At 46.6% G+C, this 72,089-nt stretch overlaps 2 protein-coding genes across 2 annotated transcripts; one reads left to right on the forward strand and one right to left on the reverse strand.

The window, feature by feature from the left end:
* Positions 1-464: 464 nt before the first annotated feature.
* LOC144763057 (uncharacterized) lies at positions 465-54,243 on the reverse strand. The gene is given in 5 exon segments (XM_078648362.1): positions 465-649; positions 3,038-3,243; positions 3,328-4,261; positions 4,640-4,669; positions 54,120-54,243. Coding segments are annotated over 5 exon segments (1,479 nt in total).
* A 365-nt stretch (positions 54,244-54,608) lies between these two features.
* Positions 54,609-57,896, forward strand: LOC144762069 (uncharacterized). Its single transcript, XM_078647205.1, has one exon. The coding sequence runs from the start codon at positions 55,078-55,080 to the stop codon at positions 57,676-57,678; it is 2,601 nt and encodes an 866-aa protein (XP_078503331.1). The 5' UTR covers positions 54,609-55,077; the 3' UTR covers positions 57,679-57,896.
* Positions 57,897-72,089: the final 14,193 nt, after the last annotated feature.

Below are 72,089 nucleotides of genomic sequence, written 5' to 3' on the forward strand. Positions count from 1 at the left end.
AAAGGATGCCATGCCACATTGAGTGCAGTGATATGGATTCTTTACTGTCATTACTTTGTCGTCTGTGTTGAATTACTGTTATTATATGAGCTGGACCCTGCCAATAAATTAATTGTCACATTCAGTGCATTTATTTGGCTTCGCCCCCGGGTGGATTTGTTGATATTGCTTTAGGTTGGTCGTCCTTTGGAACACATTATTACATTCTGTACATTCATATGGTTCTTCTCCTGTGTGAACTTTCTGATATTGCATTAAACCTTACTTTACGATAAATGCCTTGTCGCAGTCAGCCCATTGATGTGGTCCCTCTCATGTGAGCTTTCAGGTGATGTATTACTATTTGCTTTTCAATAAATGGTTTGTCACATTCATTGCATTCATAATGTCTCTCCCCAGTGTGGACTTTCTGATGATGTGTTAGGTTTCCATGGGTAATAAATACCTTGTCACATTCTGTACATTTATATAGTTTGTTCCCCAGAGTGGACTATCTGATGTACCATTAACCTTTTCCTTGTAATAAATGCCTTGTTGAATTCTCTACATGCATACGGCTTCTCCCCTGTGTGGACTCTCTGATGTACTATTAACCTTTGCCTTGTAATAAAAGCCTTGTCACATTCAGTACATTCATATGGCTTTTCTCCTGTGTGACTTTTCTGTTATGTTATGTTATTCTAAATTTGTTAAGCGCACGGGCACCCAGAGGTTTCATGGCGCTGGAGGTGAGGAAGAATGACAAAACAGTTAACCTATCCCGATGCTTGCTGGAATAGCCAGGTCTTCAGTGCACCCCTGAACTCCATGAGATTGGTACGTCTCCTGAGCGACAAGGGGAAAGAGTTCCAAACCTTTGGGGCAAGATAAGCAAATCGACACCCACCCAGGTGCTTCTGTTTGAAGGAGGGTAGAGTGAGAAGGGACTGATGAGCAGAGCGGAGATTGCGGGTCGGCTCATGTTTGATTATTAGGCTGTTGATGAACAAGGGACTTTTCCCGTGAAGAGCCTTAAAGGTCAAGCATCCTACTTTGAATATTACCCGTTGGGCTATGGTAAGCCAGTGAAGAGTGGCCAGCAATGGTTTCGCCGAGCTCCTACCGCGGTTCTTGAAGATTAATCTGGCCGCTTGGTTTTGCACAATTTGCAAGCGTTTAGACAGAAACAGTGGGAGGCCTAAATAAATAGAGTTTGAGAAGTCTAATTGGGAAAGAACCAAGGCGAGAACCACCTGAATGAGGGCAGGGTGAGTGAGTAGATGGGCAATTTTTCAGATTTTGCGTAACTGAAGGAAGCTGGACGAGATCACTGCTCCCACCTGACTTTTCAGAGAGAGATCGGAGTTGATGGTGATCCCGAGGCTTTTCACCGAGAGAGAAGGGGAAGGAGGGGATCCCATTGTTGACGGCCAGAAATGGGGGCCCCAGCTGATCGAGCTTTTTCCTGGGAGTACCAACTCAGTCTTCCCGGGATTAAGTTTTAAGTGGTTTAGCTCCATCCACCGTTGAATGTGCAGCATGGTGGCCTGGAATTCCGTGGCGGAGTCGGTTGAGTCCAGACTGAAAATTAGCTGCAGGTCGTCGGCATAGTTATAAATCGTAACCCTCCTGTTTTTTAAAGAGTGTAATAGAGGTTTGAGATATAGGTTAAACAGGAGGGGGGATAGTGACGAACCTTGCGGGACGCCATAGGTGGTGGATAATTTGGGCGCTAAAAAGTTCCCGAGCTTGACTGCCTGGGTCCGGTCGCTCAGGAAGGACTTCACCCAGCCGAGGGCCAAGCCTCGCAGACCAGCTTGTTCGACACGGTGTAATAAGATGGTATGATCCACCGTGTCGAACGCTGCCGACAGGTCCAAGAGCACCAAGGCTTGATGTATACCCCTGTCGGCATTGGATCTCATTGTGTCCAAAACTGCGAGGATCACTGCCTCGTTTGAGTGCGCCTGGCGAAAGCCGGCTTGGTTAGGCCCCAGGTAATCAGATGTTTCGATGAAGTTGGATATGCAGCTTGCCACATGGGCTTCCAAGATCTTAGCTCCAAAAGGGAGGAGGGAAATGGGCCGGTAGTTAGCGAGATTAGACGGATCGGCACCCGTTTTTTTGATTAATGGGACCAGCGTTGCTTTTTTAAATGAAATGGGGACTATTCCCTGCGCTAGGGAATCATTCAAGAGGGGGAGTATACCCAGCGGGAGTGCTGAATAAACATCCCTCAGTACATGCGGGGGGCAGCAATCATTAGGTGAGCCGGACTTCACACGGTTCATCAGTTCCACTAACCTAAATGGATCTATCAGAGGGAAAGCCTCAAATTCGGATGGGTTTCTGCAGATGTCCTCAATGGCCGCCATACTAGGCCTTTCCGGGATGCTTTCTTTTATGGTGGCTATTTTATCCTTGAAGAAATTATTGAGCTGATTACATAGCTTTTGCGTGGGGGCTTGGGGGGGGGGTTCTTGCATCGTTACAGAGATCATTCACAACCCTGAAAATTTCTCTAGATTTATTGTGTGCGTTCAGGATTTTGTCGGAAAAGAATGCTGCCTTGGTAGATAGAATGGAGTTCTTATAATTCCTACGGGCAGTTGTATATAACACTCTGTCCTCGTCTGAATACCCATGTCTCCATTTCCTCTCAGATTGGCGCAATTCTAGTTTTTGTTTTTTAAATCCGCCGTGAACCACCTATGGGCATCCATACGGCGGGCAAGAGAGAATTTGGCGAGTGGAGCATGCTCGTTGCAGGCTGCCAAGAGCCAGTCAGTGAGATTTTTTTCCATAAGATTAATATCTGGGGTGGGTGCTGGAATTGAGTTAGCCAAGGAGGACAAGAAATCATGATTGTTTAGTGATCTCCATTTCCTTACTGCCCCTCCTTTCTGGTAGAGTATTAAGTTTTGCTTTTGAATAAATGCTTTGTCGCATTCAGTGCATGCGTATGGTTTGTCCCCGGTGTGAACTTTCTGATGTCGCATTAGATGTGACTATCGAATAAAAGCCTTTTCACATTCTGTACATTCATATAGTTTCTCACCGATGTGGACTTTCTGATGTTCCATTAGATGTAACTTTCTAATAAATGCCATCTCACATTCAGTACATTCATAGGGTTTCTCTCCAGTGTGGATTTTCTGATGTTGTGTTAGATGTGGTTTATTAATAAATGCCTTATCGCAATCAGTGCAGTTTAATGGTCTCTCTCCAGTTTGGACTTTTTGATGTTGCTTCAGCTCTACATTTTTTATAAATGCATTGTCACATCCAGCACATTGATATGGTTTCTCGTTGGTGTTGACATTTTGATGTCGCATTAGATGGGACTTTGTAATAAATGCCTTCTCACATTCTGCACATTCATAGGGTTTCTCTCCAGTGTGGATTTTCTGATGTATTGTTAGGTTTCTATGGGTTATAAATGCCTTGTCGCATTCGGTGCATTCATAGGGTTTCTCTCCAGTGTGGACTTTCTGATGCTCTGCTAGATGTGCCTTATTAATAAATGCCTTCTTGCAATCAGTGCAATTGAACGGTCTCTCTCCAGTGTGGACTTTTTTATGTCGCCTCAGCTTTCCATTTGTTATAAATGCTTTGTCACATTCAGCACATTGATATGGTTTCTCTCCTGTGTGAACTTTCTGATGTAGCATTAGCTGTCCATTGGTAATATACGCCTTGTCACATTCTGTACATTTATAGGGTTTCTCACCAGAGTGGATTTTTTGATGCTGTTTTAACTCTCTATTTGTTTTAAATGCTTTGTAACATTCTGTACATTCATACAGATCCTCCCTAGTGTGGAGTTTCCTATGTAGCTTTAGAGCATATTGCCCTTTGAACGCTTCATCACATTCAGTACATGTATATGGTTTCTCAACTGTGTGGACTTTCTGATGTAGCTTCAGCTCCCCATTTGTTATAAATGCTTTGTCGCACGCTGCACATGGATATGGTTTCTCCCCAGTGTGGATTTTCTGATGTCGTTTTAGCTCTCTATTTGTTTTAAATGCTTTGTCACATTCATTGCATTTATACAGTTTTTTCCCAGTGTGGACTTTCTGATGTTGTGCTAGGTGTCCATTGGTAATAAATGCCTTGTCACAGTTTATACATTATTACCGTTTCTCACCAATGTGTATTTTTTGATGCTGTCTTAGATAATTCTTCCTTCCGAACACTTTATTGCCTTCTGTACATTTATATGGTTTCTCCTCAACGTGGAACCTCTGGTGCTGCATTAGGTCTTTCAGTACAAAGAGCACTTTTCCACAATCAATCCATCAATATGTTTTTTTTCCAGTATGAAGTTTCTGATGTTGCACTTGCTCTTCCTCCGCCTGATAAATGTTTTGTCACATTCTAGATATTCACACAGTTTCTCTCCTGTGTGTTCTTTCTGATACTAGAGTAGCTCCTCCTTCGTAATGAGCACCTCATCAGACTTGCTTCAGTATGTCAGTTTGTTATATCTCCGATGTATACTTGCTGATCCCTAAGAGCCAAGTACAGACATCATTGGGCAGGGAGAGTTTTCTGTTGTAGAAAAAGACTTAGGCGAGGCATTAGCCTTCAAGGGCAGCGATCGAGGCATACTGTTTTTACATAACTTCCTACGTGAGTGATGGTTAATGGCTTTTACCTTTTTCGTTTATTTCTGAATTCATTTCACCTGTTAAATTAAGAAAAAGAACACTGAAAACATTGAAATGCAGATTCCACCAAAAAACCTTTGAAACATTCAATGGAACATTTAATTGTCCATATAGACAAGTGCTCTGAAGAAATTCGAGATTCCACTTTCAATGTACATAGTCAGAAGGCAGAGTAATGGCAATCAATCCTTACACAATATCCCTCTTTTCAGGAATTTGTACTCAAGGAGTGACCAAGACACCAGAGAAGATAACTTGTTCAGTAAGTCAGACCCTCTCCCCTACGATACACTACAATGTTAAATCCATGGAGGCAAGATGGCTCCCTTCTTGTCCAGGGAATGCTTCCTATTATCACACGTCCTAACAAATAATACTAGATGGAGCCTTTTCCAGTGAATGGACGAGGCAATACAGAGCATCACAATCCTCCAGAAGTCTGAGGCTCTGACCAGATCTACACAAGGAACAGGAGGTTTAGAACCATTTTAAACCCACATTGGCAAAGTCAATAAATCCCACCTTTTAGATGTATAGGCTTTCCCAATGCTGCACAACATCCGAAAAAAGGTGCAATTATATGGCTACTGTTGCAACATGCACAGGTTTCTCCACAATTGTGCAAAAACACCTACAGAATGACACATGCACTATTTTCCATTTTTGGTCTGGTTTTGACCAAGGTCTTTTATTTTACAAAAATGCAATGCATAATATACTACTTAAAGGGGCTTTCAGCACTGCATCCATTGGTCGGTTGTTGCGTCATTCATATTATAAGTCCGCCCACTACAGAATAAAGTATGTGGCAGTGGGCCTGCCTACTGCAGCTACTGGCTGTGTGGCTCACTGGTTAGAGGCGGCAGACCCGAGAGCAGAGGACGGCCCGGGACCAGGGTTCGATTCCCGGCGCGGCAGGTTTCTGGACCAGGGTCAGCGGACTCGATAATTCTCTCGCCTCGGTGCCCACTCTGATCAGCGTTCACACTCGGCAACTCTGGGCATTAGCTTGCCTCATCTTCACTAACGGCCCCACCAGACCGCCGGGGATGCCTGGTCTCACCCTGGAGATACCCATTAAGGGACCATCTCTCAGGGAAGCCAGGAAGGGTTTCGCAGCGGTCGAAGCGCCTTGGGACCCTACGGGTAAGTAGTGCGCTATATAAATGCCTTTACATTACATTTACATTACTTTGAGTGACTGCAGTTTATCTTTCACAAGGAGGCAGTTCCCTTCAGTGCCAGAAGTTTTTTTTTGTACTTAATAATTCTATTAGCCTTGCCTCTGTGTTTAGAGCCCCATGTTATAGCAGGACACTTTCTAGCAGCTTTTCACAGCACAGGACACATTCCAGCTTGATCAGTTTCTGCCTCCTGCTAAAAGATGTTGTAAATTCCTTTTGGAGCTTTATTTGTTTATCCGATTGCTGCTAAATCTGAGTATACCAGATGGTGCCAGTTTGAATCTATTATTTTTAAAGTAATTCACTTTTTTAGCATAAATACAATGAAATGCATTTATAACTGCACTCCTATACATATTTTAACTGACTATGGCTATGCCTGTAAACTATCTTAGTCTGTATGTCCTGCCTGTATGTCTTGCTAGTCTTTCAATGGTCATTTGCCGTGCTTATATAGGTATTTAACTATTACATTACCAATTGAATCTGCACTGTGTTATCTATCTTTGCAATCCTATCATCTACCTCTGTGTGTGTAGATCTACCAGTCTACCTATTTGTCTATAAATGCATCTACCAGTCAATCAACCAATCTATCTACTGTTTCTCCATCTACTTGTCTGACCCTCTATCTATGCAGCTTCTATCTTTCTAATTCTATCAGTGGATCTGTCGTTTTAAGTGTCTTTATCTCTATCTGCAAGGTTATCTCTATCAATCTATCTATCCAACCTGTCCGCCTGTCTTTGTAAGCCTTTCTATCTGTTTTGAAGCTTCTCGATTTACCTATCTATTTGGAATAAAGATTTGCAAAAAACCATTAGCAAAGGCAAGTGGCTGGCAGCCAACACCAGACCACTTGGCTTTTTTAGGTTGGGGGTTAGTTTGACCTTTTGATGTTACCAAATCAATCTGTAAAACATAAGTACGTATAGTGGCTTTCAGTCAGACTTCCTCCACAAGTCTGTTGCGTCATTCACATTTTAGTCGTTTTTTCGTTTACTCACTGTTTATTTAGATTAATGAGGGACTGGCTGCTTCCACAACAATAACCTTATGTAAAAATCATGACAGAACAAATCACGAATTTCCAAAGTCAAAAAGCTGGCGGTCACTGCCAGATCTGTTGGTGTGGACTGCAGCATTTATAGTGCTGTCCACTAGAGTGGCAACGAAACGTGGCTTCAGGTCTGGACTGCCTCATTTATAGTGCTACCCACAGGACCACTGATACTCAAAGTGCAGCTCGGGGGCCACATGGGGCTCTTCTGACCTGTACATGCAGCCACCCTGGTCCACAGGAGCACTGGGCTGCAGTTAACTCGATTCAGCACTAACAATAAAAGAAGTTAACTAAAAAGGCAACAATTTACTTAATGGTTAATTGAAGTTAAAGAAAGGATGTGACTAGGAAAGGCCTGCACTGTTTAACTTTAGAAACACCATAATTTTTAAACAAATCTTGCTCCAAAATAGAAAAAACATGCCAGTCTATGAAACATTCAAAAAGTATATTTAATCACCATGCAGAACCTTTTCCCCTTAGTACAACAGATATCAGTGCATCTATAAGTATTAATTTAAAAGTGATAGGTTTCAAACATGAATTTAGAAACATGATTTCTTCCCTCTACCCTGACAACAACGCCACAAGTAAACTAAAGAGGCAAGTCAGTTGTTATGGGCTATCTTTGGGTGGCCTGGGTTCCTATTATACGTGCACAACATCATAGTTTATTAAATCAAATGGAGAAGGTTTTCTACAGCTTACAGGCTGAAGCCCCCTTGGCATTCAAGGTCCTTCTGAATGTGATAATGAAGACAAAAGAGGGAAACTGAAATAAAACATTTGCCTAGGGTCACATAATTTGGTATGTTGGGAAAGCCAGGATTAATCCCAGGTGTTTTTCTTTCACATTGTTCTATTCAGATGCTTTGCTTCCTCTACATCCACCTTACTGCCAGTCAACCCAACCCCCTTGGCCATTGGGCAAACAAGACCCCAAATGTTTTGGGCCAGTTCAATAATGTTTGCGAGTACCAATGCACTAGAGTGACAGTGAAACATGACTTCAGGCCTGCCTGTGTAGCCTTGTTGGGAGGGACAAAGTAAAAGAAAAACAAAAAAAAAGAAAAACAACAAAATAAAAAAAGTATGTATGACCACACCCTGGAACAGAAATCCCAGGGTTTTGGGGGGTGGGATGAGGAGGTCATTAGTTTTCAAAAACTACAGCTAGGGTTAGCTTTTGAAAAACAGGCAATTTTATATGTGTGGTGGATAGGCATCAAAACCAATGACAGCTAGCAATAAAATGTGTTGTATAGTGAAGGAACCATCTCTATATAGCATGAACTACAGTCTGCCAGGCGTTATGTCCTCCGCCAGAGAGACGGAATGGTCTATCCCAATTTTTTTTTATGTTTCTGAGGTTTGTGAACTCTTGCAGGGTCCTGGTCAATTGTCCAAACTTCCATGAGGTTCACAAAACTGCAGAAGGACCAACAAAGGAGCATGACCTCTTGCTGCACATTTGCACACCCCAGGAGTTTAGCTAAAGCGTGCAATTCCTGCAGTAGGGTCTGCAAATTCCACAACAAAATATACCTTATAGAAAGTTTGTTCTTGGAAGGGGAACCCCTTGGGGTCCCAAACATGGCCTGGGGGTCAGGGGTTAGTATGCCATTTCATTTTTTGAGGGAGAGAGTGACTGATTCCTATATAATTTTTCTCATGTTGCAGCAGGTCAATCAAATTCACACACGATTTCCAGAATCAGATATGGATGACACAAAAATAGCTCCCTCATCCAATAGGTTGGGAAAAAGGATCCACAGTACCAAAAATATAAAATGTTGACAAAAAATGAGAATGCAAATCAATTGGGTGCTCAGGAGGAGGGCTAGCCACCAATTCTTCCACAATAGGAAGGTCCAAAATGTAAATACACTCTCCGAGCGCTCAAAAGGTTTGATCTTTATTTTCAAATCTTGTAAGCAAACTTCGCCCTTGCCAGCACGTGTTTCGTCTTTGCTGATGGAGTTACAGCAGACTGACCCTTGACCGTGGTTGGTGTAGTGATGGTTTGTGGATCTTGGCAATATTCACAGTTAGGTAGGCGCTATGGAGAGCAGAAGACACCTCCGATAACATGGGCAAGGTGGTGTAGGTATTCTCTTAAGTCTATAAATGTAGAAAGAGACCCCTTACAAACACGAAGCGACTGGAGTACTATTAAGTAGGTTAGAATTAGACTATCCCTTGGAGTATGATTAGGACAAGTAATACAATAATATGACAAACCTATTGCATCTCACAATAGTTACATCACTTATATATAACTCACTCTTTATTAATAGCAAATATCTGTAGTTAAAAATACCAATCCCCTACTGTTATTTGGCACAATTGATAGGACCATGCAGCAAACCTTCCTTTTTGCAGCTGTGGTACCCAGGGCATGTGAGGCAGTGTCCACTTGGGGCTGCAGCACAGATTGTGCCATCCTGTGTGTGACAAGGTACAAAATGGCCACCGCCATCCACTGCAGACTGGAAGGACGGCGCTTTCACTTCGAGTTCGACTTTGCTATTCACACCAATGACAACGCCAACCTATCCCGTAACACTATATACAAGAATGACATGAGGAAGGCCTATAGAGCCCTAAGGAAGGGATGTGTATTTCTGTTTTTTTTAAACTAAGACTTCTTTTTACATTTTGACAGTAACACTTCAAAATTGTCATTTTGCTGTGGGATAAAGTTAGCAGCCCCATTGGCTAACGCAAGGTTAGTGGTTGACACCCCAGCCCTGCTAACTTCTGCATAGGACTACCAACTGGGTGGAGTAAGGTGTCCAATTATTCGTGGCATTAACCCTGACCTGATGCCCAGTTCAAATTTAATTCCACCATTAGAATGTTGCCACCCTGTACTTCCGCTAGCCAAGGGGCCTCCCGAAGGCCCTGGCACACAGACAGCTTTTGAATGCACGGGGAAGATGTTTAAACGACTCCCAGCACATGAACAAAGGCAGTTGCTACAGAGCGAGGTGTCACCTCCTTCCCCAGGACGGCCACCCAGAGTGTCAGCCCAAAAGCCAGCTTCAAAGCTGATGCCACCTTTGTGAGAAAAGTAGCACCGGTACCCCTGAGCAAGATGCCTTTAATTTATTTATTTATTTGTAAGATTTATTGAGCGCGAACAAATGCCCGTAGGCGCCTTGGCGCTATAACTCATTGCATGATCCTCCAGTGCTAGTTCCAACGGGGGATTACTGGTTAAACAGCCATGTTTTTAGTCTTTTGCAAAACAGCAAAAGAGAGTGACTTTCCCTGATCGACAATGGGAGGGTATTCCAGAGTCGGGTTGCAGTAACCGTGAACCGTCGATCTCCCCAGGAGACTGTCTTGGTACGAGGAATCGCTAGTTGATTCAGTGTTAAGGATCGAAGTTGTCTTGGGGGGCAATAAAGTGTCAGCTGATTTGTGAGAAACTGTGGTCCTTGCTTATGTACAGCTTTGAATGCTATGCAAAGTGTCTTGAATTTTATCCTGTTTTTAATCGTAAACCAATGAAAATTCTGAATTGTTTCAGCAATGGGTTTGAATTTGGGGGTCCTGGAGAGCAGTCTTGCTGCAGCATTTTGTATTGTCTGCATTTTGTTAACTACACGGGTTTGGGCATTGGCACATAGGCCATTACAATAATCCAGTGAAGATAGCACCAGGTAAGGTGGAGACAGTTTCAAGGAGGGAAAACTCCCCCCGAAACTGGTTCTACCATGGGCATATAGCCCACTGGTAGCCACTAAGGTGGTCTACCAAGCTCCTAATATCGAGGAAGGATCGTGCCATCTTGAAAGAGGCTAGAACGTGGCACTCTCGGACAGTCAGATTCCACACATCACAGGAACGTCATCACTAGGTAGGAGGGGACGCAGTAGCCCATTTGCTAGTGATCATATTGTCCCCTTACAGCACTGTCCAAGGATAAATATGGCACCCATGGCATTCTGACTCTCAGGTCATGCTGGATTTGAATGGTGGACTGAAGGAGGACTACCCAGCTCCCCTTGGACCCACACAAAGAGGCAACACCGTCGGGAGGACTGCACATGCAGCCCTTTGGGCTAGTTAAGATTAGACCATGCCTGCAGCTCCTGGCTCAGGGAAAGAGGAGTCCAAGCCCCAGCCTACAGCAGTGACTCTAAGGATCAGTCGGCTGAACTCCTGGAACCAACTCCAGGGACACAAGAGCCTCCACAGGTGCTTTGCCACTACCAGTCGCCACCCAAGAAGATACATCTGAGATAGCCAAAAGCTGCACCCGAGTCTGCCTGACCCGGGAGTGTTATCCAAGTCTGGATTCATCCCACCCGCTCCACCCATGGATCGGGGAGCACCCACAAAGACACCACTGTCGACCGAACCACCAACGAAGCAGCCTTTGAGCATTGTTTTGTCTGCATCCATCAGCACCAGGACCAATCCAATGATGTTTGTGGCAGCTGCCTTGTACAATTTGGATTTTACTTCAAAAATGCCCTGGTGGCAAGGTAACTGTCCAAAGTGTCAACTCTGGCCTCCTATACCCCTGCCCTGCCGGAATTGGTTGCTTAACAAGAGCCTGGGTAGCCAAACTAACTGTTTCAAAGTTTCTGTTGGCCAATGCTTATTTGCTGTTGCATTTAAAAGCAATATCATCTTCTAAAATCTGTATCTCCAGAACCCATCAGTGGATTTCATTCATCAAGGTCTCTAAAAATGTATAAAAGTATAATCTATTTTTATAAATGTATATCTTCTTTCTTTTGTGTGCGGTTGCTTTCTTATTTTGTGTTATTAACTGCTTTACACATAGTTCCTTGCTCGCAGCCACAGCTATCAAGGGCTGGGCTTGAGGTTAAGTAAACGGGTTTGACTGGACCCAAGATGGGAACTGTGAGTGTACTGCACAATAAAGCCCCACAGCCATATCCTATAGTACAATCAAATCCTCAAATTGATGGCAGCGGTTGGATCCAGAACTTATAATTAGTTGTAATTTACAATTAATTTGTCAGTGACCACTGAAAGAAAATATCCAAGTACACATTGAGAAAAATGTTTTCTGAGACTGCCAAGTTTTGTTAGAAGGCATTGGCTTTCCAATAAAAAAGTTTCACAGTTTGGAAAAGGTCAACTCCATGGTAATTAACCTCTCCCTATTTGCGAATTCGCAAATTAAAAATGTTCATGCATTGCATTTAAGAAATCTGAAATTGCGATTTCTTAAATGCAATTGCAATTTTAGAAATCGCAACATGTTTGCGATTTTGTCAATTGCATTCGCAAACGGCCGAAAATTGCGATTCGCACCGTTTGCGAATGCAATTGACAATGTTGCATGTTCCCGTTAGTTCCTTGCTCGCAGCCACAGCTATCAAGGGCTGGGATTGAGGTCACAGTTTGCAAAAGGTTTTTCCAGGTCTTTCTGCTAAGAAGGAGGAGCTGAAGAGTATGGGAAGAAGCTAGAAGGAACCAGGCTCAACTGGAGGAAGAAATCACCCCTGAGAGGGCAGTGTCCATCTGACTAATAGGTAGACCCGGGCATGTGGTTCCCGGCCTCAGCAAGATCAAGTAACATTTAAAGGACACTAAAGACATATTAAACAATATTCAAGAGGTTGAGTTGGATCCAAATTCTGATTAACTCATGGCCCTGGACACTGAACAAAGTACCTTGGGTCTCCATCACACCCATTGACTTTAATACTAGATTATGCACAAATGGTCCTTATCCAAAAATGCTTTCAATTTTAAAGAACCAGTGTACCTACAGACACACAAGACATAGAATGAGCAGCATCTTCACCGTAAAAGCTCTCTCCCATAAAACACAAATAGCTGCTGTATGTAAAGATCACTCACTCCTGTGTATTGGTAAGCAGCATGATTAGATATCTTGCATGAATGTACACAAGTATACATAACCACGCATGCACTAAGTTTGCAGTAGTTTACTTTCTCACAAAAAAGTCTGCCACATTCAAGAATTTTATCTATTGTTAGATGTTGGGACTGAGATAATATAGAGATCCTATTTAAAGGTAGCTGGAAATTACTAACCCAGAGACAAAAATCTTAAAAATATTACTGAAAGACAATTATATGTGATCATATAGTTTTCTAACGATGTCTCCATCTGTCTCTTAACTTCGATATAGGGTTCCCTCCCTCCAAGAGACGACCTAAATCAGGCAAGATCCTTTGGCTTCATTTGCATGCATGGTATGGATTAGTTACCAGGCAGGGATGCTCTTAGTCCTGATTAAGGCTTCAGACCCGAATGGACTTTAGATGAAGGCTGAAACATGTTGGTAATTTGATCGGGGTGGCAGTACCACTGTCACCCTATGCAATACGTGTTTAATCAGGTCACTGGTGCCCGAAACAACAACAAAAAAAGGACATTTCATTGGGTATACCATAAGACATTTTTAATTTTCTGGATCCCTGCTCCAAATCCAGCAATGATTTATCTAATAACTCCCATACTGCGATGTGTACCATGGTGGTACCCACCTACGATGGTGTGAATAGAAGCTTACGATGAAGCATGCCGCGATAAGATGTGGGTGAGGAATCTGTTCCAAAATCTTTTTTGAATTTGATCAAAGGAATGAATACCAGTTGAGGCCTGGCTGCATGTGTGTGTTTAGTATCAAGAAATAAATCCCTGTCTGTGAGTGAAAGGAGCTCCACCGAGGTGTGGAGACCAAGAAATCTAGAGGCTCTTGGAGATCCAGGAGAAAAAGCTGGCCCTGGAGGTGCAGAGGGTCAAGCTGGGGGCAAAAACCCAAGGAAATGGCAGCAGTAAAGAATAGAGGCAACTGCAGAGGATGCCTATGACCCCAGTCAGCCCAAGGGAATTTCTCCAAAGTACACGGATTGGGATGGCATAGAAAAATGGCTGCCATCCTATGAGAAAGCTCTTCGGATGAGATGGGTGGTTGCACAGCATTGAGTGTTCTTACTATGGGAACTCATTCCAACTGTAGAGAGAGAGGCTACTGTCACTTGACGATGAGGTGGCAGAGACGTACACTCACGTGAAGGATACACTCATTGAGCTCTTTGTCTCGCCTCAGAAGAGTACAGACAAAGGTTGAGGAGCCACAAAAGGGGGCAGCACAGACATAGGTTGGTTTTGTAGATGCCTCTGTGAAGTCACTGTGTAATGATGAAGTCCGGAACTGAGATGTAGTTTAAGTAGGTTTGTTTAGTCTTAGTTGTGGGTTATTCAGTTCGTGTAGAGGAACCCAGCAGGAGCAGCCTGCCTGCTGCTCAGCCCATACTCCAACCACACGGTATGGCTGGATTAATGGTAACAAGGTGGATACCGATAAGGTATTGTACAACTTAATGGTTAAAGAACACTGTCCCTCAGAGAAGAGAAGAGAAGACACTGTCCCTCAGAGAAGCTACACCAGCATCAGGTAGATTCCAAGTTATATAGCCCTAAAGAGTTGTGGAAGATAACTGATGAGTGGGTACCCACTAGGGTACCCAAAAAGTTCTCAGGCGATTAACACAAAAAGGGAGGACAGACCCTAAAGAGTCCCCAAAAGAAGCCCAGGGGGGAATTGGATCCCAGAGCCACATCCCAATCACAGGGGAGGGGGTGACAGAGAAGGAATAGACCCTGTAAAGGCTGTGGTGTGATTTGACTGCAGGTTGGGCCAAAAGGTTGACCACTGGTGGCGTTCCTATGGGGTTGGCCAGTGTAGGGACAGGGATGGACGTTGTCCCTGGGGATTGCTAGGGGGACACTGAAGCCACATTAGGTACCATGGGTGGTGAGGAAGTTAAAGCTTTGGTTCACTGCCCCGCCAGTGTGGTAAAGTACAGGCAGTGGCAAAGAAATCCACTGGGTGGACGTTTAGGTCTTGAGGGATACAAGCACCAGCAAAACCATGGTTATGTCCAAGCTGGTTTCCCCAAGCTTGATCTTACCAGATGAGGTAGATGAATTAGTGAACTCTGACTATGTAGCAATGTCTCATCCCATAACTGCGGTAGACATTGAGTGTGGGGGGGGGGTATCCTGGCCCATAAAAAGTAGCTGTGTCCCCTGCCATCCGAGTGGAGTTTCTATTGGGCAACAACTGGAAATGTCTGCCAGGACAGAGGTGGAGAGTAGGGGTTACTGGCCATAAGAAGTAGCTGTGTCCCCTGCCATCAGAGTGGAGTGTTTATTGGACAACAACCTTGAAACATCTGCCTCTGTAGATGTGGAGAGAAGGACTCATGTAGTAATGCTGGGTCTCCCTGGGTGGGTTTGTGTCTCCACTAGAGCACAGAAGGCCTTAGGGGGAAAGACAAGGGATTGTGGATCCTGAAACAGTGAACCCTATCCCTGGTACCAAGAGGAAGGCAGGTAGCCTAGAAGTGCATTTGCAAAAAAGCTTAGAGCCAGAAGGAGCCCGACCCTCGTGGGGTGGGACCGGGTCTCTGAATAGGAGGGTGCTGCCTTGAGATATTTGTCCGATTTGGCAGAACTCCAAGGAGCAAGTGCCCCATCCTGGGAGGATTTTAGCCAGGGACAGGAGAGGTGTCCCACTCTTGAAGGGTGAGACAGGTGGCTGTCAAACGGGAGGATGGAGAGGCCAGTGGTTCCCATGATGTATGCTTTGAGGAGTGATCCTGTACAGTGAGGCAAGGGACCCCAAACCAGGGGCAACCATTAGAGTGGTGGTCCCCCTACAGAACAGAGAGTCCCTCCTAATCCTGGCCTATGACATACCCTTAGATGGACATTTGGGACGGACCAACATTTGGGATAGGTTGGTCAATCATTGTTATTGGCCCCAAATGTCTGAGGCGAAGGAGTTTTTTTGCTTCTGTGTCACCTGCTTAGCCAGTGTAGGGCTGGTGGAAAGCCAAAGGCTCCCCTGATACCACTTAATGTGGTGCGGACACCCTATGAGAGGGTGCGGATTTATATCGTTTGGTCCCCTAGACCCACCTACTGCCTCTGGGCATGGATTTATTCTTGTGGTTGTGGACCATGGCACCAGATATCCTGAAGCAATTCCCCTAAGGACAGTTACAGGCCCTGCAGTAGCTAGATCCCTACTTGGTATTTTCACCAGATGGGGGGTTTCCTAAGGAGGGCATTCCAGATAGAGGCACAAACTTCATATATGGCTATCTGAAAGCAATGCGGGATGAGTGTGGGTTGATTTATAAGTTCACCACAACTTCCCATCGACAAGGAAATGGCCTTGTTGAGAGATTTAAACAAAAACATGAAGGGGATGATTATGGGTTTATCACAAAACTCTGAAGACGATGGGTTGTTCTTCTCCCATGCCTACAGGTAGCCTCCTCAGAAGGGATTAGCGTTCGGTCCTTTGGAGCTACTTATTGGACACCCTGTCAGGAGACCTCTCAATGATCCCAGACAAGACATACCAGATTATGCACTAGGCCTCCATTCCAGGATGGCACAAATCATGAAGAAGGCAAACGGAAACTTGGAGGCCAGCCAGGAGCTTGTTAAGCACTAGAATGACCTAACGTCTGCTATGGTTGACCACCAAACTGGACAATTGGCGTGAGTGTTAGAAGCTGTGGCCTCCAGGGCCCTCCAAGACAAATGGACTGGGCCTTGACCCATATTGGGAAAAAATGGATAAGTCACATACTTTGTGGACATAGCTGCCCCCAAGGAATTCCCAGAGGTTGACACTTGAATAGGCTTATGTTACATCATGACAGAGCAGATATCATAATGTTCATGGGAAAGCTGGTGGAGAAGAGGAAGAAAGTGAACCTCTCCAGACCGGATGTCAACCAGCCACACGGATGGTTCAGGGGCGGGAGTAGTTCTCTCTTCCATCCTGACCAGCCAGTGGCAGAGATACTTTTTCAACTTGCTTGGACAGTTTTCTGGAGAGTTCTCCTTGACTCCAGGTCTGACAGCATGCTGTACTCGTGATGTGTAGTACCAAACTACAGAAGGGTACCCTTAAACTCAGTAGAGACAGGGGTAGGTAGTATATAGCATACAACGATGTCTCCACATTTATTACTTAGTAGACAATTTATAAAGAGGAACAAAATGGATTGCAGTGTATGGGGAAGAAGCGAGATAAGAGACCAAGAAACATTGAAGGGTGCAGTTCTTTTACATATATTTAGTTGTAAGATCAAGGAAAACATACAAAAGCACAGTGTTAGATTGAATGTCATGTAACCCGTAATAAGATGTGCACAGGTGCTTGTGAAAAGGTGAGCTGCACTGGTGACACGCCAAGGAATATTTACAGCGCGAAATACATAGCGGAAACAACAATAATATATACAATTAACTCTTAGTGGAACCCATACACTTGATACGTTATTTATAGAGGTCGTTTTTTGGAGACCCACGAAGAAGGCGCCACGAATTGCGCTGCAAAGTTGGTGGCATTTCAGCCTGTGTACAGTTCAGGCCATCATCAGGACCAGGTTACGAATTTTGAGGACAAAACCAGTGCTGAATGCGGTATGCAATGGAGAAACAGCCGCCCTCATCCTCCTGGACCTATCAGCAGCCTTAGACACAGAACAGTTGACAGGAAGAGTGCGCAGTCAATGCGCTGGAGCTCGGTAGCGCCGTGGGAATTCAAGGATCATGAAGGTAGAGCGCCTCGTAGGGTGGGGGCTGGAGATTAAGGTGCTGGGTGTGCACGGGTCACTGTGGAGGAACCGGATGAAAGGCGCCGGAGTAAAGGGTCACTTGTTTTTAATCAGATCCCGGGGGTGGGGGGGGGGGGAGAGAGGGAATCTGCTTGAGGGGTATGGAACAGTGTTACATTAGATTCAATGTAACACAGCGCTTTTGTATGTTTTCCTTGATCTGCACTGCTGTAGAGCATGGCTACAAAGCATTGTCAAAACCAATACCTCTCATCGGTTAGACCTATTGACTTTGCCAATGCTTGCTGTGTTAAAAGGCCTGCTAGAAGTGATCTGAGCACATAACCATGAGAAATACCATATAGAATAGTGGCTAATGGATATCAAAGAAAGGGTGGTACGTTTCTGCAAAGATTTGTCAAGCCTGCTATATCGCCAGAGCCGCTGAGCTTAAAATGCAATTAATTGTAGTGTGGTAAGTCCCGTGGGCCCATGCTCCCATGCTGCGACCACCCCCTGTGCACGGATCCATGCTGTGGATGCCCCCCTGTGCACAAACACATGCTGTGGATGCCCCCCTGTGCACGGACACATGCTGTGGACACCCCCCGTGCGCGGATCCATACTGTGGACACAACCCCTGTGCGTGGATCCTTGCTGTGGACACAACCCCTGGGTGCGGATCCATGCTGTGGACACCCCACGGCACACTGATCCATGCTGTGGACACAACCCCCATGCACTTATCTATGCTGTGGACACCCCCCGTGCGCTCATCCACGCTGTGGACACCCCCGTGCACCGATCTATGCTGTGGACACCGGGTGCGCTGATCCATGCTGTGCACACTCCCCGTGCGCGGATCCATGCTGTGGACACTCCCCCGTGCATGGATACACAACCCCCGTGCCTGATCCATGCAGTGGACACCCCCCTCGCGCGGATACACAACCCCCATGCACGGATCCATGCTGTGGACACAACCCCTGTGCGCGTATCCATGCTGTGGACACACCCCGTGCACAGATCCATGCTGTGGACACCCCCGTGCGCTGATCTATGCTGTGGACACAATCCCCGTGCACAGATCCATGCTGTGGACACCCCCGTGCGCTGATCCATGCTGTGGACAACCCCCGTGCGTGGATACACAACCCCGTGCGCGGATCCATGCTGTGGACACAACCTCCGTGCGCGGATACACAACCCCCGTGTGCGGATCCATGCTGTGGACACAACCCCCGTGCGCGGATCCATGCTGTGGACACAACCACTGTGCCCGGATCCAAGCTGTGGACACCCACTCGTGCACGGATTCATGCTGTGGACACCCCCGTGCGCTGATCCATGCTGTGGACACCCCCCGTGCGCTGATCCGTGCTATAGACACAACCCCCGTGCGCGGATCCATGCTGTGGACACCCCCGTGCGCTGATCCATGCTGTGGACACCCCCATGTGTTGGTCCATGCTGTGGACACCCCTCCGTGCGCTGATCCATGCTGTGGACAACCCCGTGCGCTGATCCATGCTATGGACACTCCCCGTGCGCTGATCCATGCTGTGGACACAACCCCCGTGCGCGGATCCATGCTGTGGACACTCCCCCGTGCGCGGATACACAACCCCCGTGCCTGATCCATGTTGTGGACACCCCCCGTGCGCAGATCAATGCTGTGGACACCCCCGTGCACGGATAAACAACCCCCGTGCGCATATCCATGCTGTGAATACAACCTCCGTGCGCTGATCCATGCTGTGGACACAACCCCTGTGCACGGATCCTTGCTGTGGCCACCCCCGTGCATGGATCCATGCTGTGGACACCCCAGTGCGCTGATCCATGCTGTGGACACCCCCCATGCGCGGATCCATGCTGTGGACACACCCCTGTGCGCTGATCCATGTTGTGGACACCCCCCGTGCGCAGATCAATGTTGTGGACACCCCCGTGCACGGATACACAACCCCCGTGCGCGGATCCATGCTGTGGACACAACCTCCGTGCGCTGATCCATGCTGTGGACACAACCCCTGTGCGCGGATCCATGCTGTGGACACAACCCCCGTGCGCGGATCCATGATGTGGACACCCCCGTGCGCGGATCCATGCTGTGGACACCCCACCGTGCGTGGATCCGTGCTGTGGACACCCCCTGTGCACGGATCCTTGCTGTGGCCATCCCCCGTGCGTGGATCCATGCTGCGGACACCCCCGTGCACTGATCCATGCTGTGGACACTCCCCCATGCGCGGATCTATGCTGTGGACACAACCCCTGTGCGCTGATCCAGGCTGTGGACACACCCCGTGCACTGATCCATGCTGTGGACACCCCGTGCGCGGATCCATGCTGTGGACACAACCCCCTTGCGCGGATCCATGCTGTGGACACAACCCCCGTGTGCGGATCCATGCTGTGGACACCCCCGTGCGCGGATCCATGCTGTGGACACTCCCCCTGTGCGCGGATACACAACCCCCGTGCCTAATCCATGTTGTGGACACCCCCCGTGCACAGATCAATGCTGTGGACACCCCCCGTGCGCGGATACACAAACCCCGTGCGCGGATCCATGCTGTGGACACAACCTCCGTGCGCTGATCCATGCTGTGGACACAACCCCTGTGCGTGGATCCATGCTGTGGACACAACCCCTGTGCGTGGATCCATGCTGTGGACACCCCCTGGGCACGGATCCTTGCTGTGGCCACCCCCCGTGCGTGGATCCATGCTGTGGACACCCCTGTGCACTGATCCATGCTGTGGACACCCCCATGCGCGGATCCATGCTGTGGACCCAACCCCCCACAAACCCCCGTGCGCGGATCCATGCTGTGGACACCCCCGTGCGCGGATCCATGCTGTGGACACTCCCCCTGTGCACGGATACACAACCCCCGTGCCTGATCCATGTTGTGGACACCCCCCGTGCACAGATCAATGCTGTGGACACCCCCTGTGCGCGGATACACAAACCCCGTGCGCAGAACCATGCTGTGGACACAACCCCCGTGCGCGGATCCATGCTGTGGACACTACCCCGTGCACGGATCCTTGCTGTGGCCACCCCCCGTGCGTGGATCTATGCTGTGGACACCCCAGTGCACCGATCAATGCTGTTGACACCCCCGTGCGCGGATCCATGCTGTGGACACACCCACGTGCGTTGATCCATGCTGTGGACACCTCAGTGCGCTGATCCATGCTGTGGACACCCCCGTGCACGGATCCATGATGTGGACACAACCCCCGTGCGCGGATCCATGATGTGGACACCCCCCGTGCGCGGATCCATGCTTTGGACACCCCACGGTGCGTGGATCTGTGCTGTGGACACCCCCTGTGCATGGATCCTTGCTGTGGCCACCCCCCATGCGTGGATCCATGCTGTGGACACCCCTGTGCACTGATCCATGCTGTGGACACCCCCGTGCGCGGATCTATGCTGTTGACACAACCCCAGTGCGCCGATCCATGCCGTGGACACCCCCCGTGCGCAGATCCATGCTGTGGACACCCCCTGTGCACGGATCCTTGTTGTGGCCACCCCCCGTGCGTGGATCCATGCTGTGGACACCCCCTGTGCACGGATCCTTGTTGTGGCCACCCCCCGTGCGTGGATCCATGCTGTGGACACTCCCACGGTGTGCTGATCCATGCTGTGGACACCCCCGTGCGCTGATCCATGCTGTGGACACCCCCGTGCGCTGATCCATGCTGTGGACAATCCCCCCGTGCGCTGTGGATACTAGGTGCGCGGATCCATGCAGCAGCCACACACCCGCGCGGACCCATGATGCTCGTGCAAGCTCAGTTAAGGAAGCTATTTCTCACAAAGAAAAAGTGAAAACTGAATCTTGAATCCAACCTAGGATGGATTCACACCCAATACCTCATTATGAGAGCTACGAATATCCAATTTACAAGGATGAGAGTCTGAGACAACTCTGCTGGGGTCCAAGGCTGCGGGCCTGATCACGAGAGTCCCTTTTAGATGCAACAGTTATTACACCTGAGAACTGAAGAGATGAAAGCTAAAGATGGAACATGCAATGGGGAAGTTGAGGGAACGGAGAGAAGGAGGAGGTGTATGGGAGAGAGTGAGGCAGAGAGAACATGCAGGACAGATGCAAAACAGCCAGGGGCGGCGCGTCTATTAAGGTATAGGAGCGTCGCCTGGCTGGTTTAAACGCCCTCTGTGCCCCAGTGATGATAAATAAATTGGTAATAAAGTTAATTTATTATCATTTTATTTTTCAAAAACCCCGTCGCTATTCTGCCTCAGGACAGGGGCAGCAGAACGAAGTTATGGGCAGGGCACCTTAAGCTTAAAGTGCGCATGTCTCCTTGGCCGGCTGCCTCGCTAGGGCCAGCCAGACATGCGCACTTGAAACCTCTCAAAGCACTGAGAAATCCTGCTCCATCCAATCCCGGCGCTGCTCTCATGCCAGGATTGGTTAAGGGGGTTGGATGGGGCCCGCACTGTAGGAGAGGGTGGCACCGGACCTAAGGGAGGGCGTGCAGCAAGGGAAGGGAGTTTTCATCCTCTTTTTACGTTTTAAATGTATTTTGTGTATGTGCACTGAATCGTGGACATGCATTAAATTAGCGATTTAAAGTTATGATGATGTCATGCATGTCAGCAATGTTGTTGCTGTGATATCGCGCCGCGCGCACCCCTGATCCCGCCCCACCCCTCCCCGCAGGTGGCAGCCCCCTCATCTGTAGCAGCATAGCCCAGGTTCACCAGGCACAGGCTTGAGAAGGGAAGGGATCGTAGAGAAAGACACTAAATATTTGTAGTTTGTTATATCCAGCGCCAACTGGACCCGACGGCACTGGAGCGCTTTATATGAGCACCAGATACGGGGATGGGAAGTGTTTGCACAAAATCACAGGATGTGGAACAGACGCCGAGACTCGAACCGGGTTTCTCAGCTCCAGAGTAGGCAGCTCAGGTCTCTACGCCACATCTATACCGCAAACAGGAGGGACCAGAGGATGTGGCCTTACGGTCAGAGCTGCTGGCTTTGAACTTGGAAAACCACGGTCAGGCCTCGGCTCAGCATCCTGTGATGTTGGGCAAATCGCCCATCTCCCTGTACCTACCAAAAATGAAGGTAAAGCGCTTCATACCCTGTGGGTCGTTAGCGCTTTATACATCTTAAAAAACACCCATTAGCTACCACACGCTGACAACTCACCTGCAGCAGATCACACGGCGTGCCACTTCAGGCAGCATTTAGGGATGAAACTAAGAAAACTGTCTGCGTCCGCCATCCAGGGCTTATGTGGTCGCCTCGCCATTACCAGTGACGTCAGAAGTGCGTCATCTAGTGGGGATGGTCAGCCGGGGGCAGCCCCAGAATCCCCTCTAATCACCTCACCGAACCCATGATGAGGGGTGAGGGGCGGGGCCGACAAGAACTGCTCAGCTGGTCCTTTATCCAAAGCTCAATTCAGGAGTCTGCGTTTAGATGTCATTAAAGATACATTGTATACATTGAGGCAGATCTAATGCGCCCAGCCTCCCTCACACTCTGATTGACAGGAGTGAGTGAGCCCCCAGACTCCCTTACACTCTGATTGACAGGAGTGAGTGAGCCCCCAGACTCCCTCACACTCTGATTCACAGGAGTGAGTGAGCCCCCAGTCTCCCTCACACTCTGATTGACAGGAGTGAGTGAGCCCCCAGACTCCCTCACACTCTGATTGACAGGAGTGAGTGAGCACCCAGCCTCCCTCACACTCTGATTGACAGGAGTGAGTGAGCCCCCAGCCTCCCTCACACTCTGATTGATAGGAGTGAGTGAGCCCCAGACTCCTCACACTCTGATTGACAGGAGTGAGTGAGCCCCTAGACTCCCTCACACTCTGACAGGAGCGAGTGAGCCCCCAGCCTCCCTCAAACTCTGATTGACAGGAGTGAGTGAGCCCCAGACTCCTCACACTCTGATTGACAGGAGTGAGTGAGCCCCCAGACTCCCTCACACTCTGACAGGAGCGAGTGAGCCCCCAGCCTCCCTCAAACTCTGATTGACAGGAGTCAGTGAGCCCCCAGACTCCCTCACACTCTCATTGACAGGAGTGATTGAGCCCCCAGCCTCCCTCACACTCTGATTGACAGGAGTGATTGAGCCCACAGACTCCCTCACACTCTGATTGACTGGAGTGAGTGAGCCCCCAGGCTCCCTCACACTCTGATTGACAGGAGTGATTGAGCCCCCAGCCTCCCTCACACTCTGATTGACAGGAGTGATTGAGCCCCCAGTCTCCCTCACACTCTGATTGACAGGAGTCAGTGAGCCCCCAGACTCCCTCACACTCTGATTGACAGGAGTGAGTGAGCCCCAGACTCCTCACACTCTGATTGACAGGAGTGAGTGAGCCCCCAGACTCCCTCACACTCTGACAGGAGCGAGTGATCCCCCAGCCTCCCTCAAACTCTGATTGACAGGAGTCAGTGAGCCCCCAGACTCCCTCACACTCTCATTGACAGGAGTGATTGAGCCCCCAGCCTCCCCAGACTCCCTCACACTCTGATTGACAGGAGTGATTGAGCCCCCAGCCTCCCTCACACTCTGATTGACAGGAGTGATTGAGCCCCCAGTCTCCCTCACACTCTGAGTGACAGGAGTCAGTGAGCCCCCAGACTCCCTCACACTCTGATTGACAGGAGCGAGTGAGCCCCCAGCCTCCCTCACTCTCTGATTGACAGGCGTGAGTGAGCCCCCAGACTCCCTCACAATCTGATTGACAGGAGTGAGCCCCCAGACTCCCTCACACACTGATTGACAGAAGTCAGTGAGCCCCCAGACTCCCTCACACTCTGATTGACAGGAGTGATTGAGCCCCCAGCCTCCCTCACACTCTGATTGACAGGAGTGATTGAGCCTGCAGACTCCCTCACACTCTGATTGACAGGAGTGAGTGAGCCCTCAGACTCCCTCACACTCTGATTGACAGGAGTCAGTGAGCCCCCAGACTCCCTCAAACTCTGATTGACAGGAGTCAGTGAGCCCCCAGACTCCCTCACACTCTGATTGACAGGAGTGAGTGAGCCCCCAGCCTCCCTCACTCTCTGATTGACAGGAGTGATTGAGCCCCCAAACTCCCTCACACTCTGATTGACAGGAGCGAGTGAGCCCCCAGACTCCCTCACACTCTGATTGACAGGAGTCAGTGAGCCCCCAGACTCCCTAAAACTCTGATTGACAGGAGTCAGTGAGCCCCCAGACTCCCTCACACTCTGATTGACAGGAGGGATTGAGCCCCCAGCCTCCCTCACACTGTGACAGGAGTGATTGAGCCCCCAGACTCCCTCACACTCTGATTGACAGGAGTGAGTGAGCCCCAGGCTCCCTCACACTCTGATTGACAGGAATGAGTGAGCCCCCAGCCTCCCTCACACTCTGATTGACAGGAGTGATTGAGCCCCCAGACTCCCTCACACTCTGATTGACAGGAGTGAGTGAGCCCCAGCCTCCCTCACACTCTGATTGACAGGAGTGAGTGAGCCCAGCCTCCCTCACACTCTGATTGACAGGAGTGAGTGAGCCCCCAGACTCCCTCACACTCTGATTGACAGGCGTCAGTGAGCCCCCAGACTCCCTCACACTCTGATTGACAGGAGTGAGTGAGCCCCCAGTCTCCCTCACACTCTGATTCACAGGAGTGAGTGAGCCCCCAGACTCCCTAAAACTCTGATTGACAGGAGTCAGTGAGCCCCCAGACTCCCTCACACTCTGATTGACAGGAGTGATTGAGCCCCCAGCCTCCCTCACACTGTGACAGGAGTGATTGAGCCCCCAGACTCCCTCACACTCTGATTGACAGGAGTGAGTGAGCCCCCAGACTCCCTAAAACTCTGATTGACAGGAGTCAGTGAGCCCCCAGACTCCCTCACACTCTGATTGACAGGAGTGAGTGAGCCCAGGCTCCCTCACACTCTGATTGACAGGAGTGAGTGAGCCCCAGCCTCCCTCACACTCTGATTGACAGGAGTGAGTGAGCCCAGCCTCCCTCACACTCTGATTGACAGGAGTGAGTGAGCCCCCAGACTCCCTCACACTCTGATTGACAGGAGTGAGTGAGCCCAGCCTCCCTCACACTGATTGACAGGAGTGAGTGAGCCCCCAGACTCCCTCACACTCTGATTGACAGGAGTGAGTGAGCCCGGGTCATTTCTAAAAGAGAAACAGAGATATGTTTGGCGGCTGCTCAGGGGAATAGAGACAAGAAATGATGAAAACACCCCAGAGAGGTCCCGAGGTGGATATTTTACCCTCTCACAGCTGCAGCTCTGCCACGGACAGTACAAGACTCCTGGCTGTGAGAAGAGATACAAACAAGCATTGGCGGTGTGCACAGTACAATACTCCTGACTGTGAGAAGAGATACAAACAAGCATTGGTGCTGTGCACAGTACAATACTCCTGGCTATTAGGAGAGGATACAAACAAGCATTGGCGCTCTGCACAGCACAATACTCCTGGCTGTGAGAAGAGACACAAACAAGCATTGGCGCTGTGCACAGTACAATACTCCTGGCTATTAGAAGAGGATACAAACAAGCATTGGCGCTCTGCACAGCACAATACTCCTGGCTGTGAGAAGAGACACAAACAAGCATTGGCGCTGTGCACAGTACAATACTCCTGGCTGTGAGAAGAGGATATAAACAAGCATTGGCGCAGTGCATAGTACAATACTCCTGGCTGTGAGAAGAGAGAAGAAATACAAACAAGCATTGGCGCTGTGCACAGTGCAATACTCCTGGCTGTGAGAAGAGGATACAAACAAGCATTGGCGCTGTGCACAGTACTATACTCCTGGCTGTGAGAAGAGAATACAAACAAGCATTGGCGCTGTGGACAGTAAAATACTCCTGGCTGTGAGAAGAGGATACAAACAAGCATTGGCGCTGTGCACACTACAATACTCCTGGCTGTGAGAAGAGGATACAAACAAGCATTGGCGCTGTGATTACAGACTGCGTAAAGACAGGGCTCGAGCACTAGGGACTGTGCTGGTAATTCAGAGCCGAGACAATGAGTCTGATCTGATCTCAGTTATTTATTTCCGGATCTCCTGCTGGATTACAACACACAGGAGCTCCGTTACAGGGATTACTGCCTGGAACTCCAAGGGACCGAAAGAATCAAGTTACTTCCAGTTACAATCTGGAAATATGGAACTTCCGCATTAAAATCAAATATAAACTGCAGCTGCTGTCCTCAGGGGGTGGGTCACCCACAACTAATGCAAAGTGTGAACAAGGTAGAGGTTCTGTGTCTTCCAGCAACTGGCATATCCACGTGATAGCACAGTTCTCTGTACACACAACATGAGCACATTTGAAAATAAACATAGCGCCCTTCACTAGCATAATGAGTGCATGAACAGACTGCACACTCTACCATCAGAGCGCGTGCTGATGATCCGGCATTATATGACATAATCTCCCACCCAGGGGCGGCCTTAGGCATGTGCATGCTGTGCACCTGCACAGGGCCGCCAAACCTCAGGGGCCACCATTCCAAAATATATCCATAATATAATAATCATCTGAGGATGGATACACAGTGCTGTCAAGTGTCACGCATGAGGCGTGATGCTAACGCATTTCAGTGTGGTGTTCCGCAACAATGCACTGAAATGCATTGTCACGCATGTGCCCCTGACTCTATGCTGACACGCAGCGGCGCTGAAATTGACTCATTAAAAGCCAGGGTGGCACTAGTGCGCGCTGCTTGGCTGGTGGTGGTGCCTCTGACCTGTGTGTGCCAGAGGGGGGGGGGGGGCAGTTGCTCTGCTGAGTGTACATTGAAAACTCTCGCTCCCGCAGACTCCAGGAGACAAACAAACAAGCATTGGCTCTCCCAAAAGTGCTATGCCAGTTACTGTCTGATTTTGAGGCATTGGGGAGTCTCCGTTCTACTACCAAGTTGTCAGAGTTAAGTAGGTTAAGGTCAGTGGGGGGTGAGAGTCAAATGCGGCGGGGGCGGGGAAAGGAGATTAGGTTGAGAGCCGAGTGCTCATTGTCGTCGCCGCGGCTGGTCGTTGGAATGACGTAGATTGCCACCCTGGCCATGCAACTGACCCTAGCCCACTGGACCCTGGTGCCTAAATCATCAGTAAGTGCTCTGCTTTCGGAGTGAGCGGCAGTATTTGTTTCTTTCAATAGTTAACACCTGCTGTCATGCTGTTATTTCATTGCTGTAACGTTTTCCTGGCATTTTGGCGGTGGTAGTACTAGTTAACAAGAGCCGCAGGGGGTGCTTGTGCCGGTCTCACTTCATTTACAACATCTGCATCCCACTGTGCTGCTGCTCCTGGCCTTCTCCTTTCCTTTGACGTCCTGCTCTTAAGAAGGAGTCGTTTGAAATTAAAGTTACCAGTTTCTCTGGGGGATCAGTTTTTTTCACTGCGTGATAGGTGCTGGGTGTGTAGAGGTGCATGCAAATCGTTAAACATAGCGGGTGGTTGCACACCAGAGACCACGGGGGCAGTGCGCATCTATTGATTTAATTACACTGCTTAAGGAGCCCTGTCGGAAAAGCGTGATACCACAGGGGCAAGATGTTCGAAGAAATACTTTCAGGAGATGTTGGATGTATGTTTGGTAACCTTGGCTCTGAAAGTGCAACTGGCTCAACTGAGGGAGCAGCTTACATTAGCTTTTGTGTCTGGTGCAAAAATATTTCTTGATTTTCCAGTCACGCTGGCGACTTCGTAATTTTGAGTTTAATGTTGAATTGAAAAGTACAGTTCTTCCATTTAGCTGGTCACATGAAACACTCAATTAAAGGTAAGAGCCATTGCTTATAATGTTGAGTTCAGAAAACCTTACCAATACCTTTAAAGTTAACTACAGACTACATCTGTGTGGGGGGAGCCGCTAGGCATGTCTGTTATTTCGGATATTTATTTCCCTGGTCTTCATTACTTGATGTCACTCATAGTTGTTGAAATGTCACTCATAATTACACTGAAATGTTGAGAATGTCACACATGGCAATCTGAAACCTTGGCAGCTATGGATACATATTTGCGTGGCGGCCCCTAGTTCCACTTCCAAACACCTTCCTGAGCTCGGGGAAGGGGGGGGGGTATGGGAAGGAGGGGAGGGGCTCTGTAGGAGAGTAGGGTCTGCAATCCTATGATCACCCAGATTTTTGCTTTTTGCTTCACTGGTTTACGACTTCCCTGGCTGTGGGCCTGCTAATCAGACCCACAGCCTAGCTGTTCTCTCTATTCCAAATTGTACCCAGGTACTGAATTGGCACTGGGCCCTCTCTGAGTCCCTGTACCCAGGGCTGAGGTGCACCCAGAAGTCTCCCAGGGGCTGCAGCATGTATTATGCCACCCCTGGGCTGACTAACTAAACAGACACAACTGGCTGCTTGACAGCTGGGAGCAAGGTGGTGTAATCACCCTTTGCTTTAGATATAGTATACCTATATCTAAACCCAAATGGACACACAGACCTCCTATCAGTCACTCCTATGGCAGGCCTTAACAATCCTGAAGGCAGAGTGCTTGGAATCGTGTGAGATGGTGCTCTGGCATGAGCTGAGCCTGTCTGCGGCTTTCGGGATTTATCCCTTAGCCGTTTCCATGATAGCGTCAGACCATATACTCTTAAGTGCCTTATAATCCTCGCGGTTATGGTAACTTTGGTCTGACATTATCTAAACATGTCGTGTAAGGTGTCATACGCTTTGGAATACTACCCCCTCGCCAGTTCTGTCGACGGGGGTAGCATTCCACCCCTCTAGAGGGAGAAGACATCTTGGTAACCTGTAACCCCAGTTAAAGTCGAACATAGCCTCAGCTCCAAAAGATGGATGCTGCCACCGAGACACAAGTCTGCCCTCCTGCTGCTGGGAGTCCTCCCAGCGCGGGAGGCAAGGACAAAGGGTTTCCTGCCAGGAGCGGTGCCAGCACCGTCCCAGATAGGATTTTGTGTATCCCAGGTAGGCAGGGCTATAGAGGAAGGTGACTGCAAGTGGCACCCCGGTGCTCACTATGCATAGGCCGGTCTGAACCAGTTCCTGGGGCACACCAGCCCCTGAGCTGGGGAAAGTCCGGCTGGGGAGAGGGGTGTAACCACCCCCCTCCTAGTCCCACCCATAGGGCAGGACTTAGTCGCGTGCAAGCCCCCTTTTGCAGGATAAAGGTAGGAGCAGGCCCCCTTCCAAATCAGATCATCTTTGAATCCTGAAACTACTTTCCACGAAAGGAACTCAAGACTCTTCTCAAGATTTCTCCCTTGTGACTAAGGAGTAGTCACCCTGCAGCAGCAGGCACCATCCAAGCATCGCAGTTTGCTGTAAGTCTCTCCTCCGGATCAAGACTGCCCAGCTCGACGAGAACCGGCTTCCCTGGCCCCTCTGACCTCAACCTACATCATCAGCCCAGCTGAGATTCGTGGGTGTGACGAGACCTCGAGGGACCGGCCATCTTCAAGACTGCACGACGCTTGCCCTGCACGACTACTGAGGGATCCTCACGTGAGTGCTTTGGGATCCGAGAAGCCCCAACCCTGAGCTGCTCCAGCACTGAAGTCCAGCCCCCTTGCATCCACGAGATCTGCGTGGGGCCCTTCTGCTCTTTGCTGCTCACCGCGTTGTCCAGGTCACTTGCCCGTTGGCTAGTGGCCCTTCTGACGACGAACTATGACGACAACACCGCTGGTCTGGTTGCTCCAGACTGGCCTTTGCTCCCCTCCAACAGAAGAGCACCCTGGACCCTCCTGGTCCACTCCAGACGCCATTTTAAGTTCACCGCATGGGCTTGCATTTGCCAAGACTTGTTGCCCCAATCCTGGGTCCAGCGACGTCGACAGCAGATACCTTCGTGGGACAGCTCGCCCCTCCATCCTGGTCACCGACAACGCCTCCTGGTCCGAGAGACTGCAGAGCCCAGCGCCGCCCACTCACCTGGTCGAGGTGACTTCGTCCGGTGCCATCCTGGTGCCCACCTAATCACTGGCTAGTGATTCAGAACTTGGTCCCCTCTGATTACAGGTATCCATCTTCATCGATCCAGGCTTGGATCACCACGAACTTCTTCACTGGTCCCCTGCCAGCAACTTCTTTCTTCAGGCTCCATAGACTGCAACGAGGATCTCCGACGTCTTTTCAGCCCTATGCAGCCGCAGCCCCTGGGCTAGGTAACCCGAGCATTTCGGTTCTCCAGCATAGTTTAACTATCTAAGTGTCAGGATCCTTTGTTGTTTCAGCTCTACTTAGTCGGGTTCGCCCGAGAACACTAACTTTGCTTTTACTAGCCTCCATAGACTTTTTCCCGCCTTACGCGTGAGAGTGCACACTCTGCACACGACGTCCCTAGGCCTCCTGCTTGTAATCTGAAGGTTCAGTAGATTAGTCCTAGCGATCCTAAAGCCTATGAGAATAGTTACTTACCTGCTAGTAATTCGCATTCCACTTCTTGTGTATATGGTTTTTCGTGCCCCTCGGGCATTTGTGTAAATTGTGCGACTTTAAGTATTTCTTTAAGAGTTTTGTTGTGTGCTTAGCTCCCTGTCTCATAAAGAGCCAGGGTAGTCTTGTTATAAATAAATATACTTTATTTTTGATAACAACTTGTGTGGTGTCCTTTCACTTGGTGTTCAAGGGGTAAATGTGATGGTAAAACAGCTGGCTTAACACGCCCTCTAGAGTTTAGCCTAAAGACTGCACGTGTCCATGCTACTAGGATAGCTGGTCTATCAGGTTGACTTACAACCAATCATCAATAAGGGTTGTTTGGACTGATACATAGTGATCACTAGAATAGTGAGCACTACATATCAGGCCAACTTCTCACAGGCTCCACCCCGCCCGGACCCCCTCTTCTGGGGCCCCCTAAGTACACTCCCTGCCCAGGGCCGCCATGAGCCTAGGGCAGCCCCTGTCCCCCCTATGCCCGGAAACAAAACAGGATAAAACTTAAACAACCTTTCATGTGAAAAATGCTCAGGAAAGCACCGAATCATCAAAGCAAAGCACCTTGGCCTTCTCTTATTGAGGAGTCCACCGGGTTCATGCCAGGGTGCCCTGCGCACTGACAGTCAAGTTTTGTTGGTTTGCATTCGAACAAGTGTTTTTCTCAGCTGGGGTTTTGAGGGTAAGAAGATGCATCACCTGCTGGGGGCGGGGGTGAAAGAAGAGCTCCTTCTATGGCCCCCAGCACTTGCCTGAGGGCATGTTAGCGCCTCGAAGGCAGCGCCGTCGCAGGCAGCGCTATAGCGCTCCAGAGGGAGTGCGAACAGCGGAAGTGCACAGGAGGTGTGTCTTCTCCCCGCTCCCCTGACACTTTCCCCCGTGCCCCCCCCCCCCCACTCCACAATCTGGGAGTGGGGGGATAAACCCCCACACTTTCAACACCCATGACTGCCAGAATAGGCGACCAGCTGCAGGGATCTCTTTGAATGAATCCATTTATGCATAATCAGTGATCACATAGCGCTGACATGACCCGGAGGCGCCGCAGCGCTTTACAAGAGGAAGATTTGGTTCGAGGAGAAAGAAGGGGGTTCGGGTCCGAGGGAGGAGGCTGCGCCGAGCTGGGAGGATCGAGAGTCGGAGGCTGGACTGTGTTAAGTGCGGTGGGGAGAAAAGTGTACCAGCCCTCCCCCCCTCCCCCCCCCCCCCCCACCCCCCGGGATGTGTGAGAGAGGAGAGACTACAGGACCGAGCCTGGCAGGAGAGGCCCCCCAGGGATGGAGGGGGAGTCTGCTGTCACCAGAGAGACGAAGGGCAGGCTCCGCCCCTGACCCCCCCTCCCGTCTCATCATCGCTTCAGGTGGGGGGGATTAGAGGGGATTCTGGGGCTGCCCCCGTCTGACCACCCCCACTGGATGACGCATGTCTGACGTCACTGGTAATGGCGGGGCGACCACACCAGCCCCGGATGGCAGACCGGGTCACTCGAATTCTTTTAAACCCGAAGTGCTGCTGTGTGAGGTGACCGCGCCGTGTGATCTGCGGCAGGTGAGTTTTCGGCGGGGGGGGGGGGGGGGGGGCTGTGGCTGGAGCCGAGGTGAGGGGGTTTTGTACCCTTTCTCTGTTTGCGGTGTAATTGTGGCGTAAGGGCCTGAGCTGCGGACTCCGAGTCCAGTTTGGAGTCTCGGCGTCTGTCGTACATCCTGTGATTCGGGCACATCCTCGCCCGTGCTGCAGCAACGAATGAATGTATCCGGGACGCAAGTCCTGAAGAAAGATGTGTGCGACGCCCGCACCAGCCGTTGATGGCCAGGAGGGGGGGCTCCTAGTCCCAGGATGTATCTGGTCTCCGCGGAGGGGCGGCCCCCCGCGGAGGGGCACCCCCCCTGCTGCAGCGCATATAGCGCCTCTACCCTGGCGCGGGCTGGGCCCGACCCGTCCATGCACAGGGCTTGGAGGAGGCCGGGCTGGGCCACCGCACTTGGCTCCGTGCTTCATACACTCCATGTTTTATTATTTGTGTGCATTATCCTAGGACCCCCCACCCCCGCCCCCCTTGCATTTCTCTTTGGGACAACTTGGCGCTATACTTTTCATATATATGTATCGCTCATACTCTGCGGAGGGCTCTGCGCGCCACTGACGCGAATGTTAAGGCCCATGTTGGGCCCGAATCTGGAAGGGGTCAGGGCAGAGAACTGCGCCCCTTTGAGGGGTGCATGGAAAAGGCAGTGGGTGTCCTTGACAAAGAAACCCTCCTTAGAGGGCATCTGTAGAACCCGGGTCTGCAGGTGGCAGAGGTGTGCGCCCTGTCCAAGTAGGGACCCCCATCCTAGTCAGGGTAAGTCATAACACAACCCACAAACTATCCTGGCTCACCCCTAGGTAGCTTGGCACAGAGCAGGCAGGCTTGACTTCGAAGGCAATGTGTAATGTATTTGTGCCATATCTCGTACAGTAAATACACCACAAAACCAGACCCCACACCAGGCTGGAAGAAATAAAGAATCTTTATCCGTGCAAAATGAAACCAAAACTACAGAAATCCAGGCAACAGGCCCGCTGCAGGACGGTCCTGGGTGGGAAGTGAAGCGCCACGCTCACTCCTCCCACTTACCAGCGGCAACAGACACGCTTACAGCGGTGCAGGGATCAGTTGCAGCACCGGGCTCACTCCTCCCACTTGCCAGCAGCAACAGACACGCTTAGAGCGGTGCAGGAATCAGTTGCAGCACTGCGCTCAGTTCTCCGTTTTGCCAGCAGCACAGACACGCCTGGGTGGTGCAGGGGTTAAGATGAAGCATGAGGTCTTTGATATCCCTGAGACCTCGAAGAGAACAGGGGGCACGCCAACAACCCCTTGGAGATCACTTTGGGGAGAAGGCAGAGTCAAACACTCCTTAAACAGAGTCCGGGAGCAGCAAGCAGCACGGCAACAAACAGGAGAGGTCCAGTCGAGTCCTTCGTGCAGCAGCGCAGTTCTTCTGACAGAGTTTCAGTCCAAGCTCCAGAAGTGCTGGATTGTTTGGGGGAGGGGTAGTGAGAGGTCCAGTACTTATACCCTAATGTGCCTTTGATGTGGGGGGAACTTCAAAGAGTGGTTTTGAAGTGCACCCGTACCCCTTTCAACCCAGTCTTGTCTGCCAGGCTCTCTGTGGGGGTCATCAGCTCATTGTGTGAGGTCAGGACATTACTTTGATGTGCCAGTGCGAGCCCCTTCCTCTCGTCTGCCAAGGCACGGCCATCAGAATGCCGATGAGTGCTCAGACACACCTGGCCTTCCTGTGTTTGAGGCTGTCTGAGGTAATGTAACAAAGGGTAGGGGAGGACAAGGATCAACTGTGATCCAGTAGGGCTTTGATTACCATTCAGAGAAAAGAGAATGGAAGGTCCGGCCGCAGTCGTAGCCCCAGATATCAAGACAACAAGAGAGATGACTGGGCTGTTCCTAGGGGGAGAAAGAAAGAAGGAGAAGGTCACTAAGGTATAAGGGCTGGTGCTCAATGGAGGACCACCCCTGGGTATCCATCGTGTTGGATATAATGGCCTCACACACCCTTGCGAGTGTCATGCTTCATCATAGGCAATGCTCCTCGTCGGGCAGGCGGTGCAATGCCCAACAGGCTCACCTCAAAGAGGGGCTATTTATCGGAGATCTTTTATCCAACTGCCTATGGGTGAAGTGGGGGTGAGGGGCCAGGACAGAGTAGATAGTGCGGGTGAGGATAAAATGTGGTACAAGGTACCGGAAAACAATTTTATTCTGATGGTCCTCTGCCACAATTAAAATCAAGGGCAGCCGGAGTTCATGGGAACTTTGGTTTCCCTAATTGGACCGGGGCTAAAGTGCAAGTGGCGTAGTCAACATGTTTCTCACTTCTAGTACATTGACTGCGATTCTTCAGGACCTAGTAACAAACTACAATCTACAAAACATGACCTAATGATTAGTATGAGTGTTAAATACAGCACATAAGTTGTACTACCTGTTTGACCCTGCTCTTGCCTAAAGAGGGGAGACAAAGGAGAACATTACCACAGGTAAGTAACAACATGTGACCCTGTAGTGACCGTGAACACACTGTGAAAAAGTGACATACTAGTGGAGATAGTGACTAGTATGTGGTTAAAAACAAGTTAAAAAACTGGTAGCAGCAGTATCCATTAAAACTTAATCGCAGACACAGGGGATCGGAAATACTGTTACTCACCTAAAGGTTAGAGTTATGGGGTGTCAACAGTACCCGGTGGGTCTGACATCAAGGGAGAAGCCATAGGGGTTGAGGCTGAGGAGGGAAGGATAAGGGTGGGCTGGTATTAAGGTAAGTAGTAACCCTAGATACATGTGTTTCCAGTAGTTGGAGCCACACCGTTGGCGTTGTATAGATGGTACACTTACTTTCTACTGCTTGTGTCAGGGCCAGTAATGCCTACCCATCTCACCGGCTCTCTTGTTGTCTTGATGTCTGAGGGAATGCACAGAGGGGAACTGTCACCCAGTCCAGACGTGTGTTGGCGACAGGCTGCAGGAACACAGAGTAAAGTTAAGAGCAGAGAAATGACCTCTTTCCAAAAAGGGCATTTCTACCATAGTAGTGCTAAATCTACCTTGATCAGCAAGGAGGATTCTTGACTACCATTCCAACCACACCAAACATGAGAAATCTACTCCTCTGGGGTCAGGAACTATCAACTAACTGAATATCTGGGGATTCCCAATGCTAGTCTCAGTTGCCTTGCTAGACATTCCTCTGGTCTAGTAAAAGCAGCAGGGCCAATCCTTGGTGGCACTTCTAGATGCAACCATCCTCCAGCTGTGTGTCCCTACTTTGCTCTTCTAGCAGATGTTCCAGTGTCATTACCTAGTGAAAGTGAGTCCACCCGTAACTCTGTAGACTCGATTAAAAAGATTACCAGGCTTTGTGGACGCCTCTTCTCGGATATCCTCATGGTCAGGAGGGAACGTGCATAAGGAATTTAAGGGGATTGGGTCATCCCGTCACCCTTAGGAATGGCTAGGGAATTAATTGGGTAACCAAAGCTGGGCACATATATCCGTGGTAAAATAATAGTTCTGCCCCTGGATTAACACCACATGCCCCACCCCCTCGTCAGCATCACAATTCCTTCTCCCTGTTTTTAACTGCATTACTCTCCAGGGTGATTTATCTGAAAATGACTGACTCAACCCCGCAATGTGCGTGACCCCTCATCTACCCCGGTGTCTAGTCGGGCCTGACCCATCTCGCTGCCCACCCCATCAGACCCCCTACTTTGGACCTCCCCATTGTCTCTACGTGTATCCGGACGCCCCGCCCCCCCAATGAGCTGATTCTCTCTACACATGAGGACTTGGGAAATTATGTAAATATACAATGTTGGAACATTAGAGGCCTTGTAAGCATATAGGGACACTACATACATAATTATGATATGTTTTTTGCCAGGAGGCTTGGACCACTAAGGTCATTAATATGGACGGATGTTATTCCCACTCGATCCCGGCAGGGCAGAGGCGGGTCTAACTTCGTGGTTGAAAGTCACCCTGGGGTGTAGCATTATCCAAACTCCCACAGGTACCCTCCTATTCCAAGCTTTTGTATCCTCGTGGCCTAATAGCATGAGTATTGTTTCAATTAATATTTACAATGGCTACTTTGGCCTAGACCAGGTTGCTAATCCAAACAAATTGTCAAGAGCTTATCTCAGGCCTGGAGGGCCAGTACGCATCTTTGCACAATGGTTTTGATATTATGTTAGGAGGCGATTAGGTGGCGATTTTAATGTTAAATTAGGGTCAACCCTGGTGGAAAATGTCCAACCCATGTTTGAATGTTTTAGTATTGAGAACGACGGGCGACTCAGAGTGAAGGGGGCCAGGCTCTTTTTCAGTTTACCCCAGTGTTCAATCTTTCTGATATTACAGAACGTCAAGATCCACATTATACGACTTCGTGAGGGGGAGACTTCCTCAGTGATAAATTACATTTTTGTTAGTGAGGAGTTGGGTCCTTGGGTCTCTGGGGCCATAATTAATGGAAGCCCCCATAGCGATCATAACCCCCTGAGCCCTGAATTACGAACCCCCAGGAGAGGGGTGTGCTCTAAGATCCTGACTGCCCAGACCCTTGAAGTTAAGACCCAGGGGCTAACTCTGGCATGGAGAAATGTGGATATGGATTCCCTCTTAAGAAACATTTGCTCTGATCACTTCCCTGCACTACCTGTCTGGTACCGCCCTAGAGGTACCATGTAGTGTCGACGCAGTCTGTTAAATTGGGATCAGAGGTCAGTAGCCTGCAGATGAAACCTTGCAAACTTAGGCCAGACGGACCCCAGTGGTTTGATCATTCATGCAGAAAGGCCTCAAAGCGACTCCAAACCAAGAGACGCACTTTAGTGCACCAATCCCGAAAGGACTGTAGGTTTGAACCAAGGGTTAGACGTAAAGATCTCCCAGATGAGTCCTGGCGTGAGGTGGTGGTGGCACCGATGCTGAAAGGATTGTAGGCTTGCACCAAGGGTTAGACATGAAGATCTACAAGATGAGTCCTGGCGTGAGATGGTGGTGGCACCAATGCTGAAAGGATTGTAGGCTTGCACCATTGGTTAGACGTAAAGATCTACAAGATGAGTCCTGGCGTGAGATGGTGGTGGCACCAATGCTGAAAGGATTGTAGGCGTGCACCATTGGTTAGACGTAAAGATCTACAAGATGAGTCCAGGCGTGAGATGGTGGTGGCACCGATGCCGAAAGGATTGTAGGCTTGCACCAAGGGTTAGACGTAAAGATCTACAAGATGAGTCCTGGCGTGAGATGGTGATGGCACCCAGGCTGAAAGGATTGTAGGCTTGCACCATTGGTTAGACGTAAAGATCTACAAGATGAGTCCTGGCGTGAGATGGTGGTGGCAACGATGCCGAAAGGATTGTAGGCTTGCACCAAGGGTTAGACGCAAAGATCTACAAGATGAGTCCTGGTGTGAGATGGTGGTGGCACCGATGCTGAAAGGATTGTAGGCTTGCACCAAGGGTTAGACGTAAAGATCTACAAGATGAGTCCTGGTGTGAGATGGTGGTGGCACCAATGCTGAAAGGATTGTAGGCTTGCACCAAGGGTTAGACGTAAAGATCTACAAGATGAGTCCTGGCGTGAGATGGTGGTGGCACGTGGGCTGAAAGGATTATAGGCTTGCACCAAGGGTTAGACGTAAAGATCTACAAGATGAGTCCTGGCGTGAGGTGGTGGTGGCACCGATGCTGAAAGAATTGTCGGCTTGCACCAAGGGTTAGACACAAAGATCTACAAGATGAATCCTGGCGTGAGATAGTGGTGGCACATGGACTGAAAGGATTGTAGGCTTGCACCAAGGGTTAGACGTAAAGATCTACAAGATGAGTCCTGGCGTGAGATGGTGGCGGCACCGATGCCGAAAGGATTGTAGGCTTGCACCAAGGGTTAGACGTAAAGATCTACAAGATGAGTTCTGGCGTGAGATGGTGGTGGCACCAATGCCGAAAGGATTGTAGGCTTGCACCATTGGTAAGACATACATATCTACAAGATGAGTCCTGGCGTGAGATGGTGGTGGCACCCAGGCTGAAAGGATTGTAGGCTTGCACCATTGGTTAAACGTCAAGGTCGCCAAGATGAGTCCTGGCGTGAGATGGTGGTGACACCGATGCCGAAAGGATTGTAGGCTTGCACCATTGGTTAGACGTAAAGATCTACAAGATGAGTCCTGGCGTGAGATGGTGGTGGCAACGATGCCGAAAGGATTGTAGGCTTGCACCAAGGTTTAGACATAAAGAGCTACAAGATGAGTCCTGGCGTGAGATGGTGGTGGCACCGATGCTGAAAGGATTGTAGGCTTGCACCAAGGGTTAGACATAAAGATCTACAAGATGAGTCCTGGCGTGAGATGGTGGTGGCACCGATGCTGAAAGGATTGTAGGCTTGCACCAAAGGTTAGACATAACGATCTACAACATGAGTCCTGGCGTGAGATGGTGGTGGCACCTGGGCTGAAAGGATTATAGGCTTGCACCAAGGGTTCGACGTAAAGGTCGCCAAGATGAGTCCTGGCGTGAGATGGTGGTGACACCGATGCCGAAAAGATTGTAGGCTTGCACCATTGGTTAGACGTAAAGATCTACAAGATGAGTCCTGGCGTGAGATGGTGGTGGCACCCAGGCTGAAAGGATTGTAGGCTTGCACCATTGGTTAGACGTAAAGATCTACAAGATGAGTCCTGGCGTGAGATGGTGGTGGCACCGATGCCGAAAGGATTGTAGGCTTGTACCAAGGGTTAGACGTAAAGATCTACAAGATGAGTCCTGGTGTGAGATGGTGGTGGCACCGATGCCGAAAGGATTGTAGGCTTGCACCAAGGGTTAGAAACAAAGATCTACAAGATGAGTCCTGGCGTGAGATAGTGGTGGCATATGGACTGAAAGGATTGTAGGCTTGCACCATTGGTTAGACGTAAAGATCTACAAGATGAGTCCTGGCGTGAGATGGTGGTGGCAACAATGCCGAAAGGATTGTAGGCTTGCACCAAGGGTTAGACGCAAAGATCTACAAGATGAGTCCTGGCGTGAGATGGTGGTGGCACCCAGGGCGAAAGGATTGTAGGCTTGCACCAAGGGTTAGACATAAAGATCTACAAGATGTGTCCTGGCGTGAGATGGTGGTGGCACCGATGCTGAAAGGATTGTAGGCTTGCACCAAGGGTTAGACATAAAGATCTACAAGATGAGTCCTGGCGTGAGATGGTGCTGGCACGTGGGCTGAAAGGATTATAGGCTTGCACCAAGGGTTAGACGTAAAGGTCGCCAAGATGAGTCCTGGCGTGAGATGGTGGTGACACCGATCCTGAAAAGATTGTAGGCTTGCACCATTGGTTAGACGTAAAGATCTACAAGATGAGTCCTGGCGTGAGATGGTGGTGGCACCCAGGCTGAAAGGATTGTAGGCTTGCACCATTGGTTAGACGTAAAGATCTACAAGATGAGTCCTGGCGTGAGATGGTGGTGGCACCGATGCCGAAAGGATTGTAGGCTTGTACCAAGGGTTAGACGTAAAGATCTACAAGATGAGTCCTGGCGTGAGATGGTGGTGGCACCGATGCCGAAAGGATTGTAGGCTTGCACCAAGGGTTAGAAACAAAGATCTACAAGATGAGTCCTGGCGTGAGATAGTGGTGGCATATGGACTGAAAGGATTGTAGGCTTGCACCATTGGTTAGACGTAAAGATCTACAAGATGAGTCCTGGCGTGAGATGGTGGTGGCAACGATGCCGAAAGGATTGTAGGCTTGCACCAAGGGTTAGACGCAAAGATCTACAAGATGAGTCCTGGTGTGAGATGGTGGTGGCACCGATGCCGAAAGGATTGTAGGCTTGCACCAAGGGTTAGACGTAAAGATCTACAAGATGAGTCCTGGCATGAGATGGTGGTGGCACCGATGCCGAAAAGATTGTAGGCTTGCACCAAGGGCTAGACGTAAAGATCTACAAGATGAGTCCTGGCGTGAGATGGTGGTGGCACCGATGACGAAAGGATTGTTGGCTTACACCAAGGGTTAGATGTAAAGATCTACAAGATGAGTCCTGGCGTGAGATGGTGGTGGCACCCAGGCTGAAAGGATTGTAGGCTTGCACCAAGGGTTAGACGTAATGGTCGCCAAGATGAGTCCTGGTGTGAGATGATGGTGACACCGATGCCGAAAGGATTGTAGGCTTGCACCAAGGGTTAGAAGTAAAGATCTACAAGACGAGTCCTGGCATAAGAGGGTGGTGGCACCGAGGTTGAAAGGATTGTAGGCTTGCACCAAGGGTTAGATGTAAAGATCTACAAGATGAGTCCTGGCGTGAGATGGTGGTGGCACGCGGGCTGAAAGGATTGTAGGCTTGCACCATTGGTTAGACGTAAAGATCTACAAGATGAGTCCTGGCGTGAGATGGTAATGGCACCGATGCCGAAAGGATTGTAGGCTTGCACCATTGGTTAGACGTAAAGATCTTCAAGATGAGTCCTGGCGTGAGATAGTGGTGGCATATGGACTGAAAGGATTGTAGGCTTGCACCAAGGGTTAGACGCAAAGATCTACAAGATGAGTCCTGGCGTGAGATGGTGGCGGCACCGATGCCGAAAGGATTGTAGGCTTGCACCAAGGGTTAGACGTAAAGATCTACAAGATGAGTCCTGGCGTGAGGTGGTGGTGGCACCGATGCTGAAAGGATTGTCGGCTTGCACCATTGGTTAGACATAAAGATCTACAAGATGAGTCCTGGTGTGAGATGGTGGTGGCACGTGGGCTGAAAGGATTGTAGGCTTGTACCAAGGGTTAGACACAAAGATCTACAAGAAGAGTCCTGGCGTGAGATGGTGGTGGCACAGATGCTGAGAGGATTGTAGGCTTGCACCAAGGGTTAGATGAAAAGATCTACAAGATGAGTCCTGGCGTGAGATGGTGGTGACACGCAGGCTGAAAGGCACCACAGCCGCTTGGGCAGCCATAGGTAACATCAAAACTGTGGGGGTGAAGTCCAGGACGGTCCTTACCACTATTAGTCAGGAGGCATTGGGGTGTCACTTTAAGCAGTCTGTGGATCCTCAAATGAAATTCTAGTGGATGAGGTAGAGGTGGGTTTCCATTTCTCAGTGGAATTTTCTGTAGAAGAAGTAAGTGAGGCAGTCATTAGAAGTCAGTGTAAGAAGACACCTGGCCCGGATGGGGTACCTATGGACTTACATTAATCTGCCCGAGGCCTCTGGGCCCCTCTACTGTGCAATTGCTTCAATGCTCTCTATAAGACGCCCTACCGTATGTGTCCCAGTATTTAGAAAGGGCAACCCCCAATCCCCAGAATGCTATCATCCAATATCATTGCTGGATTCTGCTGTTAAGCTGGTCGAGAGAGTGGTCTTGACACGCCTGTTGGACTGAGTGGGCAAGGCTGGCATCCTGTCGGGTGTAGTATGGTTCCATGAGGGGTGGGGCACAATGGAGCAGTGTTTAAACTTACACCTGCAGGTGAGTAAATACACCATTGTCAAGCAGGGCTGCATCTGCCCGGACGTCATGGACCTGTCATACGCCTTTGACAGCGTGGTGAGGTTTAAACTCTGGGAAACACTGACTGACGTGTGGGTGGAGGGTGGCCTGGTTCAGTTTCTGAGAGCCCTTCACTACGACCACTCTGCCTCTTTCAGGGTTGAACCCTCTGGAGAGAGGACAGACAGGTATGATATGGGGCCAGGGGTATGTCAGGGGGCATGTTTTAGTCCCCCCCCTGTTTCTGATGTATATAAATAGTCTAGGTACAGCTCTGTTCGCTCAAATCTCAGAGGCCCCCTCCGTAGGCAGCAGAAAGGTCCCCGTCCTTTTATACGCGGACAGTGTCGTCCTGCTGCCTAGGATCCCAAATGGTTTGCACTGCTTGTTCCAAGAATTTGTCATTTTAATGGGCTCCCAAGGACTGGTTACTAATCGCTTTAAAACCTTTATAATGACAAATTAAAACAGACCAAGCAGTAGGGTATGACATTACAAGGTCTCCCCGTGGCTCTCACCCAGGAGGTTTCTTACCTGGGTATTTTTAATGCTAATTGTAATTGGGGTCCATCTGTGGCTAAAGTCCGAAAGAAAAACTTAGGTTCTCTTAATCCCTTTGCCGGGGGGGGTAATTCCCAAGCGGTGCGTGTGGGCGGGGGGCGCGCGCGTCAGCGTGGTGCTCATGACGAGATCGGCTCGTCATGCAGCACGGTGGCGCTCTGCTCATGACGAGCTGAGCTCGTCATGACCACGTCCGTTTTCGTAGAACGCTCAGCACAGCAGGAGAATTATCCCTGCGTGGGAGCGCAGTGGTGGTTATGATGAGCTGAGCTCGTCATGAGCACCGAAGGTGTTAAGTTTGTTTGTTAATTCGGACGGACGTATCAGGAAAAAAACCAGTGGCCCCTTTTCTGGAAATATATAGGAGTGTCACCAGATTTTAACTCACGGATCAGGCATCTGGGGATATATTTACCCCAAAACTTTTCTGGGCATACAAAATGGAGAGTTAAGGAGACTCATGGGCATCCCCCTGACTTGTTCCACTTTCATCTTGCAGCAGGAGCTAGGAACGGATAATGTGGAGTACTCTACTAACCCGGCTCCCCTCCTGCTATGGTGTTCGATCTGGAACAAGCCATGTGCTGCTTTTTTAGCAGGGAAATTGATCAGGATTGCTTATCTTGTGACAGAGGTCTGAATATTCCCTGGATTAGCGACGTTAAATCCGCCTTAACGGATTTGGGTGAGCCGCAGCTTTTTGTAAGCCCAAAACTTTGTCCAAACACAGGGCCTGTGTGAAAACCTTGATCGAAATGAAACAGCGCAATCTCAGAGAGGGGAATGAGTGATCTAAATCTAATGCTAGGGAGTATGTTGCTACTCCTAATACAAAAACAACAATTGATGGACAGAATGCAGAACAATGTCATACATTCACCCCAGTACAGAGATCTTGGCCTAAATCCATCGTTTTTTTACACTCCACACCACCCCAGGTCAGACATGGCCATATGCAAATCAGCCTTGACCCTGTGCCTCATGGGAACAGTCCAGCCCGAACTGCCAAGCCATGTCTTTCCTGGACCGGAATCAAGCATCCAGGAAATACTAATAAAATAAAATACTCCAGGCAGGGCACCCTCTCTGGAGGGGAAAGACTCCTCCTGGGACAGATGCTACTCACGCTCTATCATTTGGGCTTTGTGAGGCGGCATTTGAGTTTTCCTTTGGGACAGTTTGGCCAATCCAAGATCATGATGTGTCCATGGGATGCATCATCTGCCAGAGCCTGCTACGTGTGACTTCTTTTTGTAAATGTTATTATGATTTTAGTAAACAGTACTTACTTCCCATCCTCAGTGGTGCGGTGCTGCCACTTGAATATCTGTGATTGCTGGATTCTCCACCGAGTTGTGTCCATATATGCTCTTTCCTAAAATGTGCTTTTAATATAGCCTTATAGCCCACCGTAGAGGGCTATACTGGCTATTAAAGGCCCTCTCCAGCGTTAAAGGCCCCGAGCCGAAGGCGAGGGCCTTTAACAAGGGAGAGGGACTTTTATAGCCCATCTAAGAAGGGCTATAAGGCTATTAGAACATTCTGTCACTAGAGGACAGAATGTTCTAACAAAAAAAACCAAAGCCTTTTGGGACCATGAGGGGATTGGAATCCCCTCAGGTTCCCTGAAGCCTTTGTTCACAGCCAGAGCTGTGAACAAAGAAACATTGGAATGTTGGTGCTCCAGGCTTATACCAGCCATTATAAGCCCAAAGCACTACATTGTTTTCAATGGAGCTCCCAACATTCCAATGTTCTAATAGGAGAAATGTAATGCTTTTTAATCAGAGGTTGTTTTTCCCTTGGAACAGTAGCAAATGTACAAGATTGTTGTTACCTGGATGATCCTTAGAGTCAGCCTTACATCTGCTCAACTCTAGAGTATCGGACAATTCCCCTTAATATAATTATCAAATTTCTCCGGTCTCCTTAATTTCTGATAAAGATAATCTAATGTAATATATGAACTGTGACAATTTCATGTATATTTTGTGTGACTTTAGTATGTATGGTTTTGTATGATTGAGGTAAGATTGTTGTGCCACTCTGAGAGATGTGCTAAGATTTTTATGCTTTGACAGGAATCATTTTCTCCTTATATGTGTCTGTCTAAGAAATACTAAACAATGAAATATCATTATATAAATAAATAAACTTTGTACTTTTCTAAATCAGTAGTCTATCCATGTGTGTCACCATAGCATCTTCTCTTCAATTATGACCTAAGTAGTTGTTTCTTTTTGTATGAAGTAGCCCTAGCATTCTTTACATTAATGATCCTTAAAGTGTGACATGTGGGGTCTCGAGCGGGCGCGTGCACTTTAGTAGGTCAATGCCGAGGTGGGCCGTAGATTGTTTTAACTAAGGGGGTTGGCGCCACCTTATATGTGATTTGTCGGACCCTATTTGATGCCTTCTGCCCTGAATATTGTAGTTTATTGATGATGTTTTTTGATGTATGGCCAATGGTATTTGATACTTGTTGTTTTTGATAATGTGCTCTATTTATACTTGCTGCACTTTTATGGCTACTTTGGTGGCCGATAAAATATCTTAATAATAATGAAACAAAAGTGGGGGACTGAGTAAGTTATGCAGTATGCAAGTGACATCATGGCACGTGACATCATGATGTTTTACATCGCACGTGGAGGCACCGGAAGTGGCATCACAGCCCCTGGCCTCACAGGAAGTGACATCAGATCTTAAGACCTCACACATGTTAAGCATGTCTATCATAAGTACATATGAGCGCATTACAATATTTAGCAAATACGTTTTTGTGTTAGGGTTGTCTCATAAAAGTGACACAACCTTGACGCAAAATCCGGGCCTCAACTTTTACATACATTTTTTAAAACTCTACCAAAAGAAAACGGCAGCAACGAGAAATATGGCAGTAAATCTATTCTGCTTAATTGGTGGAAAAGTCTGCATTATAAAATGTCTTATAGGGTTAAGATACCTGCTGCAGAGATCTTTGTGTGCCAACTAATTTTCAGGGAATAATATTAATGTAAGATAGCTCTGGAGGTTAACGTACTTGCTGGAGAGATCTGAGTTCAGTCTAGTCTCAGTTTTGAATCAAAGTAGCACAGAGGGCTTATATGTCTCCTGCAAAGCACATTATGTAAAATGCCGATAACAGATTCTTATTTTATGTAACTGGGCGAGTTACTGCGTATAACACAGAGATCGTTTTCTTAACTGCAGTTTATAAATTGTAATTCTCCTAATATTGCACAGTGAGCGGTGAAAGGCGTGATTCCTACACCTTGTAATCCTCACTGTCTTATGTAAGACATACTGTACACTGACTGATACACAATTGGTTTATTGTCAATCAGTAGCAGCTGGTGGAGGGAGTGCTGCGGGGCGGGGGAGGAGCAGGGCGGGGGGTAGTAAACTACGGAATACGGACAAACGGAAGTAAGTAAATAAATAAATAAAACAAATTTCATTGCGCGCGCTGCATTGCCAAATGCGATGCAGCACGCGCAACACAATTAGTTGAAGGTGAAAGCAACACTCAGTCCAAGTAATGGGCACTGGAATGTAGGCACTAAATGTAAGTAACAGGCAGTGAATGGACCGACCAGAGAGGTGTGGGTGTGAGAAATAGGGGACACAAGAGAGGTGCAAGAGATTGGACATGAGAGAGGCGCTAGACAGAAGCCACAGGCACCTCTGAGTGCCCCTTGTCCTCACCTGTAACAGATCCGGGGTCACTCGGACCCCTGAAGTAAATAAGGCACGGTATTATACACTGCGTTTCAGAAAAAGCTATCTGTTGTGAAGGCACGGCTAGAAAGAGTCCAGTTCCACAATGGGTGGCATCAAAGCAAATTATATTACATGGTACCTTGCCCCTAGTGTTTAAATAAAAGCACAACTCAGCCCCTTAATCTGATTTCATCACTGAAATGACAAAACAAGGCCTGTAATTTGCAGCTAGAGTAGGTAATTTTAGTTAGTGGCTCAGAAGTTTGGATACATCGCTCCTCAGCATAAGGACAGTCAATGTATTGATCTGGCCCACTTTACTCATCCATTACTAATAATGCTGAGCTTAGTCTGCATTCTTAATTGATTGATTGATAGCTTTATTCGATATGCATATATCATAAAAGCATTACACAGAAATATATAAAACAACACATCAGAAAATCGTAGACTGTACATGATAACATCAGAATGGTAAAAACAGAATAAATAAGTTATTTATAAAAAGAGCATTAAATCGATAAAGACAGTCTTTTAAGACGTATCAACCAGGCCCATTTTAAAAATTTAGACACAGCACAAACAATAGGGGGGGCAGTATTAGTCAGTAAAATGCGTAGAGCCACAGAATGCTGGCGGATACCCATCTCGTTACAGAGTGGTTTAAGCCAAAAAGATCTTGGGCGCGCGTAGTCTGGACAGTCAAGGAGAAAATGCGCCACTGTTTCGCAACAGTCAGAACAAAGGGCACAGAAGCGTGATACCTGCTTATTCGAGTTCCATCTGGAAAGGAGGTCGGCTAGGGGTAAAGTTCCTAATCTGAACTTGATGTACAGGGCCCGGTCCATTGGAATGGTGATAATATCCAGAAAGGGTTCAAGGGCAGTAACATCTTTAATCCTCAAATATGCTGCGGTGGAATTGCAGTGATGTTGATTGCTCATAAGTTTTGAGGACACCCAACCCCAGTATATTTTTTTCAGGGCCTCCTTTGGGGGAGCTGAATGAGCAAGCCAGCAGAAACCCAAACCCAGACCTAGTTCCCCGAGCAGGTGTTTGATGTCCCTGAGCCACTTAATTTTTTGCCAGCCGACCGAATGCATTACCTCTGCCAGCCCGTCTGCATAGGATTTTAGTTCCGGGACCCTCCACAGTCGGGCCCACAATAGGAGAGGCCGGAGGCGGGCCATTCTTGTTAATCAATGTCTTGATTAATCTAATTTCTGATGACATTTAGAATCACTCAGTTCATGATAACACCAAGTCGATAAATTATTAATAGCGCCTAGAACCACTGTGCTCTTCATAGCCCCTGCACTCGCTCCCCAATAGGTAGCACCTAGACCCGCTGCTCTAGATGGCATCTACACCTGCTCTGTTCAGGGTCCTACCTTATTGTGCCCTTAACATTGCTATATCCGCTCTGCTATAGATAGTGCCTAGACCCACTGTGCTGTGCATAGCGCCTACACTTGCTGTGCTGTAGATCAGCGCCTAGACCCATTCCTGAATAGCATCTACACCTGCTCTGGGTCCTACCCTATTTTACCTTTAATATTCCTGTTCTCTCTCTGCTATAGCTAGCGCCTAGATCCTCTTTGGTCTGCATAGGACCCTTGCCCACTCTGCATGGGGTCGTAACTTGCTGTGCTCTGTCCCTGAGTATTAACATGCTGTGCTCTGGTTAGTCATGTTGTTGCTCTGTGAGAGATAGTGTCCAGACCCACGATTATTGCAATCGCACGTACACCTGCCCTGCTCGGGGTATATGTGGTGTCGCTCCGCTCTGCGTAGTGTCTAGACCCACTGTGTTCTTTGTAGGCCCTGCACTGGTTCTGCTATAGGTAGCGCGTAGACCTGCTTCTCTAGAGCACATCTACATGTGTTCATGTTCAGGGTTATACCATACTGTGCCTTTAATATTCCTATTTCTGCTCTACCATACATAGAGCTTAGACCCGCTGTGCATAGCGCATACAATTACTGTGGATTAGCGCCAAGACCCACTGTGAATACAGCCCAGATTCATAAACTGTGCAAACACCGACCGCGGTCAAGGGTCAATCGAGATGTGTGACTTCAGAAAGATTGTAAAACTGCCACAGTAATAATAGGGTCACATGTGCTCTGCACCATGTACTCGTTAAGGTAGTAGCTCTTATTTTAAAACTATTATGACAGTTTGAATAACATTTTAGGTCATCCTGAGCACACTTCTAATAAAAATCTAAAGCCAAATTTAAATAAACAAAACAAACAAATGCAACCCTTCTTCCCCTGAGGTTTGGGGGTGATTCTGCTGAAAGACACAGGCATACTTGACTAGGACTCCTCAGCCCCACTATTAACTACAGGATAATGTTATTAGATTCTGGGACACCCTACATTTCCCTAATGAAGATGCACTCCTGAGAGAGAGTTGTGGTTTCTTGCCATGGTTTTGGGTAGTCAGGTCTTTATTGCTTTTCTGAATTCTAGATCAGTATTGCTGGTCCATATTCTCTTTGGAAGTTTGCTCCACGGGTTGTTTGTCTGTACGGAGAAAGACCTTCCAACAATTCAAAGTTTGTACCATGAGTTGAGCCATTCTTGAAATGAGGGTTCTCCTCTGAGTGCACAGTTTGAGTTTAGATTGTGATGGTTGGTCCATCCCACCAAAGGCTCAGTTTGAAATGAGGGTTCTCCTCTGAGTGCACAGGTTGAGTTTAGATTGTGATGGTTGGTCGATCCCACCCAAGGCTCAGTTTGAAATGAGGGGTCTCCTCTGAGTGCACAGGTTGAGTTTGGATTGTGATGGTTGGTCCATCCCACCGAAGGCTCAGTTTGAAATGAGGGGTCTCCTCTGAGTGCACAGGTTGAGTTTAGATTGTGATGGTTGGTCCATCCCACCGAAGGCTCAGTTTGAAATGAGGGTTCTCCTCTGAGTGCACAGGTTGAGTTTAGATTGTGATGGTTGGTCCATCTCACGAAGGCTCAGTTTGAAATGAGGGTTCTCCTCTGAGTGCACAGGTTGAGTTTAGATAGTGATGGTTGGTCCATCCCATGGAAGGCTCAGTTTGAAATGAGGGGTCTCCTCTGAGTGCACAGGTTGAGTTTAGATTGTGATGGTTGGTCCATCCCACCGAAGGCTCAGGTTGAAATGAGGGGTCTCCTCTGAGTGCACAGGTTGAGTTTAGATTGTGATGGTTGGTCCATCCCACCGAAGGCTCAGTTTGAAATATGAGGTCTCCTCTGAGTGCACAGGTTGAGTTTAGATAGTGATGGTTGGTCCATCCCATGAAAGGCTCAGTTTGAAATGAGGGGTCTCCTCTGAGTGCACAGGTTGAGTTTAGATAGTGATGGTCGGTCCATCCCACCGAAGGCTCAGTTTGAAATGAGGGTTCTCCTCTGAGTGCACAGGTTGAGTTTAGATTGTGAAGGTTGGTCCATCCCACCGAAGGCTCAGTTTGAAATGAGGGTTCTCCTCTGAATGCACAGGTTGAGTTTAGATTGTGAAAGTTGGTCCATCCCACCGAAGGCTCAGTTTGAAATGAGGGTCCTCCTTTGAGTACACAGGTTGAGTTTAGATTGTGATGGTTGGTCCATCCCACCGAAGGCTCAGATTGAAATGAGGGGTCTCCTCTGAGTGCACAGGTTGAGTTTAGATTGTGATGGTTGGTCCATCCCATGGAAGGCTCAGTTTGAAACGAGGGGTCTCCTCTGAGTGCACAGGTTGAGTTTAGATTGTGAAGGTTGGTCCATCCCATGGAAGGCTCAGTTTGAAATGAGGGGTCTCCTCTTAGTGCACAGGTTGAGTTTAGATCCTGAAGGTTGGTCCATCCCATGGAAGGCTCAGTTTGAAATGAGGGGTCTCCTCTGAGTGCACAGGTTGAGTTTAGATTGTGATGGTTGGTCCATCCCACCGAAGGCTCAGTTTGAAATGCTCCGAATCACATACTCATCCTACTGGATGCCAGTGTAGAGCCCCAGTTGCAGGTGAAATTCATTCAAGGAATCTACTCAAAACTTTCCTATAAAAGTTCATCCATGTTGCGTTCTGCAATGCAGGTTTTGTGCAGACCCTCCAACTGGGGGACAAACGTGGGCTTTCCTATTTCAATTCCCGCAGGAACCTTTTCTATCCAATACAGAAACAAAACTCTGAAGGATTTAACCCAACACGCGGCATCAATGTAGAACTTTACTCAAGGAACTGTCTTTCTTGGATTGGTTTAAATTGATTGAGTAGCATCCAAGAAATTAGTGTTTAAAAACATTTTTGTTGGGTTTGAAATTGATCACACGCACTCTGTATTAGCCGATTTCTGTGGCCCCCCCATTAAAAGAATAACTTAATCCTAATGGTTGAGGAAGCTATTTTTTTGTGTCGTACATATCTGGTTCCTGAAATTGTCTGTGAATCTGATTGACTGGCTGCAACATCAACCAATCAGCATTTGTACAGCCCAGCACTGTCACCCCCAGGAGTATCAGGGCGCTGTCGGTGGGAAGTCCCCATACAAAAGGCAGACAAATAAGCAGAAAAGGGAAAAATAGAGTACAGAAAATGAACAGATGCAACACAAACAGAAGGAAGCAGAGGGTCGGGGACGGTGGGCAAGCTGGACCAGAGAATTGTTGCAGGGGGAGCTGGCACGGAGACCTGCTCCATGGGGTCGCACTGCAGCCCCTATTAAGGGATTCTGTAGGGAAGGCGGGGTCCTGGATGGCAGGAGGAGGGAGGCAGGAAGAGGAGGGAGATAGTGGCATGAGCAGAAAAGGCAAAACGGAGTGCTGAAAAGGAGCAGGCGACGCAGAAAAATAGGCAGAAAATACACCAATTTTTGTAGGATTCACTCACAGCCAAAACAACACTACAGGGCAAAATGAAAAATGTATCTCAGAGATGCTCTCCCTTGGTTCTAACCTTAAAGAACCACTAAATTGACACAGCCGATTAAATACCAATTTTCATTTCATCTAAATTCTGTATAATTCATTTTAATTACACGTGTTATGTAAATGCAACGGTTTTAATGAATCATACATAAAAAATTACCTTACCAATGGGGCCACGCTGCAGCCTCCATTTAGTAAGTTCTGGTGGGAGGAGTGAAACAGCGGGAAGAGGGAAGAAAAGAGCAGAAAAAGGCAAAATAAAGTGTAGGAAAGCAGCAGCAGAACCAGAAAAATAAGCATACTAGGTGGAAAAACTTGGAGAAAACGGAAAGAAAAAGGCAAATAGAGTGCAGAAAAACAAGCAGAGGAGGCCCAAACAGAACGCAGCAGAGAGTAGCGGACTGCAGGCAAGCTGGACAAGAGACAATTTGTAGGGGGATATAGCACAAGGACCTACTCCAATATAAGACACTTTTTCCAGCTGCCATTATAGAAATCAGCCACTCGCTCCCCACATCCTAAAAATGAAAGGGACACTTACCCAGACGGCCATGTTGAGTGATCCGAATCCTTCCCCATCAAAGAGCAACATTTTTAAAAGGTATATTTTGTTATGGAACACTTCACCACGACTCCCGAGATATGCAAACGTGCAGCAAGAGATAATGGTAAATTGTGGACCTTCTGCTGTTTTGTGAACCCCATGGGAGGTTGGACAAGGGACCAAGACCCTACAAGAGTTCCCAAATGGTTGACTACAGTCCACAAACCTCAGCAACATTTTTAAAGAACTCCAGACATTCACTGAAAAAGAAAGTTTAAAGTGAAGTTATAATTTGCGTTTGGTTATAAGATCTTACTGTATGTTAAAACAAATTTAGAGGTTTAAGGCTACCTTCTCCCATGGTGGTGGAGGACTTATTGCCTGAAACCCTGACAGACAGTAGTTCATACTATAAAGAGATGACAGCTGACAAGCGGGAAGCTCTTTATGTTGAAAGGAACCACATCAAAGCGGTTTCTTTCCCTATGCAAAAAGTTTCATAGTTTGCTGTTGTTTTCTTTTTTCACGGCTATCTACCAAACATATAATAATGTTTGTTTTTCAAAAACCAACTCCAGATGTAGTTATTGACTGTCTGTCTGTCCTTTTTCATTTCCATTGTCCCTCCCAACCAGGCAAGCCTGAAGCCATGTTTCATTCTCACTGTAGTGGATGGCGCTATAAATGCTGCAGTCCAGTCCTGAAGCGACTTTTCGTTGCCACTTTAGTGGATGACACTATAAATGCTGCAGTCCAGGCCTGAAGCCACGTTTCGTTGCCACTCTAGTGGATGACACGATAAATGCTGCTGTCCAAGGCAACAGTTTTGCGTTTGGCCTCCAGCCTTTTGACTTTGGAAATTCTTGATTTGTTCTGTCATGGTTTTTGCAAACCGTTATTGGTGAGGAAGCTGCCAGGCCCTCACCAAACTAAAAACATTGAGTAAAGGAATAAATACTAAGAAGTGAATGACACTGCAGATGCAGTCTGACTGAAAGAGACCATATGTAGCTATGTATTACACATACATTTTGTTAAAAAAAAAACTAACACCTTACCTAAAAAAGCCAATTGATCTGGTGTTGGCTGCCAGCCTCTTCCTTTTCTAATGCTTTCTATTTTTTGTAAACCTTTATTACAAATAGATATGGTTGAAAAGATAGCTAAATGGAGGCTTGCAAAATAGATAGAGCGGCTCACAAAGACAGATGGACACGGTACGATAGATAGATTAATAGAGATAACCTTGCAGATAGAGATAGATAAATACACTTCAAAATATAGGTACATTGATAGATTTGCAGAGATAGGATTTGCATAGATAGAGGAACAAACAGGTAAATAGAGGTAGAGTAGATAGGTTGATAGACAGGTAGATACATAGACGAGCAGGTAGAAAGACGGGTAGATTAACACACACAGAGCTAGACAGATCGGATTGCAAAGCTAGACTGCACAGCGACGGTTCAATTAGTAATATAATAATTAAATATATAGGCACGGCAAACAAGAGCACCGAAAGCAAAATAGCAAGACAGACAAACAGAACATACATACGAAGTTGGTTTAAAGAATAGATGTATTACTCAATTAAAATACATGCAGGAGTGCAGTTATAAATGCATTTCTTTGCATACATTCTAAAAAGTAAATTACTTTATATATAATAGATTCAAATGGACCACTCCTGGTATACTGTAAGGTAGCATCAACCAAATAAACACAGACCGCTACAAAAGAAATTTCAACACTATTAGCAGGAACTAAAATGCTGGAATGTGTCCTGTGCTGTGAAGAGTTGGTAGAAAGTGTTCTGCTATAACCTGAGGCTTTAAGCGCACAGGCAACACTAACGTAATTAAGTACAAACGAAAACACTGGCACTGAAGGAAGCTACCTTCTTGTGAAAGAGTAAAATGCAGTCACTCAAAGTGAAGTTAGCCAGTAGCTGGAGTAGGCAGACCCACTGCCTGATGCTGCATTCTCTAGTGGGCAGAAGTAAAATGTGAGTGGCACAACAGCGGACCTATGGATGCTGAGCTGAAAGCCCCTTTAAGTAAGGATGTAATGCTTGTAATTTCTGTAAAATAAATGATTTTGGTTAACACCAGACCAAAAATGGGAAATGATGCATGTGTCATTCTGTAGGTGTACACATTTGTAGAGAAACATCTGCATGCATACAGAATGATGCAACAGTAGCCACATCATTGCACCTTTTGTTTTTCTTTCTTGATGTTTTGCAGCATTGGGAAAGCCTATACATCGAAAAGGTGAGACTTATTGCCTTTGCCAATGTGAGTTTAAAATGGTTGTAAACCTCCTGTTTCTTGTGTAGCTCTGGTCAGAGCCTCAGATTTCTGGAGTTACACGGTGTAGAAGATGCTCAGATTACCTGTCCGGGTCCTATCCCAGGCTCTCTGACAGTATAATGGACTTGCTTGCAGCAGTTGCTTATGTTTCTTGCCATTATTGTAATGCTCAGTCTTGCATGGTCCATTCACTGGAAAAGGCTCCATCTTGTATTATTTGTTAGGCTGTGTGATAAAAGAAAGCATTCGCTGGATAAGAATGGAGGAATCTTGTCGCTATGGATTTAACATTGTAGTGTGTTGTGGGGAGAGGGTCTCACTCATTGAACAAGGAACCTCCTCTGGTGTCTTTGTTACCCCTTGAGTCCAAACTCTTCTATAATGGGATCACTGAACGATCGTGTGCCCTTACTCTGCCTACTGCATCTTTACCTTGAATGTATAATCTAGAATTTCTTTAGCACACTTGTCTATATGAACAATTAAATAGCTCAATGAGTTCCAATAGATGTTTGTGAGTGACTCTGCATATCAGCTTATTCATGACATTTTTCTTAATCTAACAGGTGAAATAAATGCAGTATTAAATGAAAAAGTTCAAGGCTTTAAACATCACTTGTGTAGGCAGCAATCTAAAAACAGTCTGTCTCGAAATATCTTCCCTTGAAGGCTTAAGCCTCACCAATTTCTTTCTACAGCAGAAAAAACAAACTGCCCAATGAGGTCTGTACTTTGCTTTTGAGAATCAGATAATATACCAAGAAGACATAACACACTGACCTACTAAAGCATGTCTGGTGAGGTGCTCATTACGAAGAAGAGCTAACCTGGTATCAGAAAGAAGACACAAGTGAGAAACTGTATGAATATCTAAAATGTGACAACACATATATTAGACAGAGAAAGAGCAAGTGTGATATCAGCAGTGTCATATTGGAAAAAAAAACATATTGATGGATTGACTGTGGAAAAGTGTTCTTTGCAAAGAAAGACGTAATGTAGCATCGGAGTGTTCACGTAGAGGAGAAACCATATCAATGTATGGACTGTAATAAAATGTTCAGAACAAAGGGAAACCTAAAACAGCATCAAAAAATCCACAAGGGTGAGAAACCCTATAAATGTACTGAATGTGACAAAGCATTTATTAACAATGGACACCTAACTCAGCATCTGAAAGTCCACACCGGGGAGAAACACTATAAATGCAATAAATGTGACAAAGTATTTAAAACAAATAGACAGCTAAAACGACATCAGAAAGTCCACACTGGGGAGAAACCATATCAATGTACAGTGTGTGACAAAGCATTTATAACAAATGGAGAGCTGAAGCAACATCAAAAAATTCACACCGAGGAGAAACAATATAAATGTACTGAATGTAATAAAGTGTTCAGGTGGAAGAGTAATCTAAAGCTCCATAAGCAAACCCACACTGGGGAGAACCTACATGAACGCACAGAATGTAATAAAGTTTTACAAAGCAAAACAAACCTAAAGCAGCATCAACAAATTTACACTGGGGAGAAACTGTACAAATGCACAGAATGTGAAAAAGCATTTATGACAAATGGAGTGTTAAAGCAACATCAAAAAGTCCACACAGGGGAGAAACCATATCATTGTGCTGAATGTGACAAGGCATTTATTAGAAAGTCATATCTAATTCAACATCAAAAAGTTCACACTGGGAAGAAACCCTATGAATGTACAGTATGTGACAAAGCATTTATAACAAATGGTGAGGTAAAACGACATCAGAAAATCCACACTGGAGAGAGACCATATCAATGTACAGAATGTGACAAAGCATTTATAACAAATGGAGAGCTGAAGCAACATCAGAAAATCCACACTGGGAAGAAACCATATCAATGTACAGAATGTGACAAAGCATTTATAACAAATGGAGAGCTAAAACAACATCTGAAAGTCCACACTGGAGAGAAACCGTATCAATGCACAGAATGTAAAAAAGTGTTCCGAAGGAAGAAGAATCTAAAACAGCATCAAAAATTCCACACTGGTGAGAAACCCTATAAATGTACTGAATGCAACAAGGCATATATTACCAACGCACACCTAGCGCAACATCAGAAAGTCCACGCAGGAGAGAAACCATATCAATGTGCTGAATGTGACATGGCTTTTATTACAAATGGTGGGCTGAAACGACATGAAAAAGTCCACACTGGAGAGAGACTATTCAACTGCACCGATTGTGAGAAGGCATTTATTAGAAAGTCACATCTAGCAGAACATCAAAAAGTCCACACAGGAGAGAAACCCTATGAATGTACAGAATGTGAGAAGGCATTTACTAGAAAGTTCCATCTAATGCGACATCAGAAAGTCCACACCAGGGAGCCACCGTATAAATGTACTGAAAGTGACAAGGCACTTAATACTCATGGAAAGCTAATGGACCACCAGAAAATCCGTACTGGGGAGAAACCGTATAAATGCACTGAATGTGACAAAGGATTTATTGCAAAGCTAAGTTTAATACACCATCTGAAAATTCACACAGGAGAGAAACCATATAAGTGTACTGAATGTGACAAGGGATTTATTACAAAGCAAAGGTTACTAGTGCATCAGAGAGTCCATACAAGGGAGGAACTGTATGAATGTACAGAATGCAACATGTCATTTATTACAAGGAAGAGGTTAATATTACATCAGAAAGTTCATACCGAGGAGAAACCCTATGAATGTACAGAATGTAATAAAGTGTTCCAAAGGAAGAAGTATCTAAAACAGCATAAAAAAATCCACGCTGGTGAGAAACCGTATAAATGTACTGAATGCGACAATGCATATTTCACCAATGGACAGCTAATGCTACACCAGAAAGTCCACACAGGAGAGAAACCATATCAATGTCCTGAATGTGACCAGGCATTCATAACAAATGGAATGCTGAGGCGACATCAAAATGTTCACACTGGAGAGAGACCGTTCAACTGCACTGATTGCGAGAAGGCATTTATTATAAAGTCACAGCTAACACAACATCAGAAAATCCACACTGGAGAGAAACCCTATGAATGTACAGAATGTGAGAAGGCATTTATTAGAAGGTCACATTTAATGCAACATCAGAAAGTCCACACCGGGGAGAAGCCATATGAATGCACTGAATGTGACAAGGCATTTATTACTCATGGAAACCTAATGCAACATCAGAAAGTCCACACTGGGGAGAAACCGTATAAATGTACTGAATGTGACAAGGGATTTATTGAAAAACAAAAATTAATACACCACCTGAAAATTCACACTGGAGAAAAACCATATGAATGTTCGGAATGTGACAAGGCATTTATTACAAGGCAAAGGTTACTAGTACATCAGAGAGTCCACACAGGGGAGAAACCATATGAATGTAGTGAATGCAACAAGGCATTCATTACAAGACAAAGGTTAATAGTACATCAGATAGTCCACACTGGGGAAAAACCATATGAATGTACAGAATGTGACAAAACATTTATTGCAAAGCAAAATTTAACAAGGCATCTGAAAGTTCACACTGGGGAGAAACAATTCAACTGCACAGAATGTGAGAAGACATTTATCAGAAAGTCAGTATTAATGCAACATCAAAGTGTCCACAAAGGGACAGAAACGTTATGAATGTACAGAATGTGACAAGGGAACTATTAATAGGCGATAGTTAATACTACATCAGAAAGTCCGTACTGGAGAGAAACCCTATGAACGTCCTGAATGGAACTAAGCATGTATTGCAAAGCACAGTTTAAAGCAACATCATTAAGTTCATAAAGGAGAGAGACCATATTTATATCAGAATGTAATAAAGTGTTCAGAAGGAAGACTAGCCTAAAACAGCTTCAACACATCCTCCCTGGGGGGTAGCTGAATAAAAGTACTTAATGTGACAATTCTTTTTCTTGCAGGGTCCAGCTGACACAGTAACAATACATTAACACAGAGGAGAAAGTCATGACTGTGGAGAATGCATATCACTACACTCAATGTGGCACGGCATCCTTTACAAAGACAAGGCTAATGCAACATCAGAGAGTCATTACGAGTGGGACACCTGTCCTCCACACAGGAGCGACACCATAGCAGGTCTCAAAATCCACTCACCCACTTGCTACTGCGAGTCATATTTGATTAGGGCAGGCTATTTTTAGGATCTAATGGTCCATTCTGGTGAGTGAACTCAAGCTGAAAGGAACAGGTGTTGAAATGAATGAGCAATAAATATGTCTTTAAATCTTGTTTTTATCTTGAAATATTTGCTGTCTGTTTAAAATTCAAATTGAAGGAGAGAGGTCAAATATTAGTTTGTCTTTCTACTAATTGCTGCTTATCTTGGAAAATGGTGTTTGCTTTTCTTTCTCTTACTACAGTTGGAGTTTTTTGTCAACGGTGCTGTTGAATAACCATTGGGAAACAAAAAGGCTGTAGTATGTCAGATTTCTTTCTAACAAAATTTTAAAAGCTTGCAAATTTATAGTAAAAAAATCAAAAATATGTCAGGAATTATGAAAGAACATATTATTAACATTTAGAAGTGTGATGCAAACAAACATTTAACAGCAAAATAAATCAGAACACTTTACTTGGTGATGTGCAAGTGACAAATATTTGCAGAAACTCAATTTACAAACATTGTTTGTACACTATATAATGTATCAGTAAAACCACATATCAGTGGGAAATTTTGTGGCCATTTCAATATAAAATCGGCTTACTGCAAATGACTGTGTGCTACCACTTCATGCTTTAGTTATGTATTTATTAAAAGTGATAGTTTTTAAATATGATTTAAAAAAGGTGAACAACCTTTACAACAAAACTTTTACAACGCACTACCATTACAACGCGGTCATTACAACGCAAACCATTACAACGCATTGCGCTGGGGGGCGCTCTAGGATAGGGAATATATTTAATTTACTATCCAACACCTTCCCTACTATCCACGGGGACTGGAGTTGGAATAGTAAATTAAATAAATCACTATCCAGCGCCTAAAAGCACTATGCGTTGTAATGGTATGCGATGTAAAAACCGCGTTGTAAAGGCAGGCGTTGTAATAGCCTGCGTTGTAACGTCATACATCCTTTAAAAAACATTCCTGCCCATGCTATGATGGCAATGCTGATAATGCTGTTAATGAACAAAGAAGCAACTTAGGGGTCATTTCTATTCTATATGTGGCTAGATGTGTATTATATATGGAGCAAAAGTTTAGTCTATTAAAACAAATAAATCTTTTTTTGTACAGTAGACCTGCTGAACTCATATATTTGAAGGTGCTCTCACATTTAACAATGAAGAAAATGGCAGCTCAGTGAATTAAAGTATTTTCCTCTGATCACATACTTTGAAAGCAGTTTATGGGTCAAGAGCATTACAAGTAGTTCAAGTAGATTATTTAAGTCAACAGACCTGCAGGTCTGGTAAAATGTTTATGATTTTTCGAATGTGACAAACTCATTATTACAAAGGTACAATTAATGCAGCATCTGAAAATTCACACTGGGAAGTAACTGAAGCAATAAATGTGACTGATCACATAGTCTATATTCGCAGAAACAACTTTTTCTTGTAAAATGTTTTTCTCACAGGTTGAACCTATTGTGATTGGACCTGTCTGCAAGCGCTGGGATGCCTCGTTGTTGGGGTAGCCATGCGCTATATAAGCGTTCTATAACATAACATAACATAACATGCATTCCAGGTGGAAACTGTATTTGCCTTCGGTGTGACAAGACATTCATTACAAAGGAATAGCTAACATTTGATCAGAAATTATACACTGGGGAGAAGCTATGTGCATATTATAAATGTGAAAGAGCATTTCCTACCACAAGCTCTCTGATGAGGCATCAAAAAGGCCACCTGGCTTTAAAATGTATTGATTGTAAAGTCCTTCAGTGAAAACAGCCTAAATTCCTATATCATAAAATCCACACCTGCACACAGATATAGGGGGATAAAATACCTAAACCAAATGTGGAACAAAGGAACAGAAATAGTGTCAGTGATCGCAGTTGCTGAAGGATTGGTCAAGAAAATGTTAATAGGACAACTTAGATCTTTCCCACAGAGGTGACAATATGAAAATTCCAGAGAGCATCAAACTTCAACGGAATGCAAATGTTATAGAAAGCAACATCGAGATTACTTTCCCTGTTCCCAGCCTACTGTGGCATAAGGACTAGTTTGGCTACCTTGTGATAAGACCGGGCTCTGCCTATTTTCACAGCTTTATGAAATTGTTCTGCAAGGCTTTCTAGGGCTCAAGTCACACTTTTGGGGACATTTGTGATAATAATAATCAGAGTTTATCTAGGATGTTATGCTCATGCTGTTTATTGTTGACATTTTGTTTCTTTCATTAATAATAATGCCTAGGAGAGGACAAATGTCGTTTTGGGGTCGGTTGGAAGTCAGATGCCACTAGCCTTATAGGTTTACAGTGTAGTGTATTTTTAACATGCTGATCTGTAATAAATAAATATCTGCTGAAAGTGCAGACTTCAATCCCAGATGTTTGAACACAGTTAAAAGTTCTTATACTGTACATTTTATATAGGTATTTGCTTTTCTAAAGCGCTCTCATGTCCATTCAGGCTATGCCTACACAATAGAAAAAAACACATAAATAAATCTGTTTGCCTGAAAAAAGAAAGACAAATCAAAGGTTTTATCCCCCCACGAGCCTTGTTCCAAAAGGGTAAACTTTCTGGCCACCATTTGACGAGAGGGAGGGGATGTTGATGAGGAGAATTTATTTTTAGAGGCCACAGAGAGGGACTCAAAATGTCAGCAATGTTTACCCCACCGCTTAGTCTCATAAAATGTGAACACTTCATCAATTGACCCTCTTGGTTTCTTCCAGTATGAGTAAATGGCATAGTATCCCCCTTGGTGTCTTGATGTGGATGAAATTCATTCAATCCCGATCCTTTCTATAATTATATATACATTTTTATTTAGAGTGCTTTATAAAATGCGAACATGCCCCATAAGAATCCAAGCACAGTACATAGGAAAAGATAGTGCTGGTTACATATATAAGCTCAGTACAACTTTTAGAACATCAAAACAACCCGAGAGAGACATTGTATAAATTTGATCAACTGTAGGTCCCCATACCTAGATTGAGGTGGTCTACAATGTCTCTGTTAGTGATGTTGACGGGATAACACATCCAATGATGCTCTTTCCTGTTCCAGAGCCTACTATAATGCACTGTCATGACAAATGCAACAGAGCTGTAATCCACTCTTGTCCGACCTGGTCTCCAACTAGGCTCCCACCTAGTAACAATGAAAAAAGACCATAACATTACTGAACTGAATTGGGCCCATCTGGTGACCGAAGAGCGACAGTGGAAGAAAACAAAGATGAATCCTCAGTTCATGAATGGAGAGACGGTGGCAAATGATAGGCCATTATATCACCATCCTGAAGACATTGATACTTGGATAGAGACTCTGCATGCATAGTCTTCTTTCTCCGATTGCAGCCTGGCCATCAGGAAACTCCCTTGACCAATGCTGGTGCTGCTCTCATGCAGCATTAGAGCACCGCTCTGATTGGAGGGAGCAGGCTCACTCGGTGCTTCACAGCGCCCTGGAGACTTGCACTTGCTTTAACCCAGCTGTCTCATGACAGCTGGGTTAGAGATGTTTAAAGTGAGCATGTGTGGCTGGCCGTCGCAAGATGGCTGGCCAAAAAGACATGCGTAATTTAAACAGTGCATTCACATCCCTCCCTGCTTATGTCACTCAGCAGGCCCCAGCCATCCTGACGTTCTGTTCAGGATGGGGGGTGAAAAATAAAATGCTAATGAAGGAGGAGGAGGAGGTACCCCTGCCCTCTTGCCTTAAAGATTGTAAAAGAGGAAGGCACTCAAACAGTTTCAGAATTACTGCCACAGTTCACCTCTCATGACTATCACAATATACCGGCATGACTCATATCATTCCTTCCAACACTTATGAATGAACTGCAAAGAATGTCCTGCATTAGTCTCTGTCCTTAAAGATTCCCTCTCATGCACCGTTGATCTGCTCGATGATTGTGCAGAATTTATTAATCTTTTGGTTAAGCTAGATCACCGATTGGATGAGCGAAAGGGTGACTGATCTCGCAGTGACACCAGAGTAATTGTTCTGAAACCTAGGAAGGAGTCAGACAGTAAGTCTCTTGATACTAAACCTATGCAGATAGGAAGTATAAGTGGTCCACTATCCAATGAGAAAAAGGAAAGTCACCACAAATTAAGCCTATGTCTTTATTGTGGCAAAGATGGTAATTTCGCTAGGGAATATTCTGCAAAACCAAAAAAGACTAAGGCTGCAGCTAGTGTAGCAGTCAATGAACAACAGGGAAAACTAGGGCTCTCGACCAGACGGGAGATCTTCTCGTTGACAGAAGCCGTGCAGATCTCACAATATATGACCATTGTATGAACACAAATTCTGTGGCATCTGACTATCCGAGTCACACTAATCCTATCCCCACAGCAGGGGCACATAATATCCATGCCTATTGACTTAGGGGCCACAGGCAATTTATTTCATCTGACCTGAGCTGTTAAGCTAAGACTCACAAATTTCCCAAAGAAAAACCTGAGCCTGCATGAGCAGTAGATGGTTCAGAGTTGTCTTCTGGACTAATTTGTTTTCAGACAAAGGTTCTAAACTTAGTGTGCAATAATGGGCATACTGCATGAATAGTCTTTGATCTAATAGACACTCCCACATTTGGGGTAATTTTGGGAGTACATTGGCTAGAACACTGTAATCCAAAAATCAATTGGGTACACCGCACTGTAACCTTGGACTCCCCATTCTGCACTACGACCTGCTACCATGAGGCTCCAGAGGTTGGAATACCTTGCATTGCGTCTTTGTCCAATAAACAGAAACTTTAAACTACCCAAAGAATACCAGGACTTTCAAGATGTTTTTGACCCTGTGAAAAGCCACCCAACTGCCCCCACACACAGCCTTTGATTATCGCATGGATCTCCTTCCAGGAGCAATGCTGTCCTGCAGTAGAGTTTACACATTAACAGAACCTGAAACGTAATATCTATGCAAGTATCTAGCTGAACTACTAAGATAGGTTTAATACACCTCTCCACATCGCCTGTGTCTTCCCCACTCTTCTTGGTACCTAAGAAGAATGGGGAGTTGCGATCTTATGTGGATTATAGGGTGGTGAATAAGGTGACTATTAAGAACTGCTATCCTCTCCTATTAATTCCGGAACTACTTGATCAGGTCAGAAATTCCACCATGTACATGAAACTCGATTTAAGGGGAGCTTACCACTTAATCTGTGTACTCAAAGATGATGAATGGAAAACCGCCTACAGGACTAAGTTTGTGCTGTTTGAGTATACTGGAATGTCCTTCGTGTCATATAATGCTCTGGCAGCATTTCACTATTTAATTAAAGAGGTTGTGATGGAGTTTTTGGATGTTTGTGCAATTGTTTACATAGCCGAAATTCTGATTTATTCAGACTCAGAACAAAAACATGTACAGCGCCTTAGTTAAAATGTTCTCTTTGCTAAATTAAAAGAAATTTTCCTTCCATGTACAATCAGTAGAGTTTCTGGGGTATCCCGTATCTCCAACAGGCATCACTATGAACCCCAGAAATGTAGAAGTCATTACCAATTGGACAACTACAACAAATGTCAAGGAAATTCAACAGATAGTTGGCTTTTCCAATTTTTATCATTGTTTCATCCCACACTTTTCAGAAATAGTAGCACCCATAACACAGCTGCTAAAAAAAAGGGCCAATCATTTGTGTGGTCTTCAGAAGCCAATCAGGCTTTGCAACTGTTAAAAGCTAATATCACCACCGCACCCATTCTTCATCATCCCAATCCGGACCAACCCTATTACGTCAAAGCTGATGATTCGCAGGTAGCCGTAGGAGGAATTTTATCTTAAAAGAACCCAGGAACTAGCTACATGCATTCTTTGGTACTCGCAGGGCTCGAACCCTGGTACCCGCCCAGAACGACTGAGGTTTCTGTTGCGGTGAAACACAGGCATAGACGCCATCTTGGGTGAGGGAATTGAGCCCACCGCATCAGCTGGCGGGCCGCCTCCTGCCCCTTGGTATTTAAACCGCGCTTGACGCGGCAGCACAGATCAGTGCGAAATATTCATCTCCCCTGAGGCGGAAGCCGGGGGTTAGGCGCTCCAGAAAATTTGTTTTTAAAAATCTTTTAATAGCTGTATTACTGTGTTAAAATACTGTGTTTTTCATAGCACCGAACCTATTTGGCACTCGCAGGGCTCGAACCCTGGTACCCGCCCAGAACGACTGAGGTTTCTGTTGCGGTGAAACACAGGCATAGACGCCATCTTGGGTGGGGGAATTGAGCCCACCGCACCAGCTGGCGGGCCGCCTCCCGCCCCTTGGTATTTAAACCGCGCTTGACGCGGCAGCACAGATCAGTGCGAAATATTCATCTCCCCTGAGGCGGAAGCCGGGTGTTAGGCGCTCCAGAAAATTTGTTTTTAAAAATATTTTAATAGCTGTATTACTGTGTTAAAATACTGTGTTTTTAATAGCAACGAACCTATTTGGCACTCGCAGGGCTCGAACCCTGGTACCCGCCCAGAACGACTGAGGTTTCTGTTGCGGTGAAACACAGGCATAGACGCCATCTTGGGTGAGGGAATTGAGCCCACCGCACCAGCTGGCGGGCCGCCTCCCGCCCTGTTTCTATCTCATAAAATGGACGGTGGTTCCCGTCCGCGCAGTGGGCGGGCGCAGCGGGCGCGCCGGCGGTGCGGCAAGCCCTCCTGGGCCCGTCCGGGCCACGCCACGCCTGGCCCAGGGACCAGTCCCCCTGCATTTTCTCCTGCTGGCAAACCCTTGACTTCAGGTCCTACACACAAAGCAGGACATACCCTGGATCATTGTTACACTAACCTAAGCACGCTCGAGTTCAAAAAGTCCACCTCAATTCCTTGGTCTGAACATACCTTCCTGTCCTTTTCCCTTACTTGCCAGGAACAGACAGGCCAGGCTTGTTTTTCAAAAAAGACTAGTCGCGCATGGTCCAAACTATCAAATGAGAAATGGGTTCTCAACCTTTTAGAATCTCTACCTGACCCTAGTAATTACCCAGCAGAAGCAAATGATTGCTTTAATCGTTGGCTAGAGGTATCATTGGAAGTGGTCCTACCTAAATCTGAACTCTCCCATCGCAGTGGGGCGAATAAAAAAGCCTGGTATACCCCAGAGCTCAGAACCCTTAAACAGCCCTGTAAGCAGAAAGAGAGGATGTGGAGGAAAGATTACCTTGAAGTCAGTAAAAATAGCTACAGGACTGCGCTACGTAATTATAAAAAAGCTATTAAAACTACTCAGTCCAATTATTATCAAGAAAAAATTACTTCTGCCTCCAGCTCCTCCAGGGAAATCTTTAAAATATTTAAGTCCTTAGTTACGCCTCCCAGCCCCACGATTGACCTTCTTCTTGCTCACATACGCTGCAGGGAGTTAGCAAACTTCTTCGCCTCAAAGATAGCAGATATCTATTCTAAATTCCGGGGCTCCCTGGTGACATTACCTCCGGCCCCAGGGCCAAATACGCCCCTCCTTGAGACTTTCCCCCCTCTTGACTGTCTGAAGGTTCAGTCACTTTTGGGCAACTTGAAATCGGGTTCACCGGTTGATGTAGCACCTCCCACTGTCCTCAATCTGGTCTCAGACATTGTGGCCCCGGTTATTCGGGAGGTGATTAATACCTCCCTGTCAGCTAGGGTAGTCCCTCTCCGCTGGAAACAGGCAAGAGTAAAGGCGCTACTGAAGAAGCCCAATCTCAATCCCGATGATTGGGCCAATTATCGCCTAATTTCCTTGCTGCCCACGATCAGCAAGCTTGCAGAAAAATATGTAAATTCACTGATATCCAGCCATTTAGAAAGCAACAATTTATTACATCCAACCCAGACCGGATTTAGGTGCAAACAAGGTACTGAAACTGCCCTTATGGCAGTAGTTGAGGAAGCAAGGAAGATTGTTGATGGAGGTGGCTGTGCAGCCATATTGTTATTAGATCTCAGTGCGGCCTTTGACACCGTTAACCATTCTATTCTGATCCAAAGGATGAATGATGTAGGTGTCACTGGGACCGCACTGAGGTGGCTGCAATCCTTCCTCTCCGAGCGGACTTTCTCGGTATTTGAGGACAACATCTCCTCCCCTCCTAGGCATCTACACTGTGGCGTCCCCCAGGGTTCATCCCTCAGCCCAACTCTATTTAATATATATATGAGACCATTGGCTGAGGTGGTGTTACCTTGGGGGGTGCAACTAGTGACTTACGCTGATGACACTCAGCTTATCATCACTCTCTCTGGGCAGATGACGACATATTACAAACTTTACGCCTGCCTTAGTAGAGTCCGTGAGTGGATGGATGATTCTTTCCTAAAACTTAACGGAGCAAAGACGGAGATCATGATGCTAGGGCATGATGCACCATCCTCGGTGGATGACTGGTGGCCTAATACTCTGGGTCAACCTCCCCCCCAAAAGAGAAAATCAAGAGTCTGGGAGTGTGGCTGGACCCAGCGCTTAATTTTTTGGTGCAAGCCCAGAAGGTAGCAGCTACGTGCTACGCTTTGATGAGATCACTTAGAAAAATCATTGGGCTGCTCCCATTTGAATCAAGGCGGATATTAGTCCAGGCCCTGATTTTAACCCGCCTCGACTATTCCAATGCAGTCTACCTAGGGGCCCCACAGGGGACACTTAGGGTCTTACAGACTGTACAGAACAGTGCAGCCTGGATGCTTCTACAGATCCCTCGTAGAACCTCAGCCAAACCAGCGCTCCGGCAACTACACTGGCTGCCGGTACAACAAAGGATTGAATTTAAGGCTATGACCATTGTCCACAAAGCCTTAACCAAGACAGGACCTGATTTTATTCAACCTTTGTTTTGTCCCTATCAAACTAATAGGACCCTCAGATCCAGCAACAAGAACTTTCTTGCAGTCCCCAGAATAAGGAGAAGCCGCATGGGTGGCAGGCGTTTTTCTGTTCAGTCAGCAAACTTTGGAACAGCCTGCCCGACTCTATTCGGATGGAGGAGAACCATCTTAGATTTAGGAATATGCTTAAAACCCTCTTATTTCCCTAAATCATTGGGGATGAATTGGACCACTGAAGCGCTGGGATGCCTTTGGGTAACCATGCGCTATACAAATGAGTAGTCATTCATTCATCCATAGCTGTTTACCCCCAAAAAATTATACTTGCAGAGCAAAATTATACGGTGGCTAAAAGAGAACTTCTGGCCATCAAACTGGTGTTCACTGAATGGAATTACTGTCACAATATTCTTAGATCATAACAATTTATAATTCTTTTAACTCTGTTAGGGCTCTTACCCCCTGTCAAATGAGATAGCTGCATTTCTTTAGAGGGTTTGTTTTCATCATCACCTATCGCCCAGGGACCATGCAGTTACAGTCTGGTTTTCTTTCTAGACTGGGGTTTGCTCACTCTGCCCATTCCACATCAGACTCCCCTACTATCCTTCCATGAGAAAAGATAGTCGCAGCCAAAATGGGTGACACCGTTATGGCAGCCTTGCATGAAGAATATAAAAAACAAAAAGCAGAAGAAGGGATAAAAAACACCTAACCATACAGTCACATACTAGCTGTTCCTTCATGCTCACAAACTACATCCCTACTATAGAATTAAGACATCAGATAAGACAATGGAATAGCAACACAGCATTAGCAGGACCACCAGGTATAATGAAAACCCTAAGGAATTGTCAAAAAACCTTCTGGTGGAACAACATGCGAAAGGATACACATGAATATGTATCTGGTTGAAACAAGAACACTCAAACTACACCTGCAGACTTATTACAGCCTCTGCCTATACCCCCAGTTCCTTGACACATCATTAGTCTGGACTTTATTACCAACCTTCTAGCAAGCAATACCTTCACTACTATTCTAGTAGTTGTTAACATGCTATCAAAAATGGCACATTTCATCTCCCTCAAAACGATACCCACCGCCACAGAATTTAATCAAATATTAATTTATCATATCGGTAGACTGCATGGTCTACCAGCTAAAATCCTCTCAGATCACGGAGTTCAGTTCACATCTAAATTTTGGAGGATAAGTTAGAAAGAGAGTAGCCTTGTCATCTCCCGTCCACCCACATACCGAAGGACAAACTGATCGATTCAACCAATCCCTAGAAACTACACTAAGATGCTTACTATCCATGTACACGGGGCAATGGGATCAGGCCAATCCCCTAGATGAATTCACTTATAATAACAGCACCCACTCAGCCACACACCACACACCCTTCTTCTTCATGTCAGAACAACAACCTTGGGCCCTTCCCATTGATATCGTGAGTTTCTACTTCGCTACCTTCAGTCACAGAAAGATCAGAACAACTGCAGATGATTAAAAAACGCACTAGAACAAGTTTAGCAATCGCCAAATTGGTCATGAAGACACAAGATAACAAGCATAGAATCCCTGCACCTATATACAAGGAAGGAGATGGGGTATGTTATCAACATGACACCTACAGCAAGAATGCCCGAGGAAACTATGACCAAAGTTGATAGGTCCTAATGACATTATAATTAAAATCAATCCAGTCACCATCATGCTACGGGTGTTCCCTGAATACACCATCCACCCAGTGTTTTACATTTCCCTGATCAAGCCATACCAAATCGCCACATGAAAAGATACCCCACCCCCACCGTTCTGATTAATGGCCAACAAGAGTACAAAGTTCACTGTATCCTGGACTCTAATTGATCTCAGGGAAAACTATATTACCGTATAAATGGGAAGTGTTATGACCCTTCAGAGAGTTCCTGGGAACCATCCTCCTTGGTTCATGCCCCCCGTCTGGTTTGATGATTTCCTGTCCTCCACCCCGCCAAACTATGAATTGTAAGACTGCCTTTGGGAGGGGCGACTGTCAGGTTTCCTGCCACAGATCACCTCTCGACTACCACAGTATAGGGCATGACTCATGTCACTGCTTCCAACACTTATGAATGAACAAACATCTTGTACCCTGACTTTTGACCATATTACATGCTGTTGGTAATAGCTAGCTGTAGCTGGTGTTCCCCGGTTTGTTTGAAAAGGGTTAATAGCTTTTACAAATGTTTTACAATGCACATCCAAGGTCAGGTTTCAGGTGCCATGGAAACATCCAGAAATTCCACCAGAATAAGCATCAAGCAACCGGCATAGATGACCTCAAAGTGAACCTTCCAGAAGACAACCATCATCATATTTCCCCCTGTGCCTGTTCCTTGCTCTAAGCAAGTGTTTCCCAAACTGGGGTCTGGGGACCCACCAGGTGTCCTTGACACATTCCCAGGGGGTCCGTAGGCAGCAGTTTTAAAAGCACAGCAAAGTTTCTTTTCTAATTAGCAGCTTTCGAACAACAATAAAAGTGTCAAGATAATGCCAGTGATTAATGTACCTGCTGGAGAGAGAGAGATGAGTTTTGTTCAGTGGCAGCTTTCACTTAAGTAATGTAGGGTTAATGTGCCTACTGCAAAGAATGTGTAACATGCATTTTAAAAAGTATTTTATGTGCATAGGTTACTGCTTTTGTCACAGAGATTCTTTTGTTACGGCGCACTTCATAAGTGACAATCGTAATCTAGCAGAGGGACCTATAAACTGTCATCAAAGAGCTGCTTGCAAACTGCATGGTACCAGTTAGTAACTTATGTTTTTTCCCAGTCATTCATTATCCTGATGCTGCTAAAAAGATTTATTTGGGTGGAAATACATTTTTAATGTTAAAGTCAGTGCTAGCCACTGTGTTATGTTCTGAATCCTGAGTTTGTGCCTTTCCAGACCAAGCACTCTTTAACCGCATGCGCGCTAGCGAAATTCAGCTCCTGTGCTGAGATTTTTAAAACCGCATGTTTCATGACGAGCTGGGCTCGTCATGAGCGTGCGAGGAGGCTACCTCATGACGAGCCCAGCTCGTCATGAGCGTCGAAGGGGTTAAAAATGCCTACCAGTATGAATGGCATGTGAATACTACACCTTGTAGTCCCCTTTACCTTATGTAACATTTTCTATACACTGGTTTACATGTATGATTCATTGTCTCTATATGTGTGTGTGATGTAAAGTGCTCTGACATCCTACGATGGTATGAGAGATGCTATAAAACAAATGAAATACATGTGACAGAGGGGCTGTTCCTTCAATATAAAATACTAAGGTCCAGAAGTACGACCCGTTTTTATATGCGCAAACGGGTTTGCGAACCCATTTGCACATGCAAAAACTTATTGCGCCATGTACATAGCCTATTTCGCGAGTCACAATTTTTTTGCGAATCGCTAAATAAGTTTTGCAACTTGCTATTTGGAAGGGGCATTCCCTTCCAAATAGCGAGTCTCAAAACCATGTACAATTGTTTTGCGACTGTAATTGCGGTTGCAAAACACTCGTAATCACCACCTACTTCAAGTAGATGGTAATGCATTCGCAAATGGGACGGGGTCCCCAGGGGACCCCTTCCCCTTTGCAAATGCATGCAAATTTATTTTTAAGGGCAGGCAGTGGTCCCAGGGACCACTGCCTGCCCGTAACAAATTAAACGAAAAAGTTAAATTTTCTTTTTTTTAATGCATGGAAAACGGGCTGCATTTTTTTAAAAAACTGCTTTATTTAAAAGCAGTCCCAGACATGGTGGTCTGCTGAGCCCAGCAGGCCACCAATCCCGTGGAGGGCTGGCATTCCCAATGAGCTCACAAATTGCAAGAGGCTCATTAATATTAATGAGCCTCGCAATTTGCGACCCCTTGGGAATCCCAAACAGTGTTAAACACACGGTTGTACATTTCATTTAGTGACCCGCAATTTGTCACTCGCAATGTGTCGCCAATTGCGAGGCGCTAAATGAAATGGTGGTACATCTGGCCCCAAAATCCTTAGTACTTTGAGTGTTTGTTTTGTGTGCACAAGTGTGTTTTTTCTTCGAATTACTGTTTTAATATTTGAAATTTAACTTATACAAATTGGTGGGGGTCCCTGGCTTCCAGTGGTGACTCAATGGGAGTCCTCTGGAGTCAAAAGTTTGGGAAGCACTGCTCTAAGCAATTAGAATGCGACCTTTGTGAGCATTCTAAAACACCTTCTAGAAGACAGCCTCATCAAATTAATCATCTGCACCTGTTCCTTGCTATAAGCAATTAGAATGTTACCTTTATGAACATTCTAAAGCAGTCTTATTTAAAGACCGCCCACACTCCTGCCCTTCACTTAGCCTCTTCTCCTGTCACTTACATGTTTTCCGGCTCCCAGGACTCTATCTTGCCAGCTCCCTTGATCCTCCCGATTCAACCTCACTGCGAAGAACGTCCTGCATTAGTCTCACACCTGGATGGAAAAAAGAACAAGAAGAAAAGGAGAGACACATTAACAGATTTGATTTTACTATGCACTGAGCTCAGTCAAATCGTGCTGCAAACAAATGAACACAATATTTTTGTTCAACTTGTACATACTGTTGGCAGGGTTTTGACGGAGAGGAGTTGGGTGAAGCTACCCCACTCAAATGTGCGTTTGATGCTGAAATCATACTCACTACCATTTCCAAAAAGTTTGATTAAAGGAGCCTCTATGGACAATCTTAATAAAAACAAAACTACACTAAAACTAAAGGTTGGTTGAGATTTGAAAAGCTTTCATGAGGTGATACGTTAAGCGATAGAGTTAATAATAGACTAAAGCCTTATTATTTCTTTGTTTAAAGATACCATATCTGCCGGTACTATTCTTCAGACTGGTGTGAATGCCTGCTGCAGTGTTGCTGTTGAGTAGATGAGCTACAGCATCTTTGACGCTACACGTTCTCTCCATCCCAACCCCCTTCCCCCTGGGATTTGCCATTGGAGCAGTGTCTCCTGATGTTAACCTGAGGGCAAGTCTTGGAAGGATTCGGGAACTAGACTTGCAGTCCCATTGGAATCATCT

This window comes from Lissotriton helveticus, chromosome 6 (genome assembly GCF_964261635.1).
Source record: "Lissotriton helveticus chromosome 6, aLisHel1.1, whole genome shotgun sequence".
NCBI lineage: Eukaryota > Metazoa > Chordata > Amphibia > Caudata > Salamandridae > Lissotriton > Lissotriton helveticus.

Coding starts and splice junctions, on each gene's coding strand:
- LOC144762069 (XM_078647205.1), top strand. CDS start 55,078: ATGGACTGTAATAAAATGTTCAGAACAAAGGGAAACCTAAAACAGCAT.